At 33.5% G+C, this 72,089-nt stretch overlaps 2 protein-coding genes and 1 long non-coding RNA gene across 4 annotated transcripts; 2 read left to right on the forward strand and 1 right to left on the reverse strand.

The window, feature by feature from the left end:
* Positions 1–26,742: 26,742 nt before the first annotated feature.
* LOC140177472 (uncharacterized) lies at positions 26,743–27,765 on the forward strand. Its single transcript, XM_072210584.1, has 2 exons — positions 26,743–27,094; positions 27,410–27,765. Exons 1-2 carry the CDS (start codon positions 26,743–26,745, stop codon positions 27,763–27,765), a joined length of 708 nt encoding a protein of 235 aa, XP_072066685.1.
* A 2,809-nt stretch (positions 27,766–30,574) lies between these two features.
* Positions 30,575–33,468, forward strand: LOC140177878 (uncharacterized). Of its 2 annotated transcripts, none has more exons than XR_011869427.1 (3): positions 30,575–30,923; positions 31,229–31,329; positions 31,425–33,468. It is a non-coding gene; the product is annotated as an uncharacterized lncRNA (long non-coding RNA). The 2 variants fall into 2 exon arrangements; XR_011869426.1 differs by having other exon boundaries at positions 30,575–30,919; positions 31,425–31,557.
* A 17,201-nt stretch (positions 33,469–50,669) lies between these two features.
* LOC112737585 (G-type lectin S-receptor-like serine/threonine-protein kinase At4g03230) lies at positions 50,670–55,575 on the reverse strand. The gene is made up of 8 exons (XM_025787548.3): positions 54,009–55,575; positions 52,967–53,479; positions 52,589–52,732; positions 52,287–52,492; positions 51,972–52,182; positions 51,523–51,760; positions 51,233–51,383; positions 50,670–51,130 (listed from the first exon to the last, which is right to left on the reverse strand). Exons 1-8 carry the CDS (start codon positions 55,372–55,374, stop codon positions 50,822–50,824), a joined length of 3,138 nt encoding a protein of 1,045 aa, XP_025643333.1. The 5' UTR covers positions 55,375–55,575; the 3' UTR covers positions 50,670–50,821.
* Between the last annotated feature and the right edge of the window lie 16,514 nt (positions 55,576–72,089).

The raw sequence follows: 72,089 nt of genomic DNA on the forward strand, positions 1-72,089 counted from the left end.
AGAGGCACAGTGGGTGTAGGCCGTTGTTTTTATTTCATTTTAGGTTTTGTATTTTTAATTTTAAATTAATTTTTTAATCTGTTGTTCGCATTGCTTAACATATGCATTATTCTCCTATACTTTCTCAATAGATAATTATCGATAATACTAGTCAATGTAAATCTCTCTCAGTTTGTCAAAACTTAGAATCAATGATTAATGAGATAATATTTAATTTGGTCCTTGAACTTTCATGCGAGCCTCAATTTAGTCTCTAAAATTTTATTTGCCTCTATTTAGTCCCCCTGTTTACAAGGGTTACTCATGTTAGTCCTTTGGGTGGTTTCTATCACAGAAACATTACCGGAAAGATCACGTGTACAATGAATGCCATGTTGTATTCTACTAAAACGTCATCGTTTTGGTTTGATGCTCAAATAGCCCAAAATGACGTCATATCACATTCTGATAGCAAATGCTTCAATTAAACAAGCACTACACCATCTTCTCCCCATAATAAGAATGTTCTTCTTTCTCTTCTCTACAATATAATGGTGCTGTTGCGAGTTTAACTCAACAACTTCGTTGAAGACAATTCTCTTCTCTTTAACCACTTCGCATCGCACTGGCCGTCTTCTCTTTACCTACATTGACTGAGTACTAAGTTAGAAGTAAAGAAAAATAGTGAAAAAAATCTATACTCATGATGATGCTCTGTTTTTTTTTCTTCACTTTTGGTTCCTCTTCTTCTTTTTTTTTAAAGCATTCTTGCTAAATGCATTTTGCTTTGCATGTTAGGATAATGTGGTTTTTTTTTTTTTTTGCTAATTCTCTATTAGGGTTTATGTATTAAGTCAGTTTGGTTTAATTTTTTGGATTATTAGTTAGTTGTTGATCATTCTCTGTTTCTATACCATTAATTTGGTTTTGAGTATTTTAGGGGGGTGTTTTTGGGTTAGGATTTCGGCATTGTGATGCATGTGCATCATGATGTATTTTTCTATGCTTTTTCATAAAAGAAATCAATTTATAATGCTTAATTATAGAGTGTTTTGGTGCTTAAGTCATATATTGCTTTGATATCTTTGAATTGATTAATTTTGTAGAAAATGGTGGAAAAAGAAGCAAAAAGCACAAAACAAGCTCAAAAGAAGAAAAGAGAAAGTTTTGAGAACGCTTTGGAACCTTAGGCCACGTTTTTGAAAGCGTGGTTCTTAAAGAAAGTGTGGCCCATGAAGCCTTCTCCAGAGGTGTTGGTGACATGAACTAATTATGCATGCATGGGCGTGCCAGTGGGCATGACACGCCAGGCTAAGATTCCAAAATCTCTCCCAGAACCCTCTAACAAAGGCGTGCCACTCAGCGTGTTATATGGCGTGGCACGCCCAGCTTACAAGTCCAAGCGTGTCAAGGGCGTGCTCAAAGGCGTGGCACGCCAACCTATTACAAAGGGCGTGCCAAAGGGCATCCCAAGGAAGTGGCACGGCAACTCTTCAATATGGGCATGTGGAGGGCGTGCCTGGGAAGTGGCACACTGAGCCAACTTCCGAGAGAGCAAAACTTCATCCTGGAATGCACTCTGGGCGTGTATGAATATGTGGCACGCTGGGTCACATGCCAGCCTGACCTCTTCACCTTCAAAGGAACATAACTTGAGCTACAAAACTTCAAATGAGATGATTCTAGTGCCATTAGAAAGTAGACTTCCAAATCGTTCCAACCATATATAACACTTTATAACAGACACTGGATTTGAAGATGAAATTCACCTTGAAAACACAAGAAGCATAACATGTCCCTGCAGAGACGCCAACCTGACCTCTTCATCTTTAATGTAACATAACTTGAGACATAGAGGTCCAAATAGTGCGCTTCCAGCGGAGTTAGAAAGCTGACATCTAGGAATTTCCAATGATATATAACAGTTCATAGTGGACATTAAATCTGGAGGTGAAATTGACTATTCTTTCAGCATCACAAAATCGGCGTGGGCTATGGCGTGTGGAGTGGTGTGGCACGCTGAGTCTTGCAAGCTGGGCATGTGATATGGCGTGCTCGAAGGCATGGCACGCCAACCTTGCAAGCTGGGCGTGTGGAGGGTGTGCCAGTGGGCGTGGCACGCCGGGGAATTTTGACAGACTGACCTCTTCACCTTTGAAATAGCATAACTTGAGTTACAGAGGTCCAAATGATACTCTTCTAACGATGTTAGAAAGATGACATCTAGGGCTTTCCAACGATATATAATAATCTATAGTGCATATTTAGTTTTAGGCCTAAAAGACTCCATTCTTTTAGAGCTGCAAAATGAGTCACACTCCAGGGAGCAATTTCTATTGGGTGTGCCAATCAAAGTGGCACTTGAACCACACGCCAACTTCTCCCTGCAGCCTCCAACCTTCAACCAAGCCCACTCCAACCCTCATTCAAGCCACAATTGCCAACCAATCAAGGCCTCAAGAATTATCTAGAAGTAGTTAGTTAATTTACATTTAATTGTAATTTGAATTTCATTTTGCAATTGTAATAGTCTACAAATAGGACTCTCTCACACACACATAGAGGAACAATCCGCAAGGGGGTCTTCGGACTCCTCTCTTCTCATCAACACACTCTTCCTCTCTTTCATCTTCTTTCATACCCACTCTCGTAAAAATTATGAGTCTCTATTTCTCATTGGGGAAAGGAGCTTTGTTGCAATTTCAATTGAATTGATGTTTATTTTCTTCTCTTCTTAATTTTATCTTCATACACAGGAGAGAGTTCTATTCTTCAAAGATCCAATTGGATCTATTAGAATTCTATGTAAACCTTGGAAAAGGAATCATAGCAATTCAGTTTGAACTCCCTTCTCATAATGAATTTGATCTTGATTTAGAGTTGATATTGTGACATGTAATCTCTCTAACATTGGGTCTTAGGAGTTATATGGTGTGAGATTAGAAATTATGTTTTGTTTATCTAAGAGAGAGTTTCCATTCTTCAAAGGTTCAATTCCATCAGAAGAGGAATTGGATCTATTAGAATTCTATGTGAACCTTGGAAAATGAATCATAATAATTCAGTTTGAAACTCTTCTCACAATGAATTTGATTTTGATTCAAACTTGATACGTGACATATAATCACTTTGAAATTGGGGTCTTATGAGTTGTGTGGCTTTGGATTAGAGATTAAGCTTCACCTCTTTTCATGAGCATTGGATCAAGGAATTGACATTTGATCATAAATTGAGAAATTGAGTGACCAAGGAATTGGAGCTCAATTACTTATGATCCACCATAGATCCGCCATCAGAAGAGGAAGAAGTTGGGTATCATTGATTTATGAGAAATCAACATCTCCAATCCCTAATGTTTTCTATCTTTAATTTTTAGTACTTTACAATTCCCGTGCTTTACATTTTCTGCACTTTTCATTTCCAACACTTTACTTTCTTGTACTTTATATTCTTGTCATTTACTTTCTAGCCATTTATTGCTTTCTTTTAATTTCATGTCATTTACATTTTCTATTTACTTATCATCCAACTATGATTGTCTAACTAGAATAATCAATTAACTATTTATTGCTTAATTCTTTAATCATCGTGGGATCGATCTCACTCTTGTGAGTTGTATTACTTGATACGACCTGGTGCACTTGCCGGTAGTTATGCAGATTAATTTTTCTGTATCACATTGGCGTGTTTTTCTTATAATTAATGGATTAAGAAATAAAAGGGTAGAATCAGATTGTCATATGTAATATGTTGCATTTAATTCTTCCTCAATTTTAATTAGATGAGAGGTGTGGCTTCATCAAAGCCTCTATTTGGAAAATCCAACTCTTCCTCTCTATATCTCGATTTCTATATAAAGTTAGGTCAATCAAGTTAATTGCTTCTTGCAACTTGCAACATGGAGTAATTGATTCACAAGATTTAATTATTGATCATACATGAAGACTGATTTAATTTTCTTAATGAATTTCTTTGGTCTCTATATATAATTCTCAACTACACTAACATAACAACTTATTAATTAGTTGATATATTTATGTTTACATCGTTGTTAAATGAATTCCAGCACTATATATAAATGGTTATCAAGCACACTAAGTTGTAGTTGTTGATTATTATTTAAATCTTGTGTGTAGATGGGAGATCATTTCATTAAAATCATATATCACCATAAAGGATTACTTGTCAAAAATGAAGTTGGAAGCTTGACATACTACAGGGAGCATATTTCAAAGTTACTTGGATTATAAATAGACATATTAAATATTTTTTCATCAGGGACTACCACAAACACCTTGGCTATGATAAGGTCAAACAGTGTTGGTGGCTGGTTTCCAACAAACCTTTGACAATGTAAACCTCGGGTAATTTGTAAATAATTAACCAATAAATTTATTATTATGTAAAGAAATTAGAAAATTAAAATTTGATAAGTTTGAAGAGTATAAATATCAAAAATATGAATTTTGACACTAATTTTAAAGTTTTTGGCCTAAAAATGGGCCAACAGACCAAATCGGTTAGACCGGACCCAAAATAGACCCAAGGCCTATTATATAAAACCAAACTCAGCCTTTTTCCTCCCATTTAACACACACACATGCACTATAGGGGAAGGGAGAAAACGTGGAACCCTAAACCCTTTTCACCCTCAACCTTCAATCTCTCGTAACTTTCAATCCGGAGCTCTGATTGATGAGCCGTTAGTGGCCACGCGTTCGTCTTGGAATTCTCTACAAAATCCACTAAAAAATTTGGTAAGAAATTTGATATTTTGTGTCCAGTTGTCTCTTTCTCCCTTTTCCACGAATTTGGATTTTGGTTTTGAGAGATTTTGTGACTTTGATGGTTTATGGGTACTCTAGTGGTGGATAATTGTGGGGTTTTGCCCAAATCATCCATATGTAAGGTGAGGAACTCATATACCTAGTGAATACTTTGATTTTGTGAAGTTTAGGTATTGAATTGTGGCTATGTATGGAATTGTATGTATTAGATTGAATTTATATTAAATTGGAGATTTAATTGGTGAATTGGAGTTCTTAAAATCAAGCTTTGGTGGATGAAGCTTTTTGAAATTGATTTGGAGTCTTGGAAGCTTGGAATTTGTGGCGTTTGTGGCTTAGGAAGGAATCGGCTAAGGTATGATTTTGGTTTCTCATAGTTAATGTTTAATGTCACATGAAAACTTAGGCTAATTAACCATAGGATAAGCTTGCGGATTGAATTTGGTTGTTGATGTGATTAGTGACTAAATGTGTATATGTGTGGAATTGACTTGAGATTTGATATGTGAGTTGTGGATGTATTATGATTAGTGGTGATATAGATTGAGTTGTTGGAAAAACATGTACGGAGTTGTTGGATAATTAAATTGTTTGGATGTTGATGGTGAATGGTTGGATGTGGAATGAATGTATATGTATGTATCTAATGAATATGATTTGGATGTTGATTTATACATATATGAGTTATGTTGTTTGAAATGTGGAATGTTGGAATGAAATTGATACAAGGGAGTATTGGTATGTTGTGGAAGACATGGAATGGATATGGGGCTGTCTTGGTCATAATTGATGTTGTTTTGAAATGGAAAACTTTGGGTTGGGTTGAGGTTTCTGGTAAAAATAGAGGTTTGGTACTTTTGATAAAAACTGATTTTTAACCAAATTTTGGCGGGCCATAACTCGGGTTCCGGACCCTCAATTTTTGTAAAACTTATTTTAAATAAAAATTAGGTTTGTGAAGTTTATGCTATTCAAAAAACGGACCAAAAATAATTTTTAACGAAAAAGTTATGCGCGTCAAAAGTTTGATATGCAAAAGTAATTTCTGTAGAACTTAACAGCTTTTTATCATTTTGAAGGGTATGCGTATGTGAACACGCACACAGCGCAGATCCTGGGCTCTGCCCAGATGTCCCACGTACACGGGAGTGTGCATGTGTACACGGAAATGGGAAAATTACAGTCTCACGTACGTGGGTAGTACCACGCGACGCAGGACGGCTTCCCTGTCCGAGGGGCTCGCATACGCAAACATGAGTCGCGTACGCGAACATGAGTCGCATACGTGAGATGGGCAAAAGACACCCTCGCATATGCGAAACATGGAATCCGTATGCAGAACTCCTGTTTTTGAAAAAAAGTGTATTTTGTGATTTCAACCTATTTTCTAACCTCTAAACCTCTATAGTTACCTTCTAAGGTCCCAAATTTAGTTCCTAACCATAGGGAAAGGGGTAAACCTGAATAGGGGAGTAACTTGGTAGTAAAGTAAGATGATGAAGTGATGAATGAGATATGATGAATTTGATTGAGATATATGTGACCAGGTAAGAGGCAGTGGCGGTGTCCACTTACTTCGGGTAAGTGATGAGAATAATGATTATGATTAAAAAGTGTGATGGGCACTATATCTCAATAGTGTGACGAACACTATATCCCAAGAGTGCGGGAGCACTTTACCCAGAGAAGTGTATCGGGCACTATATCCCATGAGTGTGGCGGAAACTATATCCCAAGAGCGTGACGGGCGCTATATCCCAAGAGTGTGGGAACACTTTATCCTGGGAAATACGACGGGCACTATATCCCATGAGTGTGGCAAATACTATATCCCAAGAGTGTGACGAGCACTATATCCCAAGAGTGTGGAGGCATATCAGAGAGACAATATCCGGATTAGCTACTGGGTGTGTCGGGTCCTGGCAAAATAACCGACACGTGAGCTCATGGCCAGTAGGACAGGCATGCATCATGTGCATTTGTATGATTTGTTTGAGTGTGCATTGTTTCAGTTTGCCTAATTGTTTATTTGTGATTAACTGCTATCTGAGCTATCTGCTATAACCGCTACTTATACTTGTGCTTTCCTTGTCTGTTTTATATGTGTTTGCAACTGAGAGATCCCTCATGCTGGCGGAGGTGACGCTAAGAGTTGTTCCACCTGATGTTTTGGAGATTAGGAGAGGAGACTAGAATTGAAGAGTTAGAATAGAGTTAGGATCCCTGGATAGATTACCGAAAACTTATGGTTTAGTATAATCTTTAAGTTTGAATCTGAGTGTCGATGTCCTAGGATTGTCTCTGGCTTTTCCGGGGCCTTTTATATTAACTATGCGGGCACCATTACCATGTTGAGAACTCCTGGTTCTCATTCTATACATATTATGTTATTTTTAGATGTAGGTTGAGAAGCACCTCGTTGAGTGTCTGGAGATTTTCTGCGCAAGTGAATATCTACTTCTTGGGACTTTTTATATTATGTATTCAGTTTTATATGCATTCTTTCTTCCATTTTGTATAAAAACATGTTTTGTCCCTCTTAGAGGTTGACTATGGAGAACTAGGATTTGTACTTGTCTTTTGGGATGTATTCTGGGTTATATATATAAGTATACTCTGGCCGGCCTTAGCTTCGCAGGTCGAGTTCGGAGCTTGTTATTTGTATTTTGAAATTCTGATCCATATGTTTATGTTTTAAACCTTCCTTTCTATCTTACTTATCCATCTATGTATATCTATCGTGAGTGACGCGTTTCAGTTTCATTTTTTATTGACTTTTCTCTTCTCTTTCAAGACTCCTAGTTACAATTTTTTTCAATTATATTATATATGTATTTTCACTTTTAGAGGTTGTAGCGCTTCGCCACCGCTGATTTATGTCCTAGGCATAAAGTTCTATGTGATAGGGTGTTACAGACAACTTATTTGAGGATTCTGACTAATGATAGATGCTGGAAATGTGCTTCTTTGTGGAGAGAAACAACGTAGTTGCTCATGTGTATTATGAGCATAAAATCTCTGAAGTGGATTATGTTAAGGAACAACAACCATCCAAGTCAGATAAGGGAAAAGAGTTTATGTATTCAGATGAGCCACGTTATGTTGCTGCATTAGCAAGGGTCGGGAAATTTCCTAGTGAATTTTACCACAAGTGGTTGACAATAGAAGCATATAATGACATACACACACACATAATTTAAATCCTATTTCTGGCCAAGCAATGTGGGGAAAGTCTCCATATAATAAACCACAAGTCCCAAAATTCAAGAAGATGCCAGGAGCACCCAAGAAAACGAAAAAAGGACGTCAATAAAGCCCCAGATTAAGAAGCAAAAGACCAAGATAAAGAGGATTTATAAAGAAACTTCTTGTCGTTATTATGGCGAAAAATCTCACACCAAGAGAAACTGCCCAAAAAGAAAGGCTGAAGAAGTGGCAGCTACTATAGCAGTTGCAACCACTGCTACCAAAGATGGTAATTCCGACCTTGCTGTACCTACCATTGCTGTTCCAGTTGTGACCCCTACCCATGTTATTTCACCTGCTGATGTGCCACCTCAAGTTGGTGCACTTAATGACAATCCACTTACCTCTAATTCCAACTCACGAAGTTCAGGATGAAGTGCAGGCTAAGGTCGAGCTTGGTATGAGCCAACCAATTATGTCTCAGAATGAAGACTCTCCATAGGTAATAGTATATTTTATATTGTTTTTGAAATTTAACCATTTTGCCAATTCATTTTTTGCTCAAGTTCTACTAACTTTTTCACACTTTTTATAGATGGAGACCACTCCAGTACAACATAATGCAAGGCCTCCAAAGCTTGCAACCAAAAGAATGGTGTCCCAACCATCTAGTACCTCACCAGCAACCAATATACCAGTTGACCCGACGCAAGGTGCATCTTCAGGGACAGCCACACAACTAGCCAGTTTCATGAAATTTGTTCTTATTCCCGAATTCAAACCTCCAAGAAAAAAAAATTGAATTATTAGATGAATCTGTTTGTGATATGTAATAGGACATTATATTTTTATATTAGTTGTCTTTTGGGTTAGTTACGTTTTTTTCTAAGTTTTCATAACTATGCAATGATGGCTTTTGGTTAGTTACTCTTGGAATAGCTCCTTTAGAATAAGTTACTTTATTTTGTTTTAGTGTTGCATTACATTGACATTATAGATGTGTTTGAATTCACTATCAATATAAATGCATTATTAATGAATTATAAAGAATTTGAATGACATTCTTTGTCAGAAATTTTTATATTTTATTTTGTATTGTTGGATTCATAAATAACCAATATCTTAGCTCATAAATTATCATTTTCATTCAAATTAACACAGCTACAATTTTCATTTATTGAAACTTCAAATAAAAATAGGTGCAACAATATACATTAGTTTTTCTTCAAAATATTCCTACAATTTGAATCTCATAACTATCATATTTGTCTTTTTAGCAAAATACATCAGGCCTACCTTCACCATTTTCATACTAAAAAAGAAACTATAAACAAATTTGTTACAACCAACAAAGCCTCTCCCAATTTCAAAGTCCTAACTTCAGATCCTAAGCTTCCAATATTCCAAGCAAAGTTCATCCTCCATTCTTTATTTTCATTTATAGGTACCACTCTATCTCTTGTTTCTCCTTCTTTATGGAATTCATTAGCCCAAACAAATAACCCACACTATCTCTTGTCAGCACTCTGCAAACAGATTCAATGGAGATGGAGAAAGAATCAGATCCTGCAAGATTCAAGAAAAGTTAAGAATAATCTTGTACTTACATTGTAGTTTGGACACCCAAAAAAAAGTTTTCCTGGATTCGCATCTGTTTCTGGCCATCTTAGAATAGGTCGACACCCACACCCACACCACTCTGGAAATTGTTCTTCTTTGCTTCGAGCGGTTCTCTTTGGACAACATCCATTAGAGCGTTGGTTGCTGGAACTCCCTACGAATTTACTACCGCCACCCATCATGAACTTCATAAAAATGTTTTCCAACAGAGGAGTAAGAATTGAAGAAGAAGGAGCTTCAAATGAAATTAGGGATTAGGAATTTAAATAGTTGCTAAGGAATAAATTGATGGAAAAGAGTTTCAATTGCCACGTAATATATCCATTAGGCGTACAACATGGTATTCCGTTGTACATGTCATCTCTCCGGTAATGTCTTTGTGACGAAAATCACTCCAAAAACTAACGTGAGTAACGTTTGTTAAGTTGGAATTAAATGAAGTTAATTGAAATTTTCAGGGACTAAATTGAGGCTCGCATGCATATTTAAGAACCCAATTGAATATTAGCTCGTCATTAATTATGGTGGACAAATAAGTTAAACATCTATCACTTCTTACAAGGAATGAATCTTCCCAATTTTTTTTCAATTGAGGGCGTAAAGTGTGATATTTAATCTTTTAATATTTTTTCTCTCATATTTTTTTTCTATTTATAAATTATATAGTAAAAAATTATACTTTACCTCTTAAAGTGAGGGAAAAAAATTAAAAAGATCCAATTGCCTTGTTACATGTACACTAGCTAGCTAATTAATTTGAAAATGACCTCGTTATTAATTTACTAAAGCAGCTGAATATCACTTAGCAGTTAGCACACTAAGAAAGAAGATTTGGACTTTGCTCAATCCAATAAGAAGTGTTGCTTTTTTGAAAATAACACATTCCAACTAATTCACAATTTCTACATAAAAGAATTAAATTCTAATTGATGTGTTAGGGGTGAAGACACTGACAACAACCACAATCATAGTTTTAAAAACTGCATAGAATCATCGGTTCAACCGGTCGAACAAGATATCAAAGGTCAAGTTGGTTCAGTTTTTAAATAAAATCATCTTGTTCAAGTTCTACAAATCGGATTGGTCATTGAACTTACAAATTTAGACATTTAAAAATTTAGTCAAAATTCAACCAAAATTGAATTATATATATACACCTGGAGTTTTTTTTTTTTTTAATAAAGGAAGCTCAACACAATAAAGTGGAGCAGGTAAAAAAAACAAAACACAACAAAAAAGACAAGACAATGAACACAGTAAAAGAAGTATAATCCGTTATTATCTCCGGCATAGCCATCAACAACAAAACGGATCACCACCACACCATTCTCTGTAGCTCAAAAATGACCTATTTATTCCATCAACACCTGTCTCTGATTTCTGGAAAACTCTGCTATTCCGTTCTAACCAAATATTCTAAATAATCGCAAAAAAACCTATCAGCCATTTTTTATGCTCAGTGTTACGACCAGGCACTCCAGTCCAACTCTCAAAAAGCCCTTTGACAGTTCCCGGAATAATCCAAACTCTAGCAGCACATGTCAGCCAAGCGCACCACACCTGCCACGTAAACTCACATCCAAGAAATAAATGATGTACAAATTCTACATCCTTTTTGCGCAAAACACAAATGTTATCACTATGATGAATAATCCCTAGCCTAATCAACCTCTCTTTAGTGTTAACACTACCTACTAAGACAAACAATGCAAATAGTTCAACTCTTGGAGGAACTAATCCTCTTCATATGGTGCTAGTGAAGTTGTAGCTTGTGATGTCCTCCGAGATAGTCTCTTTCTCCAACACCTGCACAAATGAGTTAGTAGAAAAAATACCTGTTTTGTCAAATTTCTATATAACTGTATCCTCTCTATCAGACGAAAGTCTAACAAGTCTTAATCGGTCATGAAGTTGATTGAGAAGCTCTAACTCCCATTGGAATAAATCTCTCATCCATTGAAAGTTCCAAACCCACTCTAACCCATCCCAGAACCCACAATCTCCTATGACAGATCCTTTTTTATTTGAAACAGAGAAAAGTCTCGAAAAACTTACTTTCAGAGAGCCACTTTGTAACCAATCATCCTCCCAAAAATGAATATGTCTTCCATTTCCCACTTCCATAGACAGACCACTGATAATCTTATCTTTCACCTGTTGCTCCTGAATATTAAGCTGGCAGATATCTTTCCACGAGCCAACTCTTGTTGGTAATGGCTGTTTAGATAACATTATACTTGGGTCCAACTGGTTACAAGAACAAACAACCTTCTTCCACAGCGGGCAGTCCTCCTTCGAAAAGCGCCACCACCACTTGAACAGAAGCGATGTATTTCTTATCAATGCATCACCCACCCCTAAACCCCTAGTTTTTTCGGAGCTTGCACCACCTCCCATTTCACAAGTGGTATACCGCTGTTCCCATCTTCTTTACTCCACAAGAACCTCCTTTGTAACCCAATTAGTCTTTCTGCCACCGACTTTGGCATCTCATACAAGCTAGGGTAGTAAATCGGTAAGCTATTAAGAACAGATTTTATGAGAACTAGCTTGCCAGCTTTGTTGAGAGACTTCACTTTCCATAAGCTGAGCTTATCTTCCACCTTGTCTATGATCAGTTTTCAGGTCACCAACCGAGGGTTTGCGCCTAGAGGGATTCCTAAGTACCTAACAGGTAAAGCAACTTCTGCACATCCCAACAAGCTACACATATTCGTCACCCATTCCTGCTCACAGTTAATCGAAATCAAATTCGACTTATCAAAGTTAATACTCAGGCCATACATCAACTCAAAATAATGCAGAAGCCTCTTATAATTCATGACTATCTCCGTTTCTTGTGGATAGAATAAAATTGTATCATCTGCAAACTGGAGATGCGACAACTCTATGTTGTCCCTTCCAACCAGCAGTGGAGAGATACGTCCATTCCTGACTGCCTCACCCACCATCCTGTGTAAGACGTCAACAACCAGAACAAACAAAAAAGGTGAAAGAGGATCTCCTTGTCTAAGACCTCTCTCCATTCTGAAAGGCTTGGATGGTGACCCATTTATCAACACCGACATAGACGCTATAGTCACGCATTCCCTTATCCATGCCCTCCACCTAAGACCAAATCCCATCTTTTGTAGCACAATATCTACAAAACTCCATCTCACCCTGTCGTATGCTTTCTGAAGGTCTAACTTGATAAGTGCCGCCTTCTTCTTGCACAACTTCAGCCATTGGACCGTCTCACAAGCAATAAGAGCACCATCATATATTTTTCGACACTTTACAAATGCAGATTGAGTCTCTCCCACTAAACCTGTCATCACTAACCGCATTCTTCTCACCAACACTTTTGATATAACCTTATACATACAACCAACCATACTAATTGGCCGTAGATCTTTTACTTCCTTGGCTCCCACAAATTTTGGAGCTAGTGCGACCCATGTTATATTAGCATCTGTTAATAACCTCACACTTCGGAAGAACTCCAACACAGCTGAAGTAAACCCCTGACCAATCTCACCCTAACATTTCTTTATGAAATTCATATTATATCCATCACTACCTAGCGCTTTACTGGAGTTCAATAAAAAAAATCGAACCGATTCAATTGGATTACTAATTTTGGTTAGGTTTATTAATTTTTTAAAAAAATCATGGTTTTAAAACGGTAACAAACCAAAAAGCTAACTAAAAATCGATGGATCTCTCTCTTTCCCCCTTTCCCTCCCCCTCCCTCTCTCGTATAATTGATAGTTTGTTATTTCGTGTTACCTGCTGTTGGGTTTAGTTTGTTATTGTTGTAAATTAACTAAATTGTAATGGTTGGTGTTGTAACAAATTAAATTAATCGTTAGTTGAATTGTTAATTTATTTAATTTTTCTATTGTGCTATCTGTTTCTGTTTGTATACTAATAAAATTACGAGACTTTAGTTAGTATAGTATTTTAAATTTGTATATTTTAAGATTTACGTTAGAATATATTTATATTTTTATATGTTTTTATTTATTTTTATATATATTATTTTATTATAATTCAATTATTTTTTATCAGTTGAACCATAATTGGATTTATTAAACCTCTAAACTAGTAACTTGTAGTTAGATGGTTCAAATTTACTTTTCAGAGCCTTGGTCATTACCAACCAACATTTGCGGCACTACTTGATGATATTTTTCTTTTTCAATATAGAAGAATATTTTATGCATTATTTTTGTGTATATCTTTTATTTTTGATATTTAAAGTGATTAAAAAGAAGCGTGAAACTATAAAAATTATCTTTTATGCCTTAAAAAAATACAAAAAAAGTATACATAAAAAGTGATACAAATCTTATTTTTCAAATGAAAATAACCACTTTTAAAGTTCTTCTCAAATTTTTAATAATTATTCGATTAATTCAAATTGAATTTTTTTTTTTTTACTTTTAATCGTTAATAATTTTTAAAACGACCCCAATTAATTTGTTAGGGCCAATTTGTTTGCCCATTGCGACAAAAAGGCTTGTAGTCAACGGAAACTCTCTTTTTTGTTGTGGACCGAAAGCTTCATAACACATATTTCTTCTATATAATGGAAGATTATGAAACACAGCCCAGGTGAGTTTTCAGGCTATCGTGATTTACTGTGATTATTTTCTTTAAAAGTAATGCATTTGGGTTACTAAAATGTTGGACTCCTTCGAAAGTTGAGAGTTTAGACTTTGAGAGTGAAGTGTGGTTGAGAGTCTTTAAAAATTGAAGCAACATCAAGACCGAAAACAAAGTTTGAAATATCATGAGAGAAAAAACTGTTGAAGCGTTTTTAAACAAAATAATTATCCATGACCACCAAAAAAAAAAAAACGAAAACCAAAGTAATCACAGCGGCTTGAGGCTTAATTCACATGGTACATTAGATTGTCTCTTAAGAACTTCATAATATGTACGTGAGTAGTAAGTTGGGCTGATAATGAATAGGGTAAGTTACAGTTTAAACTCTATTTTAATTTTATCTATGAGTTGAGAATCTTTTAATTTTAACCTTACCCGTACTTTAATATTTTACATCTCGGTCCTATTTGATTCGGCACACACCAAATTAATTTTTTCAATCAAACATAATATTTAATTATTACATAGTTCATAAACATACTAATAAAATAGAAAATACAAAATTTAGCCCATATTAAAATTAAAAACAAAAAAATTACAATAAAATCTTTGTTAAAACTACAAAAGTGAGAGAATGTAGATTTGATCTCTATCAACTTCATTATATATGTATAATAATTTTTAATTATATACTATAATATATCAAGGGTGCGAGTTGGTCGAGTTGGATTAGACTTAAACCCGTACCCGACTTTATCCATAACTCAACTCGTTCCGCTCTCAATCCGACTCGTTATGAATTAGATTGCTAATTCTACCTAAACAGATTCGATCGGATTTAATACCTACAGATAGAATTAGTATTGCTAGTCCTAATAGCAAGCAATCTTTTATGATAGAATATTAAGCACAAAGCTGGAGCAAGGTTTGAATTAGAGGTAGAAACACAAGCATAAAGCAGAAGCAGGGGTTAGAAATTAAAAATTTGAATCGAAGACAAAACTCAGAAGTTGTTGAGTTTACAATGGAATTTTGACTTCTAATAGATAGAAAGTAATATGAAATTGAACATTACTCACAATAATATACTCGCTATATAATTATTAAAGAAAAAAAAAAGAAAGAAAATGAATAATTCCTATGGATGTGAATTCCTTTGATTTTAATTGAATTGAATACATTTTGATTTCACTCATTTATATAGTTTCCTAACTTCTATAAATAACAAGAGAGCATACTATAAAATAGTTTCCTATAAAAGCTCTTTAACTATCCACCATTTTCTCTCTTCCATCCTTTGTCTGCCTCCATTTGTTTTCTCTCTGCCTTTCTTTTATTCTCATAATTCTTCACCTCGTTCACAATTTGAAATCTACTCAAATTTTGGATGATCAAAGTGTGGTATTTATATCGGGTTGCATCATTTTTACAATGACTGTCTTCGTACCCTTGTTCATGATCAAACCAATCGTAGTTCCTCTATTTCTCCATGTAATGCCTAACATGAAGCAATATTGAGCAATTCCAAACAGTGTTGGAACTTGTTTCCTGATACTACTTTAGTCAACATATCAGTAGGGTTTTCATTTGTGTGTACTTTTATAAGAGAAATGTTACCTTTCTCTATAACATCGCGCACGAAGTGATATCTTACATCAATATGCTTGGTACAAGCATGATGAACCTGATTTTTAGCCAAATAAATTGCACTTTGACTATCACAACTCAGATTCACGCAATCTTGCTTCAACCCCAAATCATCTAGAAGATCCCTTAACCACAATGCTTCTTTCACCCCTTCTGTTACTGCCATGTACTCAGCCTCTGTAGTAGATAGTGCCACTGTAGCTTGTAACATCGATCGCCAACTAACTGGAGCACCTTGTATTTTATATACATAACCAGTCGTAGAACGTCTTCTATCTAGATCACCAGCATAATCAGAATCAACAAAGCCACTGATTTGACATGATTTTCCACTAAAGCATAAACCTGTGTCAATGGTACCCTTCAAGTATCTTAATATCCACTTGACTGCTTCCCAGTGTGCCTTACCCGAGTTTGCCATGAACCTGCTAACAACACTGACTGCATGTGAAATATCTGGGCGTGTGCACACCATAGCATACATTAGGCTACCTACTGCACTAGCATAAGGTACATTTTCCATGTAAGCCTTATCCTCTGCTGTTGTGGAGATTGTTTACCAGAGAGCCTAAAATGTGGAGCCAACGGCGTTACTACCGATTTAGCATTTTTCATTTCAAACCTTTCAATAACGCGCTCAATGTATCCTCTTTGGCTCAAGAACAATTTTTGGCTTGATCTCTCTCTTTTAATTTCCATACCTAATATTTTTCGTGCAGCACCCAAGTCTTTTGTTTCAAATTCTTTACCAAGTTGAACATTTAACATATCTATCTCTACCTTGCTCTTAGAGGCAATAAGCATGCCATCCACATACAATAGAAGATAGATATAATCACCTCCAGGAAGCTTACGAATGTATATACAACAATCATAATTACTTCTGGAAAAACCTTGTTTTAACATAAAGGAGTCAAATCGCTTATACCATTGCTGAGGAGATTGTTTCAATCCATATAGCGATTTTCTCAAGCGACATACCTGACTTTCTTTACCCTCAACCTTGAAACCCTCAGGTTGATACATGTAGATTTCTTCCTCTAAGTCACCATGCAAGAATGCAGTCTTCACGTCTAGTTGTTCCAACTCAAGATCACCATGAGCGACAAGACTTAAAAGCACCCGTATGGAAGTGTGTTTCACCACAGGAGAAAATATCTCATTGTAATCAACACCTTCTTTCTATGCAAATCCCTTTGCTATTGACCTAGTTTTGAATCTTGTACCATCTGATTTAGTAGGATCTTCTTTTCTTTTATACACCCACTTACAACCAATTGCAGTCTTTTCCACGGGCAATGGGACCACATCCCATGTCTTGTTCTTATGAAGAGATTGCATCTCTTCCTCCATAGCGACCAACCAACGCTCTCTATCTTTGTCTTTGATAGCATGTTTGAAGGTGACCGGCTCATCATCCTCTGCTGAGAGTGCATAATCTACCAAGTTTACCTGCCCATAATGTCTCAAAGGCTTGTCTGACCCGAACTTCTAAACAAATTTATAATTTCTCTTTGGCCTAGTAGATGCCAAAGAATCCTACTGCTGCTGTTGTAATGCATGTGCATTTTCTCGCTGAATTTTCTCATGATCAAGTTCATCCTCTGCGTCATCTCGAGTAGCATTAGGATGCTCCACCTGAACATTACTAGAGTCTATTTATTGGTATTTAGACTTTATCTCCACCACTTGAGTATTTGAAGTTTTTCCAACATCACCATCATCTGGCACCGTATCTTTAGACAAAGCTACCATAGATCGTTCATCAAAGGTAACATCCCTGCTAATTACAAACTTAGAATCATTTACACTCCAAAGGCGATAGCCTTGAACCCCTCTTGGATACCCTAAAAAGATTGCCTTCTTAGCTCTATCATCAAGCTTATTATCTTTGACATGATAATAGGTTGTGCATCCAAAGACTCTGAATTTCTCGTAATCTGCATGTTCTCCTGACCACACCTTATAAGGTGTGTCTCCATCTAAAGAAGAATGTGGGGATCGATTCACTATGTAGCAAGCTGTAGCAACCGATTCTGTCCACCATTCTCTGCCTAACCCGGAATTAGAGCGCATACACCTTGCCTTCTCAAGTAGCGTACGATTCAGTCGTTTGGCGACTCCATTCTGTTGTGGTGTTTCTCTAACTATCCAGTGTCTTGCAATGCCTTCTCGGTCACAGAACTCCTTGAAAGCCCCATTCGTGTACTCTGTACCATTATCAGATCGTAGAGTTCTTCCTACCTGTTCGATTTTCAACCATTGCTCTCCACCGCTTAAAAGTATCGAATACCTCATTCTTATATTTGAGGAAGTAAATCGAAATATACCTGGAATAATCATCAATAAAAGTAACAAAATACCTGGAACCACCCTTGGAAGTAACTTTAGCCGGGCCCCAAACATTAGTATGCATGTAGTCTAACAACCCTCTGCTTTTATGCTTGCTTGTAGAAAACTTCACCCTATGTGCCTTTCCATACACACAATGCTCACAAAATTCCATTTGTGGTTTCTTCATATTCTTCAGCAAACCTTGTCCACAAAGCAATGATAAACCTTTCTCTGACATATGTCCAAGCCGCATGTGCCATATTCTTGTGCAATTTGTTTGATCTCTACTTACACCGATTCCAATTACTAACTCACCTGTGACTGTTGTCCCCAAAAGAGAATAAAGATTACCGTAATGAACTCCCTTCATCACTACCAAAGAACCATGAACAACTTTTAGTACCCCATTTTTCGCAACTATTTTGCAGCCATTTTTCTCCAACAAATCTATGGAGATAAGATTTTTCCGCAAGTCTGGAATATGCCTCACATCCTTTAAGGTTTTTACTCCTCCATCATGCATCTTGATTCTTATAGTACCCAACCCCACAGTTTTACAAGCATGATCATTGCCCATTAAAACTGTGCCACCATTTATGCTTTCATAGGTAGTAAACCACTTCCTATTTGGACACATATGGTGAGAGGCTCCTGAATCAAGAATCCACTTACCGGAGATTTCATAAGATTGTTCTGTTATAGAGTAACAATCCTCCTCATCATTTGAGATGTAGCTTGCTTCTTGCTTTTCATTTGGGTTGTCGTTGTTCTGTTTCTTGAAAGTTATCTTCTTATTTGGACAATTTACTTTGAAATGTCCAGCCTCACCACATTTAAAGCATGTTCTCTCCGCGTGAGGTCTAGATTTTGGACTAGACTTTCCACGTTTATTACCTTTTCCTCTTTCATTAGTCCTTCCTCTAGCCGCGAACAATCCTTATGCTTGATCATTATACTCTCTTCCATTTGAAGATGACATTACACTTGTAGCAACCTTACGTATATCATCCGCTAAAAATGATGCCCTCGTCTCATCCATGGTCAGAGTGTCACCCACCAGCATCAATGTCTGCACTAGATTTTCATAGGACTTCGGTAATGAAAGTAACAATATGAGTGTATGGTCTTCATCATCAACATTCACATATATATCCTTTAAGTTTGATATGATCCCATCAAATTTATTGATATATTCTTAGATTGAGGTGCCTTCCTCTATCTTGCATGTATACAATTTGGATTTTAAGTAGATCCTGTTAGTTAGAGTCTTCGTCATGAAGTTACTCTCTAACTTTGTCCAGATGCCTGCTGCAGTTGTTTCTTTGTTCACCAAGAAAGTAACATCCCTCTCAAGGCATAAGATTATTGCAGCCCGTACCTCAAGATCTAATTCTTCCCAATCCTCATCTTTCATTCCTTCCGGCTTTTTCTCTTTTCCCGCTAGTGCCTTGTGTAACTTTTGTGATATAAGTAAATTTTTCATCTGCATCCTCCAATAGGAAAAATTATTTTTTCCATTGAACTTCTCGATTTTATATTTGCCTACTTTGACATTACTACTTGTAGAAGCCATTATATTCAAAATTGAATTTTACCACTCAAATAATGAATAATATAACGTTGGCTCTTGATACCAATTGTTGAGTCTGCAGTGAAATGTTGATTTCTAATAGATAGAAAGTAATATGAAATTGAACATTACTCACAATAATACACTCGCTATATAATTATTAAAGAGAAAAAAAAGAAAGAAAATGAATAATTGCTATGGATGTGAATTCCTTTGATTTTAATTGAATTGAATACATTTTGATTTCACTCTTTTATATAGTTTTCTAACTTCTATAAATAACAAGAGAGCCTACTATAAAATAGTTTCCTATAAAAACTCTTTAACTATCCACCATTTTCTCTCTTCCATCTTTTGTCTGCCTTCCTTTGTTTTCTGTCTGCCTTTCTTTTATCTCACAGAAGTAAATGCAGCAACGGCCAAAACTACAAAGTAGAACCAAAATGAATGAAAGATGAAGCAAAGAAGAGGTAAGAAGGACTAAAGGAAAAGGTTGAAAAGCACAAAAGAGAAAAAGTCTACGAGTAATAGAGCTAGACAAGAAACAAGTATTTTTTTAAAGCCCAAGCGACGTTGTTTTAGCTCAAAATGGGATAAAAATCAAACGTGCAAACTGAAACTTAGGAGTAAATTCACAAGTTGAAACAAGTTTGTTTGAATTTATCTGAGTTCAACAAATTGTAGTAAAAATAAGTTTGAAATTGAATCAACTCGATATTACTATTTAGAAACGTAAAATCAGAAGATTCAACAAGAGTTAACTCGAGAGTTTGACCATCTATATATTTATTTAGATTACACTAATAGACATATAGACAGTTTTACTCTCAAAAAAATATATTGTTAAAAAATACAAAGAAAAATGTAAAATTTTTACACCTAACACTTGACACAAAAATAATATCAAATATTTTACTAAAAAGCATAATATAACAGTTATAAAATTGGATAATTAACTACTCTACCCTTGCACATATGCACACAACAAATAACAATTAATGTTAATAATTGAAAATGCACCTAATGTAACACCCTAACTACCAAAGCTCACACTTCCGGCTGCGCGACTCTGATAGTTCGGACATTACGACGACACTTATACTATTTAATACTAAAATATGAGCCTGTTTAAAACTTTAAACCGCAAAACCGCTCCCAAAAATACCTTTGCTATATAGCGTACATCCATACATACCATACAACTTACAGAAACTCATAGAGAGTACATCCATATATATATATATATATACATACATATATATAAATATTATTACAAACATTAACCAATACAATTCCTATCCCTCTTACAGAATATATCAAGATAAAGGCGAGGGTACAATAAACCATAACTAAAACAATACAGAGCATCTCAACAACAATAAAATAAACTCTTCGTAACTTCTGCGCCCATATCCTGAAAGGGGAAAAATGTAGGGGGTGAGAACATCATCCTCGAAAGGGTTCTCAGTAGAGGGTTTTTGGGAATTACTGTAATAGGATACGTGAAGATAAACCGTACCAGTGATTAATAACCGTCTTATACCTCTTTTCAAAAACAACGGTTTACAATAAAAGAGAAATCTGAAATCCTTTTTCTGAAAGAAGAAACTGTTCATTTAAAACAATATTCAAAAGCATTTCAAAAGGTTTATCTATGCCGAACCAAATTAGCCTTTCACATATTTCCAAACCATAACCACAATACTGAAACCAACCATCGGTCCATCTCAATTCAACCACGGCCCTAGGCCCAAACAATCCAACCAACAACCAATCACCACAATCCAACAGAGTCCCAGATGCAAACACAAATAGGAAGTTCAAGCACAAACAAACAGTTATTACAAGTAGAACAGTTAGCAATTAATTACATAGGCAAACCAAGTATAATATGCACACCCAACCAATGCCACACAAATGCATATGATGCATGCCTGTCTCTAGTGGCTGATGATATCATCTGTCGGTTACGAAGCCAACCCGACGTGTCCGGTAGCTAACCCGGACACAGTCTCTCTGTTGCGTATTATTATCATTAGAGGGTATCTGCGCCCTGTCGCCATTAGAGGGTATCTACGCCCTGTCGCCATTAGAGGGTATCTGCGCCCTGTCGCCATTAGAGGGTATCGGTGCCCTGTCACCCTTACAACCAGAGAGAAAACACAAGCATACTCGCATACAATATTCATTTCAGCCATCCAGCTTAAATTCACAATTCATTCAATTGCATACATGCATTTGTACTCAACCATGGATCACCATCCATCTCAGCCATCCGGCTCACGGTTCAATTCAGAACCAGCCAAATTATCAATAAATACAGCCCTTCGGCTTAAATTCATGCTTCATAATCAGCCATACAGCTCACCACTCATTCGGCAATCAGCCATAGTTCAATAGCATACACAGCCATTCCGGCTCATAACAAAATAGCATTTCTACCATCCAACATCATCAATTTCATCAAACCGGCCTTCAAGCCATAAATCACTTTTTTTTCTCAAATCGTTTCACTTTGAAATCAAGTTTCAACTCTTTTCAGCCTTGGCTTTAGAAATCTCGTTTCTCAAATCATCTCAGGCTCATAAGCCAAACTTACTCAAAGTGAGTTCCCTTTTTAAAACAAAGCCACTCTCGGCATTCTCTTTCCAAAACTTCCAAAACCATGGCAAGTTAAGGATTTATTTCAAAGTATTCAAAATCACCCATACAACAATGGGATTTCATAACAAAAGTTTCTCGGCAGAGTCCCAAGTCTTTAGGGGAGAATAACATAACTCATTTCGCCAAATTCATTTAAAATCATTAAAACATTGGCTTTCTGATTTGAGTAAGCAAATAGGATCTAAGCCAAACTGAGTCATGTAATCATTTACTCCTTTCAAAGCCATTTCCTTTACTTAGACAAAACCAACTTCAACCCCCATGATAAATTCTAGAACGTTTCAACTGTTCAAAATTGTTTTAGTCTTGCAAGAATTCAGAATTCAAAGAGTACTTAAAACCTTTCTCAAAACATTTCAAAATGAAACTTGTCAATTGACATTCAGGTTCTTTCAAAGTCATTGAAACTTCTTTAATTGAAACCCCCAAGTCAAATTCAAAGGCATAAACCCTTTTCACATCCAAACAGCTTTAAAACACAAGTTTCATCTAAATAACCTTCTCCTGAAAGAGATACAATGCCTTTCTTAAGAAGCAAGACTAAATCACAATTTCCTCTTTATTAATTCATTTCGAAAGCATGAATCATCCTTTTCTCGATAATTCAAATAAAATAGTAGAAGTCTTTAACTCATCATTTCCCAGACAACATTTTAATAAAGACTCGGATTTTATAGAAATTTCGGCAGCACCTCCCCTAAAACTTGGACTTTTGCCACCCGGTTCGGGTCCCAACTAAACCGTTTCTCATTCCTTTTCAACAGCTCAAAACCAGAAATCAATTCAAGAGCAAGCTAAATCCAACAGTCGCCTCAATGGCATACCTCAAGGAAACCATTTCAAAAATCAACTCAATATCAACTGATTTAACTCATTTATAAAGCTTTAAAGAATCGGTTCAGCAATAAATCATTTATCAAAACCAGAGCAATTAAAGCAACCCAGGCTGAATTTCAAAAGCATTCTATCTTTCACATCATCAAAATAATTGACTCAATTCAAACTAATCCTCAACGGATTAAACTCATTTCAAATATTTAAAGAATCAACTTCAAACATTACATTTCACAAGCCACACAACAATTCAGCCAAGCCAACATCCATAATCATTCGAGTCAATCAAATAATACATAAGGCAGATACAATCACTAATTACACCATATCTCACATCAGTATCCATATGTAATAATTCCAATAATAAACTGTAGTTTTCGGAAAGCGCCCCTACCTCAAAACGCAAATTCCATAACCCAAACGTCTCACAGAGTCCTTTACGCCTCAACCCGAACTGACGGCAACCGAGACCTCAGCTCCCAGCCACTTTCGCAATAACCATAGTAACACTAATCGCAATATACAATAATCAGGACTCGACCCCACGTTATCAAAACTCATATTCATTAACCAAGCACAACAAGGTACTAACGCGAGGCTTTCAAAATAGAGATACTCACTAGATTAACGAAACGAAATAGCCGCAACTCCAAATCGACTCGGCAACGGCCCGAATTTCTGATAATAGCAGCTGTACAACCACGCAGTGTCAACACTCTTTCCGAAATCCAAAAAGGACAGAAACCGCAAATTAAAACCCTTACCCGCATACTTTTCCGGCGACGGCAGGAGTAGCCAGCAGCTCCGGCAGTGGTCCCTAACGTCACAGAACCACTCCTGGCGGTCGGAATCACAGAGATGCAGCTCCCTTCTCCGGCAGCGACACCTGCGGCGGCCACAACCCCTTTTGCCGGCGGTAGTTTGGGCTTACCATCATCAGCAGTAGCGAGCTCGAATGGTGGCAATGGCGTCCGGGTCAGATTCCAGAACCCAGAAGTGGGAGCAGATTTGGCGGCGGGAGGAGGCACGAGCGACGGCGGCGCTCAAGAACTCCGGCGAGGACGCGTTCTGCCTCATCGCTCCTCTTCCTCTCGCGTGCAGCGGAAGAATCTTCGGCCAGGGTTTGGTGGTGGCGACACCCTCAGCCGCGGTGACACGTGTCGACAATGGCAGCTCGGCGGCGGTGGGAAGGAGCGGCGAGTCCCTCTCCGCAAGATGCCAACTCCACGCTTTCTCTCTCTCCCTCGGTCTCGCGCTCCCCTTTGGTCGCGATGAGGATGATCAGCAACTGACGGCGAGGCACGGCGGTTGGACAGCGGCGCGAAGCTTCAGCAACAGCGACGCGGATGGCATCCCGCAGTGCTGACGGCGACGACGCGACGGCGGCGGTGGAGCCCAGCACGCCGGCGCGAATCTCCTTCCTCTCCTCCTCTCTTCATCCGCAACTCATCCTCTCTCTCTGGTCCGTTTTCTGCTTTTGTTTCCTTTTCTCTTAGGAAATTGTTGGGTTGCAGGTTTGCTGAAGGGAAGAAGAAAAGGGGTGGCGGCTGCTATGCTTAGGAATTAGGGTTTTATTTTCAAAAGCTAGGGTTAGGGGCATTTTGGTAATTTCAAATAAAGTTGAGAATAATATGGTAATTGAAACCCAAATTAAATCCAACACTAGAGGTATATAGAAAATACTACTTGTTCATCAATTTCACAAATTATTTTCAATAAAATGCCCAAATCTAAAAATTAGAAATAATATACTTAATTTCTTCATTTTCCAAAATAGCAGTAATAATATTTAAAATATTACTTATCTAATCCAAATCATATAAAATCCTTATTGTTTCATAACTATCAACCTTATACTTTAAATATAGAAAATAATCCAATAATTATAAAATTGGATAATAATCATAACTTATCTCAAATCCAATAAATCAAAGCTTGCCTTAATTATCTTTAATAAAATAATCTCTGAAATTAAGGCTATAAATAACTGTAGGATTTGAGACTTGATCATAATAAGACTTTTCAAAAGTTCTGGGTCTTACACCTAAAGTACATACACCACTAAAGATCTAAACATCCATTTTGGCACGTAATTGACAACTTATACATAAACTCATTTTATTGTTGCTTGATGAATTTTACTAACAAATAAAATAACTTATAAAAAATGTTAAAATGTCATTAAAATTTATTATTTTTGTCAGTAGTTAGTTATCAAAATTTAAAATGAACTAAAATATGTTATTAAATTATTAAACTAAAAAAATTCAGTTAATAGCTAAAAGTGATGACAAAAAATAATAAATTCTGATGGTCCTTTAATATTTTTCATAACTTATTTCACAATGATAAAAATAATAAGTGTGGCAAATATAAGAAATTAGTCCTATATCATGAAAAGAAAACAAAGTAAAGAGTTTATAAGATGAGAGTTTCGTTAATGTAATATCTTAAGGTTTCTTAATAAACAACGTCATTCTTTGTTTTTAAGAATCACAGTCTTTAAATAAATAGAAATCAAATTAGATATTTACTCGGGTAAAAAAAATGTTGATTAAAAATTTTAAATCAACTTGCATGGACTAGAATCTTTATGAAACATGGTTAAAAAAAAATTGAAGAAACAAAGTTTGAGTTGAAAATAATAATCATCTATTTACTAGAAGATGTTAGAAGCTTGAAGATTTTTAAAGAACATTCAAGAGAGTAGTACAACTACAACATTCTACAACATTGAAGAGATTCAAAATCAAATTGAATTGAAATTGGAAGTCATGCAACCTAAATTAGAAGATTATAGAAACTACATGAATACAAGTTGAAAGAAGATTCATGAAGCCAACTCATGAAATAGTGGTCATTACAAAATTGAGTTGTGATTCATAAATTATTATTTTAGTAGAAAGCATTGCCTATATAAAGGTACATATGCCTTGTGTATTGTGTGTTCCTTGAAATGAGAAAATATGATTATGAGAAGTGTTCTTTTGTTCCATGAGTGTTGGTGAGTTTGAGAGATTGAAAATATGATAGTATTATTTATGAAAGTGAGTGATTTTGGGGCCAATTAAGTTGTGGGTATTATACTTACAATTGGTATCAGAGCTGGTTAATCCAACGTCTGGTGTTTGAGAGTTTGTGAAGTGTGAGAGAGTTCTCGCATAGCTGTTCATTCGTAGAGTCAGTATGACAAACACTTTTAATATTGTGTGGTTCGGTCCCAAGTTAGATGGGAAACTTGATTATAGTTATTGTGAGACTTTGATGTCTACCCATTTGAAGGCCTAGAACCTGTGAAATTTCATTGAACCGGGTTTGCAAGAAGGAGTAGATGCTGCCCAACAAAGGAGAGATCAATAGGCGCTATCTCAAATTCACCAAGGTGTAGATTATACGGTATTTGGTAAAATAGCAAATGCCAAAAGTGCAAAAGAAGCATGGAACACGTTGAAGCTGTCATATAAAGGCGTAGATAAAGCTCAGAAAGCAAAGCTACAGTTTTTCAGAAGAGAATATGAAAGGTATGAGATGTCTAGCTCAGAAACTGTTGAGCAATATTTTACTCGTGTTATAGACCTTCTCAATAAGATGAGAGTCTATAGAGAAGATATGCCCGATAGTAAAGTAGTAGAGAAAATTCTTCGCATCATGCCGATGAAGTATGACCATGTAGTGACTACGATACTAGAGTTCCACAATATGGACACCATGACGATTGCAGAGTTGCAAGGAACCATGGAAAGTCACATCAGTAGAATACTAGAGAAGTCAGAAAAATCAACCGAGGAAGCCCTAAAAAGCCGAGCGAATTTAAGCAATGTTGCAGAACCAAGCCGTACACAAGAAGGACGAGGACGTGGTTTCAATCTTCAAAATAAAGGTAGAGGAAGTTTCAGAGGTAGAGGTCGTGGCAATTACAACCAAGGAAATTATAATAATTTTACACCACCTAATCAAGGAAGAGGTGGAACAAATTTCAGGCCTGTCAACCGAGGAAGAGGTCGAGGTAATTTTTATCAAGAAAGAACTAATTTCAGCTACTTTCATTGTGGAAAGTATGGACATAAAGCAGCAGATTGCAGATTCAAAATGATGAATAACAATAAAGCACACATTGTAGAAAAACAGCATCAAAATACTAATGATAATCCGAGTACTCAGACTTTATTTTTTACAACTAATTCATGTGTTGAAGATGAAAATATATGGTACTTGGATTATGCTTGTAGTAATCATATGTCTGGTAGAAAGGAGTTCTTTTCTTCATTAGATGATTCTGTTAAATTATTATTGAAGTTTGGTAATAGTACAAAGATCCCTATTGAAGGAAAAGGACACAATCCAATTAGATTGAAGAATGGTTCTCTAAGTTATATTTCTGATGTTTACTATGCTCCTGAACTTGATTACAATTTATTGAGTATGGAAAAATTATCTGAGAAGGGATATAAGATGACTTATCATGGATATTGCACTGTGTTTGACAACAATGGAAAGTTCATAGATAAAGCAAAGATGACTTCAAACAGAATATTTCCATTAAAAATTTAACATGTTAATCCCTCTTGCATGAGCTCTGTGATACTTGATGATAACTGGCTGTGGCACATACGGTTTGGACATTTTTATTTTTCTGGCCTAAACTACCTGTCAAGGAAAGGACTTGTTTATGGCCTACCACGGATTCATATTCCCAATTGTATTTGTGAGATTTTTCAACTGGGAAAAAAGCACAGAGATCCATTCCCTACAGGAAAGTCATGGAGAGCTAGAAGATTACTTGAAATTATGCATTCAGATCTCTGTTCTGTAGAAGTTCCAAGTAATGGTGGTAGCAGGTACTTTATCACTTTTATTGATGATTTTAGTAGATATACATGGGTATACTTTCTGAAGCAGAAATCAGAAGCATGTGATGTCTTTAAGACATTCAAGGCATTTGTTGAAAAACAAAGTGGCTATAAAATCAAAATACTCATAACAGACAGAGGAACAGAATATCTTGTGTGTTCAGAATACCTTAAGCAACACGAAATTCAACACCAACTAACAACTATATACACTCCTCAAGAAAATAGAGTTGCTGAAAGAAAGAACAGAACCATCATGGATATGGTCAGATGCATGCTCAAGTAAAAACAAATGCCTAAAGAGTTTTGGGCAGAAGCAGTCGCAATAACAGTTCATATTTTAAACAGAAGTCCAACAAAAAGTGTTCGTGATAAAACTCCAGAAGAAGCTTGGAGTGGAAAGCGGCCTTCCATTCATTATTTCAGAGTCTTTGGGTGTATTGCTTATGCCCACGTACCAGATCAATTAAGGAAGAAGTTAGATGACAAAGGCGAGAAGTGTATCTTTATTGGCTATAGCATAGACTCGAAAGCATACAAGTTGTACAATCCAGAAACAAAGAAAGTAATCATCAGTAGAGACGTGACGTTTGACGAAAAAGCCATGTGGGACTGGGACACAAAGACAGAAAAGCAGCCGATTGTAATTTCAAATACATGTGATGATGAAGAAGAAAGACAACGGGACGCAACCGAACAACCAGAATCATCTAGAGGACCTCAAAGAGAGCGGAGACTACCTGCTAGATTAGCAGATTATGAAGTTGGCAATGACAACAATCCATCCGATGAAGAAATCATAAATTTTGCTCTATTTTCAGATTGTGAGCTGTTGAACTTTGAAGATGCCTCTAAAGACAACAATTGGAAGAAAGCAATGGATGAGGAGATTCATGCCATTGAGAAGAATGACACATGGGAGCTGACAGATTTACCAGCAGATAAGAAGCCGATTGGAGTAAAGTGGGTTTACAAAACTAAGTACAAACCCAACGGTGAAGTTGATCGTTTCAAAGCAAGATTAGTTGCAAAAGGATACAACCAAAAACCAGGTATCAACTACTTTGAAGTATTTGCTCCTGTTGCTAGATTAGACATTATTCGTATGATTATTTCACTCTTGGCCCAAAATAAGTGGAAAATACATCAAATGGATGTTAAGTCAGCATTTTTAAATGGCACTTTAGAAGAAGAAGTGTACGTTGAACAACCTGCAGGATATGAAGTTCTTGGAAAAGAAGATAAAGTTTACAAGTTGAAGAAAGCCTTGTACAGGTTAAAGAAAGCACCAAGAGTGTGGTATAAGAAGATTGATTCTTATTTTACTCAGACTGGTTTCAAAAGATGTCCATTTGAACATATGCTTTATATCAAGTTCGTTGAACCTGGAGATATCTTGATCGTTTGTCTTTATGTTGATACTTTAATTTTTACTAGCAACAATTTGAAAATAATTGCAGAATTCAGGGAGACTATGATAAAGCACTTTGAAATGACAGATATGGGCTTGATGTCTTACTTTCTTGGCATTGAAGTGGTTCAAAGAGATGATGGAATTTTCATTTATCAGAAGAAATATGCAAATGATATTTTAAAGAAATTTTAAATGGAGCACTCAAAACCAGTTTCTACTCCAGTCAAAGAGAAGTTCAAATTGCTGAGAGAAGATAAAGGAAGAGCAGCAAATCCCACATACTACAAAAGTTTGATTGGAAGTCTAAGGTACTTGACTGCGACTAGACCAGATATTGTGTTTGGAGTTGGTTTGCTTAGCAGATTTATGGAGGAGCCTTATACCAACCATTTACAAGCAGCAGAAAGAATTCTTGAGGAATTGAACGAGAAACAAAGTACTCCAACGACGATATTTTGCGATAATAAGTCAGCTATTGCACTTTGCAAAAATTCAGTATTTCATGGAAGATCGAAGCATATTGATATTCGGGTTCATAAAATTAGAGAGTTGGTAAATGAGAAAGAAGTTGTGATCGAGTATTGTCCAACTGAAGAACAGGTTGCTGATATATTTATAAAGCCATTGAAGACTGAGTTATTTTACAAATTGAAGAAAATGTTTGGAATGATTAATTCTACAAGTTTGATTTAAGGGAGGCAATGTTGATTAAAAATTTTAAATCAACTTGCATGGACTAGAATCTTCATGAAACATGGTTAAAAAATTTGAAAAAGCAAAGTTTGAGTTGAAAACAATAATCATCTATTTACTAGAAGATGTTGAAAGCTTGAAGATTTTTAAAAAACATTCAAGAGAGTAGTACAACTACAACATTCTACAACAATGAAGAAATTCAAAATCAAATTGAATTGAAATTGGAAGTCAAGCAACCTAAATTAGAAGATTATGAAAACTACGTTAATACAAGTTGAAAGAAGATTCATGAAGCCAACTCATGAAATAGTGGTCATTATAAAATTGAGTTGTGATTCATAAATTATTATTTTAGTAGAAAGCATTGCCTATATAAAGGCACATATACCTTGTGTATTGTGTGTTTCTTGAAATGAAAAAATATGATTATGAGAAGTGTTCTTTTGTTCCATGGGTGTTGGTGAGTTTGAGAAATTGAAAATATGATAGTGTTACTTATAAGAGTGAGTGATTTTGGGACTAATTAAGTTGTGGGTATTATACTTAAAAAAAAAAAAAGGAGAAGAACCACCAAGCATAGCAGTGTGATTTGTTCGATCTCCAATAATTAACTAATGCGATTTTGGTAATAGGATTATTGATCGTGAACAAGAAGACAAGAAATAAGCAAGCATCGTTCTTGTTTGGAACTGTTTCAATATTAGCCGACCGCTTTGGGATTAAAATATTTTTAGCAGCAGATCTGGTTTGTACGTCCTTTAATATTTTCGATACAATCATTTTTATAAAGAACTTAACAGATTATGGAAGAAATTAATATTATATTCTAAGCAAATTGGCATGTTCCAACGGCTAGTTGCTAGTATTGAATAATTTGAAAGGAAGTTCCAGGCACGATGCATCAGACTTAAGGGAAAGATTTAGTACCAAATAATACTCATGTGTTTACTTCCCTGTTTGATTTTTATTAATGGAATATTTCACATAATTAACAAAGATAAATACAAAAAGAAAGGACCTTTCAACATTTGATTTTGGACACATTCTACCACAGGAAGGATTTAAGAGAGGAGGCCAATGCAAGGATCAAAAACAGAACTCCAGACTCTAGTTATTGGAACTTTGGAAGTGTAGAAGACTAATCACTACAGCAAGGTAAAAGTAATTATAAAAACTAGGCAAATTCACAAGAAATTTCCTATTCACAACTCACAAGTTTCTGATCTTATGTTTCCTATTGCGACGTGCAGATGATGCTGTTAGACTGGAGACTACAGGGGTAACAAGTTGTGGTAAGCTATATATTATTGGTTTAGCAAATGTGTTCGGAACTTCGGATGTCACATGTTAAAATTACTTATTAAGAATGTTTTTATGAAAAAAATATATAAATTTTAGTTTTTCATTTATTTATTATGTATTTATTAAAATAAAATGTTTAAAAACTTCTATTAGTAACAACATTAGCATATGTTTTTAGAAATATATTAGTTAAATTCATATATTATAAAATAATCTAATAATATAAGAATTTAATTTTGATACGTCGTCAATATAAAATAATTTTACATGTGTGTTCAATTATATAAGTGAATTAAAATAAGTATTTTTTATATTAGTTGCGTAAATGATCATACAAACGAACAAATGTAATTAGATACTTATGTAAAATATTTTTTCATCTAAAACTTATGCTAATATTTATACTATTAAAATATCTTGATACATAATATATAAAATTTACATAAAAAGATAAAAGTAATTTTTTTAAAAAATATCTCTCTTTTCTATTATTTAGAGTAAAGTACTATTTTGATCATCAACGTTTAGGTCAAATTTTAATTTGGTCTCTAACGTTTTAAATGTTCTATTCTATTTCTATATCAAAAGTTTAATGTGGTCTTACCGTTAACAAATGAGTGACGTGGATGTTAATAACCGTTATTAGTTAAGTCATATCTTTTTCTATGTATTAAAAAAATATAACCAAAATCTTTTTGTATCACTTCTTTTTTGCAAATTTTTTTTTTGTATAAAACTCAAAATCCTAACAATCAATCATCAATGCTTAAAAATCAAAGAAAAAACTTATTGATGGATCGATTTTACTTACATACTGAAATTGAATGCTATTGACTCTTAATATACGAATTATTTGTGTCAAATTTAATAGTGAAACAACATTGAACCCGCTTAAATTTTTTTTTGAATTGAAGTAAGACGTTTGAAAGTTTTTGAGATTGAAATAAAACATTTGAAACGTTATGGACTAAATTAAAATTCGGTACAAACGTTAAAAACCAAAATAACACTTTATCCTATTATTTATTAAAGAACGAGTTAAAAAATATATATATATATCCACCTTAACTAAGAAGAATGCCACCTAATTCCAGCTTATAAGATTCGGTCAATTTCTTAATCCACTCAGAATAACTCAACTCCAGAAACAATTCTTTCCATCGATTGTTTAGTCAATTTGCCGATTCATTAAGAGTTGCAGTTGAATCCTCATCCGACGGCAGGCAATGAATGCTTTGCGTTTGGGACTTTTCTCTTCAAAGAACTGTTTTGCTATATAGGTTCACCGTTCATGTTATGCCACATCAGTGAATCCGGTAAAACGTGATTTTAAGGAAAGAAAAAGAAGTTCTAATCCAATTAAGTCTGTATGGTAGAAGTATAAGTATCCCAAAAAAGTGTCCACTCTTCTCAATTTCAACTGTGATACAAATTACAAATAATTAATACCATAAACTCCGAAATCAAATAAAGGGTGGGCGTGTGAAAAATAAAGCACTATGTCTGCCCTATAGTATTAATTAATAAAAATAATCATGAAATAGAAGAATTGCTATTGTTCTTGTTCTTGTTCTTGTTATTGTTGCTAACTAGTTCATCATCATGATTTTGCAATGCCTGTTCAATCAAAAACCAAGACTCTTCCATCAACTCAGGGCTCAACCTGAACATCAAGACACAGAACTCCATCTGCGAAAGGTAGCCGTCGCCGTCGATGTCACCTTCCCTCATCATGCTCACAAGCTCGTCCTCCTTCATGTCCTCAATCCCAAGAACCGCCGCAGCATTACTCCTTAAGCTCTCCAACGTGATCACACCTTTCTCTTTGTCCATCAGCAACTCAAAACCGTTGCATAGTTCTTTTACGAGTCCCTCGCCTCCTAGCTTGGTCGCCATCATCGGAAGCAAGTCCTCAAAGTCAACTCCACCACCACTAGCCATGTATAGTGTTATTGAATGTGAATATTTAGAACAATATGATGAGTTTGTTGTAGTGATGAATTAATGTTGTGCCCTGTTTATATAGATAGATAGATGATAATGTGAATGTGTAAGAAGGAGGATTTAATAAGGAAATTGAGAAAAGGGGGTTTTCAAGGAAAGTGAGGAGAAGAATTAACTGAACCCTGATGGGATGACAGATAAGGAACAGTGAATTATTTTGATGATCGGCATTGATTCTGCTTAAGGAACAGCAATTGCCTCCTTGTTTCCTAGAGGGACAGTGTTTTGTTTTCCAGGGGCATATTCGTCATTTTCATTGCCTTATCTAATAAGTAATTTCGGGTGGGCGGAGGATTTGGAATTTTCTTTTTCTTTCCAAAGTTACTTAATGCTTTTGCATGCTTCCTACTTACACAATTTTTAATTCACATTGGGGGAAAAAGATAAAATTGAAATTACTTAAAAGTTAAAATTGTTAAGTCACTTTTAAGTCATTGTAAGGAAATTACAAGTTTCGGTTTATTTCTTATTTGGTAAGGTTAAATGTCATATTTCACTGCATATTTTTTAATGGGAACAAAATAAAATATATGTTAAAAGATACTCAATAACTGAGAAAATAATTTTTATTTTTTCTTTTATTTTATTGAAGAGATGGCATGCATGATGAGAAGTTAGACTTAATTTTTATTTAGTTGATTAGAATACATCATATTTGTTTTTTTTATTTAAGTACATGTCACATTGAGCTAAATTTGTTATTTTTTTTAAAAGCAATGGAAATTTTTAATGAATTTTGTATACGATTCCTCCAAAAAAAAAGTAGACATATACATTTTTTAATTTTGTACCCATAATACATGAATTCCTGAACTCAGCAAATATGAAACAGCAAAGACACTAAAAAAACATGAAGCAGCAAATTCATACACTTTTTAATTTAAATATGGAAGCAAAAGTGGTGTTGGATTCGGATATGGGGAATACAGGTATTTCACAGCCATGTGGTGTCAGTGGAACAGAACTCAGACCATACGAATTTTCCATCAGTAAACGGACGGTCCGAATTGCGTTTGATATTCCATTTCATAAAAAAATTGACAACAACAAACAACTCGGAGGATCTATTTTCTAGCTTCCAAAATTCATATTTGCCCAACCACAAGTCGGACCATGCGATTTCTTAAACAAAATTTTAAAATCAAACAACTCGTATGGTCCGATTTGTGTACTCTGAGTTTTTTCAATTTTTTAACACAAATCGGAGGTGTGTATTCTGAATTTTTCTCAACTTTTTAAACACAACGGAGGGTCCGATTTGTGTACTCTCACAATTTTAAAAAACACCAAAAATTACCATGTTAAAGTATATCACTCATTTTACTTCCATATCAAAATTTTTTAGCCTTATAGCCCAAATTCATATTGATATTGAAATAGCATTCACCTTAAATTATTGTATATATATATTTAGTGGTAAATACTAATTTGGTACATAAAAAATTCAAGTACTAATAAAATAGTATCTAAAAGATATTATCAACAAAATAATTTTTGAATAATTTTAAAATTTAATAAAAGTGACCATCCATCATTTGACTATATTTTCATTGATGGAAAAGGTTGAGTTGGCAAAAAAAGATTTGATGACTTTAATAGCTAAATAGTGTATTTTTTGTGTTTATAAAAAATTTAATGATAAATTTTACCTAACTCTCTCAAATAAAGGGTAATTACCCCCTATGACATATCTAATAACTATTAGATGAAATGAACTATGTCATCATCCTTCCCTCACTTTAATTCTTAATTTAACTTGAATTTTGATAATTAATTAAACTAATTAAACTAATTAAATATAGTAATTTTTTCTAAACTATAAGAGTTAAAAAAAAGATCTTATTTTATAATTTTTTTTAAAACTACACATATATTAATTAGATCTAACAATATCAAAAAGAATTAAAAAACTAAAAGAACAAATAAAAAAAAAAAAGTCAAATAAAAAATTAAAAAAAAAAGATAACGTGTTAATTGAGTAAGAATAGTAAATTCTATAGTTGTTAATGGGGTTGATATAAGAATGGTGTAATTTTATAGGTATGAAGTTTAAGTGGTTTTATTATAATTAATTAGTTTAGTTATCAAAATTGAAGTTAATTAAGAATTAATATCAATTATTTTGATGGCATAATTAATTTTATTCAATAATTATTAAATTTATTATAGAGGATAACTTATCTTTTATTTGAGAGAAAATTGGGTAAATTTACTAAATTTAATTAGTTTAATTTTATTTCCGATTTTACTGAAAATATGTGAAATGCATATAAAATATATATAAACAAAAATACATAACGAATAGTTTTTTATTGTCATATAAATTTTTTCCCGAGGCTCTTTTACCGTTTTACCAATGTTGACGATAAAAGTAGAGTGTAAGGGTAAGCTAACAAAATATTGGGTCAAAATGCAGAGGCTATATTATTAATTCATCATGGATCACAATTTTGTTTAGTTAATAATATAGAAAGAATCCAAGGGCCACCCATACAAGATGAAATACGGAATAAGAAATTGTGATGCTAACGCTATTACATGGTTGGTTCTAAGTCGGTTGATTGATTCTTTAAACAAACACTATTGGAAACCACCCAGTAAGTTACAGTCCTTTTTCTTTTTGTATTATTACGCACTTTATTCTCTAGTTCTATTTCAATTGGAAAATGATTTATGGCAACGTGAGGCAATCAAGCAATGAATGTGATCACATTGGACTACTATTTATCGTATAATGAGTATTTAAATTTACTACTATTTTTTCAATGGGATGCGCAAATTGCAACGCATGTAGCACCAGCTAGTACAAGGTTAGCAACGCGCAACAGCTATTAAAAGACTAGTATGTATTTATGTATGTGTGTTAGTTAGATTTGATTAATATATTACTGGTCTGCGATGAACTGGATTAGATTGTTTTGACCAATATAATTTATAATTACGGCATTATCCAATACATGTTCTGTAAACCTTTTTCATTTCTTTAACATGTAAACAATCAACATGAGACCTCCATATCAAAACATTTTTCTTTTCCATCGCAGCATGTGTGTCATTTAATTTTTTATCCCCCTTTTAATATATATATATATATATATATATATATATATATATTAGGAAGGAAACATCCATCAGTCACATTTCATGTTAATTTCAAAAACAACTATTTCAATTTTTTTAATATAGCTTTTATATGTAATAAAATTTTGACTAAATTTAAATGTTTATAGAAACACATTATTATAGATAATGATCCCAACATTCCTATTTTTTATAAACCATTTCACATAAGATTTTTTGTATTGCATATTTAGATAAATTTGTAAAAATTAGAATAATATTGTCAAAATAAGAATGACGATATCTAATTATCTATAAAAAAAAAAAATTCCTAATACAATGTTCAAAACTTCACAAAATAAATGACTAAAAATTTGGCTAATACATAATTATTTTTGGATGGAAAAATATTATTTGTCCTTTAAAATTCCGTTTTTAGTCAACTTTTTAATTTAAATAATATTATTTAATTATTTTTAAATTAAAATACATTCTTATTTTTTAAATAAACACATTATTAATTAAATTTAATTTAAATTTTATCAACTAAAATTTTTTTAACTTTCTCTCAATAAAATAAAAATTACTTTTTACTTTATCTTTTATTTTTTCTCTCTCCTACAGCAACGCATCATTAGGATTTTTTTAAATAAATAATTTAATTATTTTAATTATCAAAATAAATAATTTATAGCATACTTACTAATTTATACCACGTTTATTTATCTCGTTTACAGTAATTTTGCATCTATAATCTCGTTTACAATATAAACAAGATACATGTTAACGTGCAAAATTATTTATAAGAATTGAAAAAATACACATATTTCATTTACAGTATAAACAAAATAAATAAACATGGTATAAATTAATAAATACGTTATAAATGATTTATTTTAATAATTAAAATAATTAAATTATTTATTTTAAAAAAAATCTCGCATCATCACCGTTGGGCATTTAAGGTTCTTTTTTTCCTCAAGTCTCAAATATTATTTCACGTACATTCATTCACTTTGAATTTTTTTTCTTTTTTATTATTATTGTTATTATTATTATTATTTTTATTTTCATTTATTAATTTATATTAATAGATTAAATTCAATGCATCCATAGCAACCTGATTTTATGCACACGTTAAAGTGAAGGAAAATATAACACATCTAAAATTATTTAAATATACACAAAAATACTTTTTTTTATACATCTAAAATCATATAAATAAAATTTAAAAATAAATTTAAATTTTTTTCATATCTTACTGAATAAAAATATGTCTTAACATATCTTATTTTATTATTATTCGAATTTTTTTTATTACTTATTAGAACACCAACATTTATTCATTATAATTTTTTTTATTTTTTGATTATTTGGTATTTTAACTAATTTTACAAACTAATTAATTGTATAAAAATATAACACATCTAAAATAATACAGCTGTAAATTCTGTTAAATTAGTATAAAATTAGTTAATAAATTAGTTTTTAATAAAGAAGATTAGAATGTGAATATTATATCAAATTAGGATAGAGCTAATTGAAACGAGAATTTTGACACTAATTCGAAGAAACCGGTCTAAGATTGGACCAAACAAGCTGAACCGGTTGAATCGAGTCCAAATCGGACCCGTGGGCTCAACTGGGCCAGCCTTTAAATGAACCCACGTACCTTCTCTTCCCCATTTTAGCAGTGTTGAAGCACACAGGGGAAAGGAAAGAAGGAATCCCGTAACTCCTCTGTCCGAGCTCTGATCCGCACCGTTTGCGGTCACGCGACCACCGCGTCAAGCTCTACCGGAACAATTTCATAGGTAACTCATTTTTTTGTTCTCAGCCACTTCTTCCCCCAATTTTCGAAAATTGAGTGGAGGTATTGAATTCCTTTGTTCTTTGATGTTTTAGGATCCAATTAGCTTGAGGAGAACGTTCACTCTTGCTTATGAGAAGCTTGGATAAGGTGAGGATACCATAATTCCATTTTAATTTTGCTGAATTTATGTTTCGGGTATTAAATTGGGTATATATGTGTTCTGAATGTGTATTAGGTTGTGAATAAATAATTGGAGCTTGAAATTGTGAATACCAGAACTTGGAGGAAGCTGTTTAGTTGAGATTTTGGGGTTGTGTTGGTTTTAGTTAAATTGTCTTGATCATTACGTGGGAATCGGCCAAGGTATGGTTTAAGTTTCTTGCATTTAATATATAATGTTCTGTAAAAATTTAGGTTAGATGACCATAGGATAGGTTGGAATGTATGTGCATGTATTTTGTTTAGTAGGTGGCTAATGAATATGTTTGATTCGAAGTGCTGGTTGGTTGATGGCTTAATGGATTATTGACTAGTCATTTGAGGTTATAAGCATATAAGCTTAGGAATGGTAAATTATGGTTTTGGTGGTTGAATTTTAGAAGAGTTTATGTAATTGTGGTTGGTATGAGACATAATTTATTATGATGGTTGAAGTAGGACATATTGTGTTGGAAAGTGGATGTTTGATGATTAATGGCCTAGGAATTGTTTGGATTGAAAGTAAGGTTTTTAAGGTTGGCAAAAGTTAGTTTTTGGGCCGAACTTCGGCGGACTATAACTTGGCTTCTGGACCCTCAATTTGTTTCTAACTTGTTTTAAAGTGAAAATTGGGTTCGCGAGATTTATGTCGTTCGAAGAACGGAAGAAAAACGATTTAAAATGATTGAGTTATGCCCGTCAAAAATTTCGGTGAAGAATATGTAATTATGCAGGTTTCATTCCCTGATTGTGCAGCTCTCTGGTTGATCATTTTTTTTTAAGAACGTATGTCCACGCGTACGCGTGGCATGGAATTTTGACGATGCGTACGCGACTGATGCACACGCGTGACATGAAGTTTTCACTCACGTGTACGCATGACCAAGGGACACGCGCGCGAGCTACAGTTTCACACTTCCACGCGCACGCGTGAGCCACGCGTACACGTGGCCCCCATTTCAGCAAACATGGTTTTTAGCATTTTAAACTGTATTTCAAACTTCTAAATCTCCATTTTCATTCCTTTAGTCATAAATAGTAGTGTTAAACCTGATAATCAGATGAAGCTAGGAAATGGGGATAACTTGGAGGTGAAGTAAAGTTAAAAAGAAAATGATGAATTGATTATGAAATGTTACGGATGATCATGTATGATACTTGGCTTGATAATCAAATGAATGATCATGTATGATACTTTGCTTGATTGATTAAATGATCGGAGATATGAAATTCCCTGGATAAAGAACAATGGCTTGCCACCACGTGTACCAGGTTGAAAACTCGATACTCTGTTGACCCTATGACGTAAGGGTGACCGGGCACTTATAAATTCTCGAGAATGTTGACCCTCATTGAGCAATATTGATTATTTGAGAAAAAGCTATGCATAGACTCTTGGGGATGCACGTCGGGGGACAGTCCAATGGTTTAGCAAACCGAACTTGTCGGGCTAGCTGTATAACCAACAGATGAGCTCATTAGCCATAGGACAGACATGCATCATGTGCATATTACTTGAATTACTTGTTTGTGCTCTAATTGGGTTTGCCTAAGTGCATTTACTATGTTAAGTGTATACCTGCTACCTGCAGTACTTGTAACCTTCTTGTGCTTGCCTTTATCTGTTTATTTGTCTGTGAAATGCTGATGGAGATGGAGGTATGGAGGAATGACAGTACGGGACTTAGATTTAGGATTAAGTTAAGTTAGATTTAGATACTCTTAGTAAACCACCTTTTATGGCTACTGTTTACTACTTTAAGCTCTATAATCTGAGTGTTGGCGTTATAGGATTGCCTCTGGCATTCCCAGAACCTTATATATTATGTGTGTGGCACCTTTACCATACTGAGAACCTCTGGTTCTCACCCCCATACTATGTTGTTATTTTTCAGATGCAGGTCGAGAGGCATCTCATTAGGCGTCTGGACTCCTGAAACGAAGTGGTTACTGGGTTATTTTGTTGTACAGTGATGTATATATATGTACTTAGCTTTCTCTCTACATAACTTGTTCTTTTGATCCTCTTAGAGGTTTATGGAGAGACATGATTTTGTTTATGTACATTTGGGTTTTGGATATGTATATATATATATATGCGTAAATATTTTCCGGCCAGCCTTGACTTCGTGGACTGAGTTAGGAGCTTGCTATTTTGTATCTTTGGCTCTCTATTCCTACTTTTATTATCTTATGTTTGATAGTTATAGTTTTCTTCACACGCAAGTTATTCCGTTTCTGAAACGTTGCGCTTTTCGTTTCGCGATTTTGTTTTACCCATTTTTCAAGGCTCCTAGTTTATTATATTCTTTCTGCTATTATATGTATGTATTTTAATTTTAGAAGTCGTAGCACCTCGCCACCTCTATTTTACATCCTAGATGTAAAGTTATGTGTGGTAGGGTGTTACAACAGTCGCACACAAAATATTTTTTTTAATACATCCAAAAATCAACCAAATAAAATTTATAATTGAAGAATGAAATATCATATCTCATTTTATTATTAGTTGACATTTTTCATTATTTAGTTGAACATGAACATTTATTCATTCCAATTTATTTAATTTTTTGATTGTTTGGTATTTTGATATCTTATTTATTAACACATCTAAAATTAAATGAATAACTTAAACACATTTAAAATTAGATATTTGTACATCCAACTTACATTAACATTACATACTCCAAATCAAATAGAAGCGTGAAAAAAATAATTAGCATAAACACATCCATAAACTTAAAGAAAGAAAACCATAAATACATCTAAAATTAAATAAACAACATAAATACGTCTAAAATTAAATAAACAATAAAATTATAAACACATCTAAAATTAAATAAATAACATAAACATATTTAAAATTAAGTATTTACACATCAAAAATACATTTACATTATAAACTAATTTTCCTTTGTTACTTACACCAACCTTCGTCAAAGTTTCAATCTTTATGCCCTCAGATTGTTCAAGTTCATGGCTTTGATTCCTATTCATAATCCTCCCAAAGGAAAAAAAGAGAGATCTCCAAACATTTTAAAAATACTCGCATTCCCATTTAAATTCACATTTGGACTTAAAAAAGGTGAGTGAGATTAAGATATTCTTCATCTTTGGTATATATATATAAAAAAGAGTGAACCTTTTAATATAGAACAAGAAGGGTATCTGGGGATCTCTTCAAGCCATTGAACTTCATTAGTTTTCACAAAAAAAAAAAATCTTGTATAAAATAATAAGAGAAGAAAGGCAGTGCGAATGACGAAATGGTAACAAGGAGGAAGGCGGCGCGGATAACGAAGTGGTAACGAAAAGGAAGGCGGCACAGAGGATAAAACGGCAACAAGGAAAAGTGCAGTGACGATGGTGGGAGCAGCGCGGAAGAGAAAATGCGTCACAGATGAAGGCGGCTTAAATGGCGAAGCGGCGACGAGGAGGGAGGTCGCGCGGAGGAGGATGCGGTGATGAGGAGGAAGGCAGTGCGGAAGAGGAAGCAGCGACAGAAAGGAGCAGCTCTGATTTTACGATTTAGCTCGTTGAAATTTGATTTTTTTTTTTTTTAGATTTTATTTGAGATGTGTTAATAATTAAAAGATTTAGAATTGAGTTGAAAATTTTAAAATTAAAATTTTGAATTTGCGTTTTACTTAAATTATTTTTTGGATGTTTGAAAATTATTCAAAATTTTATTACCAAAACTTTACTAATTTAACTTAAAGAACTATAATTAATTATTCTAATGTAAATTTTGTTCTTTCACGTTATTTAAATTTGGGATATTAAAGAGAATGAATTTGTCTATTATCTTAAGAGTCTATATTTAAACGGTTTTGTAAGAGAACTAACTAGAAGCGTAGCTAACTAGGATTGATGTCCCGAAAAAAATCATTATGCATGATGAAGATGTCAGGGAGTCTCCTGGTGGAAAACAAGAAAGAATTAAAGAAAAGAATATTGAGGTGAACGAGAAAGAAAAAGTTGTTTTAAAACACTATAGAAGTGAAGAACTAGAAGTTTAGAGAGAACTGTTGGAGTTGAAATGGGATGCGGCAGTAATGATGTCACAGGGGCTACGAAAAGCAGAACATGATAATGATAGAAAGGTAATTGCCGTTGTGGATTTGAATGAGTGGCATGAAGGTTTTTTGAAAACGCGAACGGATAATTCTTTAGTGTATCCGACTGTTATGGTGAGTGCGGAATCTATGAGATCTCAAACAATCAGTAACGAAGCAATATTTGAAAGAATGAAGACTTGGGAATATAGGGATAAACGGAAAGAAGGGGTTGATTTGGTGTTGAATGAAAGTTCAGTTGGGGCTGGGTTGAAGCATATAAGGCCGAATATGTTAGTGGGGTGTGGCGGCAAAGTAGTTGTGTGGTACGACGGAGAGTACATCGTTGTGCGTTTTAAAAGGGCCTCCGGTGAAGAGAGGGGCGTGGCTGGTCATGGAGTTCGCGAAGAGGTTGATGCCACGATAAACAGCGCTGATGAGGCAGATCTGGGAGCAGGGCGGAAGTCAGCTGTTGGTGGAGGAGGTGATAATGTTCGCGTTGAGTTTGATGGCGTGGAGGGCAGGGAGGAGCGTGAAGCTCCTGATGCACCCGATGAGCAGAATCAAGCCGGGAAGGAGATTGGTGAAGGTGCGAAAATTTGTCCGAACAGCACAGTGGAGAAAAATATTCCACCAAGTACAGTTAATGAGATCCACGCTAGTTTGGATAGGAGTGGTAAGCAGCATGTTGGCATATGTCTGATGAGGAGTGATGCAGTGCATGATTCAGATTTAGAGGATGAGAATACAGTGGTGGAGGAAACCGGGTTGGAGGATGAAGGGACTAGAAACTTGGAAGATTCGGGGGACTCAGAGCAAGATGCAGACGATGAAACTAATCAAGATGAGCACGGAAGAAGTTGGGATAAAGATATGGCTGAAAATAGGGCTGCTTAGGATCTGGCGGTCGAATCAGGAGCTGTTTTATATGACGAAGATGAGGACATTATGGCTATTCTCCAAACTCAGAATGAAGTATTAGCACAAAAAAGAAGGCAAGCAAAACAGAAAGAGAAAGCAAGAAGGAGCTGCCCCAAAAATCGGAATAAGGTGCGTAATAAAGTTTTTAAATAATTTTAGTTCGTAGAATGTGAGGGGTTTAAGGGGCGTTGAAAAGTGAGAAATGGTAAAAATTTAAGTGTAAAAATAATGTGAATATATTAGGATTGATAGAGACAAAGAAGGAGGTGATTACTATGTTTGATGTAGTGCAATTTTGGGGTAATGATGCGGTGGGTTGGGAATTTGTGGGATCGGAAGGTGCTTCTGGTGGTTTATTAATAATGTGGGATGATATGATATTTAGGTTGAGTAATTGTTATAAATGGGAGAGATGGTTGTATATAGAAGGGGAATTGACAAACAATAATTTTCATTGTGCGGTTTGATTGGTGTATGGTGCACATACAAAGGAGGAGAAGCTTGCTATGTGGGAATAGTTGAGTTTTTTATCGGGAATATATCAAATTCCTCTTTGTTACATGGGTGACTTCAATAAGGTTGTGTAGTTTGAAGAAAGGAAAGTCATTAGTATGTTAATAGCAACAGCGGTAGACTTTAAAACATGGATACATGATATGGAACTGGTGGATATAGAACTGAATGACTGTAAGTTTACGTGGTTCAAGGGTCAATCGTGCAGATGAATTAATAGAATGTTAGTGAGTTTGGTTTTATTGTTATCATTTAGAGCACTTAGTTGAAAAGGAATGACAGAATCTTCAGGAATCAAGAAATAGGTGTTGCGGAAGTAGTCAACATGTCGATTAGGAGTTACAAAGAGTGGAGTGATATTTGATCTTTTGGATTGTTGATGGCATTGTCGAAGATGATTAGGAATTAATTTATTTTATCTGTCTAGTACTTTTTCATTGATGCTCCACCTTGTTGTGTTGAATTTTTTGTTTAAGAAAAAAAAACAATCTCCCACTACTCTAATTTTTCAATTTTAAAATTAAAAATACAAAATATTAATTTGAGTTGGCTTATGTTATAATTGACTGCCTAAACTTTTTCATATTTAAATATGTTGGTAGGTTAATTACCAGAGAATTTTTTATTGTAAAATAAAAAAATTATTTTTCAAAAATAATTATTCACACTTTAATTCTCCAAATCCAACTTTTTTTTTTGTGGGATAAATTTGTTGTACCCCAATGAACTTTAAATTTCTATACACTTCAATCGTTTCTGTACTTCTAATTTAGAATATATATATATATAATATAATCAAAATTCTTAATTTTTAAAAAAATCTAATTTAGTTTAATTTGGATGAGAAAAAAAGTTGAGAAGTTGAATACAGACAATAAGCATGACCCTTTTAACATTGTCGTCGGCAATGTTGAAGAGGCCATGTTTATTATCTACGTAACTCTCCAATTTTTTTTTAACTAAATTAAATTAAATTAATTTTTTTTTTTAAATTAAGGTATTGGGGAGTACTATTCTTACTACATTATTGTTAAATACGACTTATCTCTGTGTACTTTTGTTTACTCTTATATATTCTTGAAAACGATGATAATAGTTGTCATTACCACCGGTAATGTTATCCAATATTTAACTTTTTAACTTTTTTTTCTCATCAGTCTGTCATTTATAGAGGAAAATGAAGTTCATTGAGAAATACAGCAAATTCTGTACAATAAATCTTATAAAATTAGTGAGATTGATCGAAGATGCTACAAACTCAACCTAAATGTAAAAAAAAAATGTATTTCAAAATTAAAATCGGATTAATTTTTGAGTTATTCTTCACATACAAGCGTTTTCCCATACAAGTCATACAAGTCATTTATATTCACGCATTTTCAGGTTTTTTTTCTGTGTCTCTTCTTTTTCTTTTTTCTCCGTGCCTCTTCTTCTTCTTCTTTCTTCGTGCTTCTTCTTCTTTTTCGTAATTTTTCTCTCTCGTTATCGCCGTCATCAACACTACATCTTCCTCCTGCTCCTCGTTGTTGAAGATAACAAATAATTCAGATTCAGATTGTCAACTGAACCAAAACAAAATTTATTATTGTTTTTAATCCAATCAAATGGCTAAGGTGTAGTTCAATTCAGAAGAAAAAATATAGCATTAGAGAAACATTTTTCTGCAGCAAATTTGGGTGTAGCACGAAGATATTTGGGTGTAACACGAAGATATTTGGGTGTATTTTAAGAATTTTTGGGCGTATCTGATAAGTTATGCATAATTCAAAACTCTTCCTCTTCCTCCTCATCATCTTCTACTCTTTTTTTTATCATCATCACCATCTTCTTTTTTTTCATATTCTTTTTTTTTATTTTACTTTTTCAATTTTCTTCTTGTTTTACTCTCTTAACAAGAATAAAAATAAAAAAAATTAAATAAAAAAGAAGAAAAAACACATAATACTGCAAAATTACTTAGAATAGGATGGACTTACATTCATTTAACTAAAAGAAAGAAAGAAATAAGGAAAAGAAGAAGAAGAAAAAAAATACAGCATTAGAGAAAATATTTTTCTGTATTTGCAGCAAATTTAGGTGTAATACGAAGATATTTGGGTGTAACACGAAGATATTTGGGTGTATTTTAAGAAATTTTGGGTGTATTTTTATTCTGATAAGTTCTGCATAATTCAAAACTCTTCCTCTTCCTCATCTTCATCTTCTTCTGCTTCTTCTTCCTCATCTTCTTATTTCGTTTTTTTATAATTTTTCTTAGGAGAAAAAATCAAACAAAGAAGAAAAAAATACATAATGTTGCAAAATCAATAGAAAGAGGAGGAGGAAAAAAATGCAGCAACAAAAACAGTAATAAAAAAAACAACGATGAAGATGAAACACACGAAGAAAAAGAAGGAAAACCGCAAAGAAGAAAGAGAAGAAGAAGGAAGAGGAGGAGGAGAAGGAGGAACGTGAAGAAGAAGAAGAAGCGTCTTCCATAATAGTGAGTGAGAGCGCGCTTTGAAAATAATTGAGTGATGCGCGTGTTATTACGCTCCAATAGGTGAATGTAATTTTTGTTAAACTTGACCCAACTTGTAAGACTTGTAAACTAAAAAGACTTGTATGTGTAGCATAACTTTTAATTTTTTTTTTTAAGAAAATAATAATGCTTTTTAATTTAGAATAGAAAAAAATCCCTGGGTCCACTCCCCGGCCCCTATGGCCGTCCAATCTCAAAGAGGATTGGGGAAAGAAATTAAACAAGCAATAGCCTAGTCTCAGTCTTCTTATCTGGTCAAAACGTTGACCACCATTCGCGCCTATTGCAGTTGCAGCTTGCAGGCCAGGGCGAGTTTATTTTTTTGGGTAAAGTACTAAATTGGTCCACTAGGTTTAGACATAATTCTGTTTTGGTCCTTAAGGATTAAAGTGTTCTTTTTCAATCCAAAAAAGTTTCATTTAGCATCAATTTAGTCCCACAGTGAGGTCAAAATTAAATAATTAACAAAATGTCCTACATAATAACAGTACAAGAACAAAATCGATAATCTGGAGAACAAGTACAAGCTCCAGAGGCATAAAATCAACCATTGATATATCAATACATTTATTTATTATTTTTTTATAATATAAATAAAATATTTTCTATAAAACTAAAGAAAATGATAAATAAATGTATTGATGCATCAATGGTTGATTTTGTGCCTCTGGAGCTTGTACTTGTTCTCCAGATTATCGATTTTGTTCTTGAACTGTTGTTATGTAGGACATTTTGTTAATTATTTAATTTTGATCTCACTGTGGGACTAAATTGATGCTAAATGAAATTTTTTTGAATTCAAATAGAACACTTTAAACCATAAAGACCAAAACAGAATTATGCCCAAACTTAGGGGACCAATTTAGTACTTTACCCTATTTTTTTCTTATGCTATCATTAACGTGTTTTTTCCCCTTTTGGGCATGATACATCTACAATTTAAAATTAGAACATATTGTATAAAAAAAGAAACGTTACAAAATATTGGGAAAAAGAAAAAATTAGAAGTCTATATAAATTAAATCTCTAGTGAAAAATTTAATTAAATTTATTATTAGTTTTTTAATAGCATTAAATATCGTTTTTTTCTTTACATATACTCTTAAACAATTAATTCACTATTTATTATTTGTAACTCAGTTGCAAAATTTATTTTTTGGACATTTTTGACATTTAAAAACTATTTTACAAAAATTGTTGCTATAAGTAATACCATTTAAGCATTAAAATAAAGAAATAACATATAACTTTAAAATAAAAAATGAGTAAATAATAAAATATTTTCTTATCTCAACTAATTTTTAAAAATAAGTTGCCAACAGTTTATTTATATTTCTGAAACGATATTTCATTTTTTTTTTAAATTTTGGTGACTAACTATATTTCAGTTTAGTAATTTTTTTTTTTGGTGACTTTTCAGTTTAGTAATTAATCAATTGGCTAGTATAACAAAGTTCATTATCATTATTTATTGATTTTTTATTGAGTTAATTTATTTTATTATTGTTAATTTCAATACAAGACCAAATTTATCAAAATAATTAATATTAAATGTTAATTTTAATAAATAAATAAATTTTTTAATATAAAACTGAAAAAATAACAATAATATTTTATTACGTGTGTATATAACTATATATATTATTTTTTCAAAATGATAGTGGGGCTAGTGCTCCTATATCTTAAGCGTTCCGCCGTCCCTGACAAAGGGTCAAACTGTCAAAGAGACTTTGGTTACTTTCATCAAATGCAAATGCGAGCGTGGGATCTGCCATTATCCAAGTGAGACAGAATTCGATGGAGCCTATCCATATGTGAAATTAACAAGAAGTTGCTATTTCGCCATGTCAAGCCACTTAGAGGCATATACAATGCAAGTAAAAAGATAAGTCTATAAGGGTGTGTGGTTCAAGTATTACTTTATTATAAAGATTCTATTTTTATGAGAATTAAAGATATTCAAAAAAAATATGAAAACTGAAATGATAGTATTTTGATTTCTTAAAATTAAACTTATTTAAAAATAATTTTTCAAACTTTGAACCAAATATAAAAATATAATATTTTTATCTTAAAATTTCTAAAAATTATTTATAATTCCTCCGATCAATCATAGACACCCTAAGAGTAATTCACAGGTAAACAAGTACATAAATAATTAAGATGGATAATGGAACAGCTGCATGTCCCACATATTTTGACCAAGGACAAAATTTGGGTGGCAATTTAAAGGGCGTAACTCGTTCCAATAATTTGTAATTTTAATTTAGTTTAGGTTAACAAATGTCTAAAGAAGTAATAAAAAAATATTTTCACTAAAAATACAAAATTTTAATATTTTCAACACAGTTTTGACATATTGAATCTATTAAAAAATTTAAAAGTCATTTTTTTTTTCTACAAATAGACACTAAAATTGGTCCCTACAAAAGATTTTAAAAAAAAAATTTAAAAATTAAAGTATTCAATCTAAAATTTTTTAAAAGTCAATTTGAATATTTCTTCTTTTATTACAAATGTATGTGGTTATAGAATATAAGGAGGAGTCGAAAAAGTATAATACATTAAAATAAAAATAGATTTTTTTAATTTTTTTTGTTAATTAGTATTTGTTCATATCTTGACCCAACACCAAGTTTCAGGTCTAAATAAAAGGCCCAATCTAAAGATTGGTCCTTACTCAACACCGACCTTCTCTTAAAAAGTCGGACGACCTGCTCTAAAGAAGTCGGAGCGAAGATTAGCTGACAGATAATCCTTATTCAAATAAATAACTGCTCCTAAAATCTCTCAACCTACTTCCACGAGCTATATCTCAACTTCCCTAAGACAAAGGGACGGTTGTCCTCCTCAAAAGGTGGAATTAATCCAACAGTGATTATTGGTTCACCACTATAAATACACTGACACCCCTCAGGTATCTCTAAGTTTCAATACTCTCAAAATTTGTTTAGACCCTTGCTGACTTAGACATCGAAGTGTCTTTGAAAGTATCAAACTCCATTCTTTCATACACCCAAGTCAGACGGAGGCTCCCAAACGCGAACTGAGTAAGATGCTTCCTCCATTAGACAATTGGACCAATCCAACAAGTCCAGTCCATTAATATCCAGTTACCCATGTAACAGTATTGTAAAAGGTAACTTTTTACTATATATCATTTAAATAGAAAAAAATATAAGAAACAATATTGTATGATAAAAAATCACGCTTATCAATATCACTTGAGAAAATAATTAAGAGAAGTCTTTGCGGTAGTGAAATAGCTTTGCAATTCATAAGACAGGGAGACAGGGTGTGTGTTGGATAAAGTGAATACTTAGAGCCTTTTGGAAAGCTTTAAAATTTATTTTTTTGAGTTTTTATTTATAAAAATAGTAATATTAATGTTTAGTATTATTTTTAAAATTAAATTATAATTTTTTAAAAAATTATCTAAATATTTATATAGAAGTTAAAAAAATAATTTTTTTTATGATAAAATTTTTTTATTATATTTTTTTAAAATAAATACTTTTAAAACTAAAAAATAAAATATAAAATAACTTATTTATAAATTACTTTTAATATAAATATTTATTATTTAAATTATTTTTTAAAAAAAACTTAATTAAATTATTTACTCAAACTGGACCTTAATTTATTTTCGTACTTTGCTTAGTAAAATAATAAAGTAAAGAGGTTAATTACTCTTAAACTAAAATAACGAGCTCAAATATATAATAAAAATTATAAATTTAATGATGATTAACCTCTTACTTTACTAATTTCATTACTTTCATTTGAATTTTAAAAGTTGTCAAAAAAAAAATCTCTAAATTCATCTAAAAAAACATAGATGAAATTTGAAACCACAAAAAAATGTACTCTATTTTAAATGAATTCCGTCCATGTACTTATAACGTAGAATTTAGATTCTCTAAAATTTGAATTTTACTTTAGAGAGTAAAGTGTGAACTCTCACCATTTATTTTATAGGTGGGATTAAGAATACATATGAGAGAGAAACCATTTAAGAGTAGAAGATCACACTTTACTCTTTAAAGTACAAATTTAAAATTTAGAGGATCCAAATTCTATAATGTAAGACACCTAACTCGTACTTCCATTGGATAAAAATGGAGTTTACATTCCAATCATGGTAGATACAGTGTAAGCTGACTTGGTGTCCCACCAAAATTATGTACTCAACATTTTTCTCTTCTTAAATTGAAACACACTTGAATAATAATCTTGCAGTAATTAACATGACAGAATTATCTACCTTCCATTTTCTAAGGTAACAGTCAAATCATTCCTTGAGAAAGTTTCCAATTTACTAGAAGTAGAGGCTCTGCTAGAAGGGCATCTCCTCATTACAAATGCTGGTTCCTTAGGACTTGGAAGAGTGTTGGATTCACTGCCAAGCATGAAGACCACATTTGACATGTTTGGTCTTTCATTTGGATCTTCTTGTAGGCATAGCAGCCCAACATTCACACACTTCAAGCACTCATCAGCATTGCATGTTTCACATAGTGTCTGGTCCATGAAGTCCAATGCCCTTCCCACTTTCCATAAATGCCATGCCTGGAATTTTGGAATTGAATCAAAGCATAGAAATGTGCCAAGAAACTATGTTTTATACTCTATCTGTTACATGTTATAATTAAGATATTGGCGTGTGCTTACAAATCCTAGAAGACTCAATTCTTGTTCTGCTTGATAAAATCCAGTGTTTCTTTTCCCACTGATGATCTCAAGAACTACCACCCCGAAGCTAAAGACATCGGACTTGACGGAAAAATGTCCGTCAAGTGCATATTCTGGTGACATATATCCACTGCATTATAAAATCATGAAATATGGAGCAAATAAGACATATGGCTTGATAACATGCTGTATAGTTCTGAAATGACAATAATATTGAATCATTGGTAGATCTTAAATGGCATTGAATTATGAATTGTTACAAGACTTACTAAGTTCCAACTACTCTGTCTGTGTTTGCTACTGTGTCTTTCCCTCCAAATATTCTAGCCAAGCCGAAATCTGAAATTTTCGGATTCTTCTCTTCATCCAATAGAATATTGCTTGTTTTCAAGTCTCTGTGAATGATCCGTAATCTTGAATCTTCGTGAAGATAAAGGAGTCCTCGGGCAATCCCCAAAATAATCTTGAAGCGCACATCCCAGTCTAATAGAACACATAGCTTCCGGTCTTGTATATTGTTCATTAAGAGCATGCTTTTATGTTAGTCTCTTGTTCAAACAGAATAGTTTGAAATATAGATGCAATTTCTTCATACTAATCTATAATTGAGTCCTCTCTTACAGAGTTTAAAATACACATGAAATAATCTAGCAGCATATCATATTCAATAGATGCATGGAGAAATGTTTAACAAAATTGAATTCTATCAGTTTCTTACCAAATATGAAACCATCTAAGCTTCTATTAGGCATGTATTCATATATTAACATCTTTTCATCTCCCTCAAGACAATAACCAAGTAGCCTAACAAGGTTCCGATGTTGAAGTTTGGCAATCAACACAACTTCATTTTTGAACTCTTCTAAGCCTTGTCCGGAACAACTCGAAAGTCTCTTTACGGCTATTTCTTGTCCACCAGGAAACTTTCCCTAACAGTAGATCAATTAAAACACAGAATAAGATGATATTGTAAATTTGGGATAGTTACCACATATATTAAGATATTAGCAACTATCAAGGAACTCTTAGTTACCTTATAAACAGGACCAAACCCCCCTTGTCCAAGCTTGTTTGCAATTGCAAAGTTATTAGTAGCATCAAGAACACTTTCTAGATGAAAATGTGGAATATCTATGGCCTGTGAATTCTCTTCTTTGAACCTACCAGATTCAATCAAGTCTCTTACATATTTCTCACTGCTAAGGCCTGCTGGATTCTTCTTTGTATATCCCCTGATTTCTGAAGTAAAAAAGATATTAACTTTTTCATAGGGTATTGATGATGAAGCATCCATCCATTTGAAAAACAATTAGTTTGGCATAAAACTGGAGTTACCTTGTGAATTAGCATGTCTCCTTTTCTTCAAGTAGATGTATATAACAGTACTTGAGAGAAGAATGATGGCAATCACAATTGTAAAAGTGATTTCCATGATCTGAGTTAAGGATAGATTCCTGTCTGCTTGGTAGCTTTGATTGCCTTAAACAAGAATAAAATAAGTATCATATATGCATACAAACTAGAAACACCATCAATATTTTGAGTCGTGTTATTTGTACTTATAATCTGTGACATATTGTGTCGACTCATTCATCATTTACTATTGGATAAGGTGTAGTCCCATTCCAAATGAAATTCTTCTATATCTCATTTAATAATAAATAATATGTGGATTGACATTATAACATTTTTTATAAACTATCATGCCCTTACCATTAGTACAGTTCAATTTCATGCCATCCCAAAAATAGTTAGTGTTGCAAAGGCACCTCTTGTTGCCATCACTTGTGGTATTGCAACTTGAATTTGGCCAATCCATGCAATCCAGCAAGGTGGAGCAAAGTGGCTCGGACGGCGGATCCCAACTCAGTTCCAACTCTACTCCATGTTTCATTGGAGCAGCAGAAGTAAAGGTTCTTGGATCAGCATAGCAAGTGCCAGTAAGATGAAATGGAGATGAATCATTGAGAAGCAGAAGCTTCTTGTTGTCCCTTGATGTTTGACCTTCACAATTTTCTACATCTTCAATGTGAATAACAAATTTTCGCTTGTCCTGATCTATGCTTATCACGCGAAAAGCACCCCCTGGCGTCTCGAAATCAAGCTGGCCTGTGGAGTCATTGCAATGGAAACTCAAGTACATTGGGTCACCACAATTTGCTCCTCTGCTCAGGGGATATGCAATCAAGTTTGTGCCACAAGTTCCACAACTCTTCCCTGTGGATTCTGCTACAAAGAATCTCAGGATCAGAATAAAATTAATTGGTACATTACCCTGCATGTTCCTAATGAAGTTCTTTATTTTTCAACCAATGCTCAAGTTCTTTTGGTTCATAAACATATCTAATATTTTCCGAATCGAGCACCAAAATCAACAACCAATCAGCTATATGTACGAAATATGCATATGATTATATGAACACATAATGATCACATATTCAGTTTATAATCAAACTAAATTTACATTTATTCATCAAAATGCAAATCAAAGTTTGAAAATACAATGCTGACTAATTTGGTTACTGAAATCTAGAATTAGCATGTTTGAAATTGGAAACAATCATGCTATGAATGCATAAAAAATCAGCCACCAAATCAGTCATTTATATAAAATACATGTTAAAATACAAAAAATATTAAAAATTACCTAGACAGTACAAGTAAAAAGTCATGCACAAGTACATAGTTAGTAACTGATTTTTTGTATGCAGGTAGCATTTTTTAATTACAAGCATTAGGAATTAAGAAGTGTTACCTATATCAGAAAGCGCAACACGGACATTGAGGTCGCAGCCATTCTCATAATCTTCTTCAAGATTGTTAAGGTCCTCAGACCAAATCCAGCAAACCGCATCACTACTGCTGCGGCCGCTACCGCCCTCGCTGCCTCTGGTCTGATCGTCTTCATACGAATACGCATAGCATTGGCAGTTGTTGAGGCACTCTGCCTTGCATTCCTCTTCACTCTTGGCCTTAAACTGAGCATCTGGATTCCCAACTTTCATCATTTTCAGCCTCAAGAAAGTGTCACTCTTGGCATCCTCGCTGCACACGTTAGTTTTCCGGCTGCATCCACGGGAAAAATCACCGGCATCCCAAGTCTCAAGAGAGTTAGGCCTGAACCCTGGCAAGCACTTACACATAGCATGATACTTGCTATTACAGCTTCCAAAATTTCCGCAGGCATTGAACACACTGCATCTATCTCTAGGCTCAACCCAAACATTAGACCAAGTTTTCTCTGAATCCATCTTTAGATACAGAAGCTGACCCCAGTAAGTGATAACCAACCTTGTGTTGCTATAAAGTGAAGAAGTGAGAAAAGGGACAGTGTTGTTGTAGTTTTGGGAAATCTTCTCAGTGAAATTTGAAAGAAAATATGATATTGCTAAAGACATTTCACCTGTTCCCACTACCTTACCTGTCACACTGCTTTTCCAATACCTTACGGATCTCTTCCATATCATGTATTGGTCGTTGTTGTTGTTGCTATCTTCTTGATCTCGCTGGAAAGAGTAGTTCCCCGGCGAAGGGTCGACGTTGCTTCGCCAAGAAGTTAATGATAAACCCTGATACATTTTCATCCCTGGAAGGAATGTATCTGTTGGATTAGCAAAACTCTCCCAAAGGATCTTTGTTTTCTTGGTTTCTTCTTCGTCTTGTTCATCAATTACAATGAGGTTACCATTGTCCATTAGCTTCAGTGTTCTGTGAAGTGATGAATTTGATGATGTTTCAAGACTTGTCCCCCAAAAGGGTCTCCCATTTCTGTCCAGAACCCTCAGATTACCGTCTTCTGAAATGCCGAAAGCGCCCCCGAAATCTTCAAGAGGGGTGTCCCTATTAGCCACCCACACAACTGTTCTTGGACTCAAATTGTAGTACCACATTCCAATATATCTTCTTCTTCCGCTAGAGCTTCCATTAGGGGTGAAAAATCCCAGCTCAAAGTTTTCTCCATCAGAAATTAGAGCATCTCCTCTTCCTCCTCCTCCATCTAGTAAGAAATTGTTAATGGTTATGGTATCTCTACCATAACAATGCATGCAAGTGCAAAAGAATGAACACAAAAGGAAGAAAAACAGCATGCGGTTAGAACAGAATCTCTTGGTGTCTACCATTTGAAAGAATGCAAACAGTTTTTGAGGTTTTGTTAAGTATAGTGCTTAAGGTTATGCCAATCACTAGTTGAATTCAGTGTGTGCCATGGGAAAGTTCTTAAGCACTTTCTATATTAATCACAAATAATTTTTTACCCGAAATAATTCTGTTTGTGTATTGAAAATCATTTAAGTGGAATAGTTCTTTTTATACTGATTTTTGAAACTTGAATTTGAGATTACTGGTTAAGTATCTGGCTATCTTCCACTCTAACTAATCATATATTATTATTTTTTTGAGAAATTCTTATATGCTAGAGTAAAATAGTGCTCTTGTTCTAGTCAATTAATTGTCTTTCACATTAGTATTATAAATTTATTATTATTTTAATTTAAATTATAAAAGTTGTCCCTTCTAAATTTCAGAATTTTAAGATAAAATAATTAAAATAAGCACTGATATAATTATCAGGTTAGACTATGTATATTATATTTTTTAAGTGCGATTCATTTCCAAATTTTATGTTAATACAAGATGTCTGTTTATTAGTCTGCCCTTTAAATTTTAAAAGTATTAATAAAATAAAATTTTAAATTATAAATTCTAACCATTAAATTATAAACTTTAAAATCTTAAAATATAACCCTAAAATAAGATTCAAGCCATACAATAAATAACACAGAATACAAATATTCATTTGTCTCAGCCCACACAATAAATTTTCTAATTATTAACTGTTTTACTAGACAATAGTATGCTTTTGGAATTTATTAGTGGAGTAATTGACGCACATTTCTCTTTAGGTAGACTTTTGTTATAACTCAATCATGATGACCCTAAAACCTTAACAGAATGTCATACCCTGCATTATATTATCTCAAACATATATACAGAATAATTATTTAAAGGTAGTTCAACAAACTGTCCTGGTAAGGGCCATATTTTTTGTATCAAAGTTCAAAAATCAAACGCATTCAATTGCTTTTGAACAAATATATGAATCATCAAATTTAGGCCAAAAATTATTTGGAAATATGGGAAGCAAGTGCCAGTGCTATACAACAACAATAATGATTTGCAATATGATTGGTACATAATTGCCAAATATGAATAATTGATTGAAGAAAAACCAGAAGGGACAATGGGGTCAAATTCATTGGATTTTGTCAATTTTATCTTTTTTTCATCTGGGACCCCCTTCGCTTCCTGTTTTTCTACATCCACTTACGAGTGACATTTAATTTAAAAAATGTTGTAAAGGGTATCCTTTCCATCATGGATCAACATGTCTTAGCTTGTGTAGTGTTTCTATGGATCTAAAAGGTGGATTTTTTTAAATAAATAAAATAAATATTTTATTTATGGATATAAGTAATTTGTAGCATTTTTATTGATTTATGTTGCATTACTTATCTCGTTTACAGTGTAAATAAAATAAGTGTGTATATCTCATTTACAGTGTAAACAAGATAAATGAAATGTTATGACGTTTTTTCTATAAACGAGATAAAGTACGACAAATTTCGATCAGCTATAAAAAAATTTGCAATCATTTGTATTCTCCACAAACATTTCACTTCTTTTTCTTTTTCGTTTTTCTTCCAAAAGTTAAGAAAATGTCTAGTGGTAGTGACTACGTGGTTTTAAGTGTATATATCAATTGTCATATGAGAAGTAATGACATTGGAGTGATATTTGAGTTTGATAATCCTATGTTATTGCGCACTCAAAGAGTAATTTCTTTATTTGAGCTAAAGAGTATAATATTGAGGAACATAGGTGCTAGCGGGGCAAAAGAGGTTAGAAGAGTTGGGTATAAGTTGCTAGCACCGATGGAAAATGGAGTTTTTCAGTCTCATCTGTTTTGCCTCCTCCTTAAACTCCACATCCAATCGCTCCCTGCGAGACCTGACATTCTCCCTCCAGGGCCCCACAGCTCCTTCGCGGTCCTTGGCAACCCTCTCTCTCCGAGTCGGCCTCCGGGTGTTTGCTCGAATCTCTTTGGCACACCTACGATGATCAGGGACATCCTGGAGAAGGTCAAGCACGTCTCTAGGCAGTAGGCTGCACGTCATTTGAAAAAGTATAAAGCATGGGGTCATCAAACAAGTCTTGGCCGGACAAATGTCTAGCGCGGCAAGCATGCTGGAACTAGTCACAGTACTCCTGCGTAGGCCAATAGTCACCGAATGGCTAAATAGAGATCTTGTGGCCTTCCTCAAATCGAGCCTTATATCTATCATACCACTGCTGATGTCGACTGGGCCACTAGACGTCCTCGTCGCGTCCTGTGGTGGTCAGAAACCGGTTGACATTGATCGAGTCTCCAGGCATTAGTTGCTCGCCGCCAAACTGACGTTTCACCCGGTCAACATGGTGAAACTCAACAATGTTGAAGCAGACAAGGGGAACAACACTCGTCTATGTCCCCACTCTGCCTCCTCTATCAACCAGTCCTGACTTATGGCCTACAGGACTGAGTCGTCGTACGACGTCTATAGGAACTGCTACAAAATACAGTGTAACATAATCATCAGGTTCAGTTCATTACATACAAGAACTACTCAATTAGACACAACTAATTAAAACACTTTGACATACCTCATCCAATTATAACCGGTCCAATAAAAGGTGATATCGGAGGACTCGCTGGTCAAACTGATCCCTACTCTGCTGGGCCGTACCTACCAACCAGTAGACATATGCAACAACAACATCTCAAATTATGCAACAAATTTTTGAATTACAACAGAAACTACAATAATTGTATACAAAAATTATTACCTTACGGCCAGCGAAAACGCTAGAGTCTGTCTCTCGGATGGACACCACTAAGAAAATCTATAGTAGATCCATAAGACCAGTAGAAAAGTGCATCCAGCAATGTCTGTGGTAGATCGATGTGCTATAGAGCATAAGGAGTGGTACGTCCAGACAAGCACAGCAGATCCTCAAGACAAATTGCGGCACCTTGTGAAGTCCGCTAATAAGGGCAGCCACCAAATATGGACCTGATTGTTTGATTTGTCTGTTATCATGTAACCCCCTATCAATAACAGGATGTAACATCTAGTGTACTGTTGGAGGATGGCTGCATCTGTGGTAACTAGCATATGCTGTACTCGGTCCCTCATCCACGTCAGCTTGATCGAGAATGACTCCTTCCTCTACGCTCCCTGCTATTGAGCATGAGGAGGCCTAGCACCAAGGAGCTCCTCTACCCACTCCCAGGTCTGGTGCTGGTACCATGTGTGAAAATCACGCAATTACCCACCCATTGGCTCTCTGTTAGTGCGTAACCCAAGGTGGTACGTAACGTCCTACAAGGTGATGGAGCACTCACTCCAAGGTAGGTGGAAAATGTGGGTCTCTAGATACCAATGCTCTACAAATGTAGTAATCAAGGAGTTGTCAAAGACAAAGTCTCTGAGCTGCATCGTGTCGCCAAAGCCAACCTCCCTCAAGTAAGGGAGAATAGCATCCGATGGTGCAAGGGTGTGGCTCACTCGCTTGGGGAGTAGTAGGCGTGCCTCTGTTAAAAAATAAAATCATTTCAGTAACAAATTTATTTCAAATGTAAATAATTTTATTTCGAAATAATAATAATAATAATAATAATAATAATAATAATAATAATAATAATAATAATAATAATAATAATAATAATAAATAATTATTTTATATTTCAGAATAATTAACTTTAAAAATCAAATCTTTAAAAAATTTATCCAACATCATTGCAATAAATATTCAATAAAACAAGTTCTCTAGCATATTCAAAATTAAAATTAAAAATATAAAATTCAATTTAAAAAATAAAAAATATAATAAATATTTAATAAATTAATTAATTAATATTTAATAAGAATACATTTTATACCTAACAAATGTTAATAACATGTCAACTAACCTATTTTACGTTATCAAAATATAATCTATTCTACTCATGTATAACAACATTAAATCTATAAAAGTAACTAACTATAATTATATACTTATTTATTTAAAAGAGAAAAACAACGACGCTAACCTCGAAATTGTTTGCTCTTGCGATGTGCCGAGTCGCATTCAAGCAGTTGATGTCATTGTCCCGTGCATCTACGCACGCCACAACATCCGAGGGTCTAAAAAATATCAAGAAAATGTCCGACAAAGGGAGACATGAAGGTTAAGAGGGAAGAAAAGTAACACTTGAGGCGCTGCGAACGAGTTCCTTATATAGGTGCGTCTAAGTCTTATCTCCTTTACAGTGTAAACGAGATAAGCTACGTGTTATAACACGTGTGAAAATGTGATACGCATGATTATAAATGAGAAAAAAAAACATAACAAGGAAATATAGACAGTCATGAATTACAAGAGGCTTCTGTGTTCCTTTGATCTGATGTCTGACTTGAGCATTAACTTTGATAAGTCAAACTTGATTTCGATCAACTGTGAGCAGGAATGGGTGATGAATATGTGTGGTTTGTTGGGATGTGCAGAAGCTACTTTACCTGTCAAGTACTTAAGAAATTCTCTAGGTGCAAATCCTCGGTTGGTGAAGACCTGAAAACCAATCATAGACAATGTGGAAGGTAAGCTCATCTTATGGAAAGCGAAGTCTCTCAACAAAGCTAGTAAGCTGGTTCTCATAAGATCTGTCCTTAATAGCTTGTCGGTTTACTACTTTAGCTTGTACAAGATGCCTAAGTCAGTTTCAGAAAAGCTAATTAGATTACAGAAAAGGTTTTTGTGGAGTAAAGAAGATAGGAACAACAGTATACTACTTGTGAAATGGGAGGTGGTGCAAGCACCGAAAAAACTAGGTGGATTGGGGGTGGGGGATGCAGTAATCAGAAATACGTCGCTTCTGTTTAAGTGGTGGTGGAGCTTTTCGAAGGAGGACTGTCCGCTGTTGAAGAAGGTTGTATGTTCTTGTAATAAGTTGAATCCAAATGTTATGTTGTCAAAACAACCATTACCAACAAGAGGTGGCCCTAGAAATATATCTGTCAGCTTAATATTAAGGAGCAACGAGTGAGAGATAAAATGATCAATAGTCTATCTGTGGAGGTGGAAAATAGAAGACATACTCGCTTTTGGGAGGATGATTGCTTACAAAGTGGCTCTTTAAAAGAGAGTTTTTTGATGCTCTTTTCTATTTCAAATCAACAAGGATCTGTTATAGGTGACTGTGGGTTTTGGGATGGGTTAGAGTGGGTTTGGAACTTTCAGTGGAGGAGAGATTTATTCCAATAAGAGTTAGAGCTTCTCAATTAACTACATGATCAGTTACGACTCGTGAGATTATCGTCTAGTATAGAGGATACAGTTATATGAAAATTTGACAGGACATGTATTTTTTCTACTAATTCATTTGTGCATGTGTTGCAGAAGGAGACTCTCTCGGAGGATTGCACTAGCTACAGCTTCATGAGTACCATTTGGAGAGGATTGGTTCCTCCAAGAGTTAAACTATTTTCATGGTTTGTCTTAGTAGGCAGAGTTAATACTAAAGAGAGATTGAGTAGGCTAGGAATTATTCATCATAGTGATAATATTTGTGTTTTGTGTAAAAAAGATGTAGAATTTGTGCATCATTTGTTTCTTGGTTGTGAGTTTACGTGGCAGATGTGGTGTGCTTGGTTGACGTTTGCAGGTAGAGCTTGGGTTATTCCGGGGACTGTTAAAGAGCTTTTTGAGAATTTGATTGGAGTGCCTAGTCGTAACTCGGAGCAAAAGAAGAGGATGATAGGTTTCTTTGTGATTATTTGGAACATTTGGTTGGAACAGAATAGCAGAGTGTTCCAGAACTCAGAGACATGTGTTGATGAAATTATATATAGGTCGTTTTCGAGCTACAGGGAATGGCTTGGTGTTGATCCGCTTGGTTGTTGATGGCAATGCTGGAGATGACAACGGATTATTTCCTATTCACTGTGTTCACTGTCTTGTGTTTTCGCTGTGTTTTGTCATTTTTATCCACTATATTGTGTTGAGCTTCCTTTGTTAAAAAAATGAAATATACAAATATTTATTTTGTCTATATTATAAACGAGATAAGTAATACAATGCAAATCGATAAAAATACTCCAAATTATTTACTTAAAAAAAATCCTCTAAAAGGTTCAGTTCTCTAGAATTAATTTTGAATAAAATTACTGTAGCATAGTGTGAACTTGGCTAAGTTTTATAGGGTAGGATAATTATATTTTAGTATCAGTTTCAGGTATTCAAGTTGATGACAGTATGTAGAAACCTATAGAGAGTGAGAGAGCCAGTCCAAAACTCTAGGCATTGCAAGATCTACATTAAATTAAACTATTAATTATTTGTGGAGACACTGGGATGAAAATTCCAGCTACTATCATTGTCAATTATGAAAATATTCACTTTAATTTCTCCTATTTACTTCATATATTGAATTTTTTGTTTTCTTATTGAGTATCACATATAAAATGTTCTAACAAAATTACACAAAAAGAGAGTTGATATTAAAATAATTATGTCTTTAAATAAAGTTTTAGAGACATTGAAAGCTAAGATGCAAATCTATTTAAAAAAGGAGATACATAAGTGCATAAATACATACTTTTTTTTTCAAATAAAAAAATGAAAAAATATAAGTAGAATTATTTTTATTTCGAAATAAAATTTCTCTGATTTTTTGCCCGTTTAGAAGACTAACTATGAACAGATAACTCATTCCAAATTCGGTGACGTCAAAGTTAAGTTATGATGACGAAATTATATCCAGCCATACAACAATAGTTTCCTAGTTTGCTATATCCCCTATTATTCCTCATATAGCTTCCTTTCCAACATTTTTAATTTTGTATTCATAGTTGTAGGGTAGCATGGAATTATGAAACTATATTTAGCTTGTTAAGTGTATTGACTATTGAGTCTCTTCTCTAAAATCCAAGCTAATAATGTGTGTAAAAGTTCTTTGTCCAAAGTATATATCATACACTTTTATTTTTCTTTGAAAGGTTTTCACACCAAGACAAAGGTAATTAAGGTCTCATATTGTCTTCGTTGACCCACACAAGTTGACTTGCATTCTTGATTATTGGCTCCCTTTTAGCACCGAAATCGCCACAATGCAATGGCATAATATGTTAAGACATTGTCAATTGTAGCACAAACTTGGGTTATTGGTTGCTAAAAGGTTAGATCTTCCTTATGCTCTAATAACCAACATTTATGTTGGTGGTGAAGTTTCACATTAATAAAAACATTTATTTATACTAAAATGTATTAAAACAATCAAGGATTAAATAATGGAGGTCTTTAAAAGGTGATTTGATAGGCTTTTATGTATTTATCTCAAAAAAGTACTTTACTCAAATAGTCAAATCTACCAAGAAAAGATTATGATAATATGTTGGATTTGGATTGCATGAACGTGTGGTCTTTTTTATCCAAGACAAGAAGCAGTGAGGTAGGTTCTAAATCGTGGCCACCATATGCTTAGGATTTTAATTAAGTTTTAATGTTTTATAGTGCAATTTTCACGAGGTGAACAGTGTGATACTCAGCCAACTAGACTGCTCATGTCTCGAGCAAAGACTCTATAGTCTATACTCTATAGTGCGTTACTTTTGACAAATGAGGCATGACGTACTGTTTTCATTTTTCATTTTTCATTTTTCAGAAGAAAAAAAGAAAGCAAATTTGATTTGTGATATATGAACCCCCAAAGTTCTGTTTGCCTCGCTTCACATTATTTGACCAAAGAAATCAAATAATCAAGATTTAATTAATCTGTCACAGATCTTATAGTTTTACAAAATTTTTAATTAGATTTTTATATTTTTTTTAATTAAGTCTTTGCATTAATTTTTTTTAATTGAATTTCTATACTTTTTTTACTTTTATTTGAGTTTCTGCACCAATTTTTTTTTAGTTGAATCTCTATACAATTAAACTAATTACTATTAAGATGGACCTAATTAAAAAAAAGTTAATACGAAAATCCAATTAAAAAAAGAGGAATGCTAGGGACCAGCAATTTTGGTGTTTTGTAACCATCAATTGGCCATCAATAGTGTTTTTAATGGTGTGAGATTACATTTAATGGTAGAAAATCACTCACTTTTATTTTGATGGTTAAGTGCTGGCCAGAAAACACAAAAGTTGCTGGTCTCCTAGACTTTTTCTTAAAAAAAAATATAAGAATCTAATTAAAAATTTCGCAAAACTATAGAAATAGAATAATTAAACCAACAATTAAGTACGGTGTAGAGGTGACTTTAATCCTTAAAATTGACACGTGCGAGTAACTTCGGCTCCTAAAATTTGGAGCTGTGATATTTGGACAACTTGAACAATTTAAAAGAATGTGTTAAGTTTGCAAGATCTACATTAAATTAAACAATTAGAATGTGTTTTTGGAGAACAATGAAACTAAAATTAATTTGATTTTAAAATTAATTTTTTTGTTTGAAATGAATAAAAAAAATTAAAATGAATTTATTTGTAAACTTCGTAGATTTACATTATAATTAAACTATTTTTTTATATAAAATTGATTAGAATTTAAATGATTTAATGTGTTAAAACTTTAAAAAGTTATTTTACCATTTAAATATTAATATAAAGAGTAAAGTGACAGATAAATTCATAATAATTTATATTTCAGACAGATTAATCCGTAAAAAAATACCAATAAAATTCTTTAAGATAGTAGATGTAGATACACTACATATCTTTAAATTAGTCTCTATAATTAGAGTAAAAAGTCTTAATTTGAACTAACTTAGCTTGTCTACGTTTATTATTTTAGAGAATTTTATTGGTACTTTTTTTTTTAGAGACTAATATATTTAAAATGTAAATATTTAGAGATTTATTTATCACTTTATTCTAATATAAAAGAAAAGGATTTTGAGAAAGAAAGAGATGGTAGAGATTTGGTGGTAGTTAGGGTGGCGATTATTTGTGGTTCAATGGAAGTCTAGTGGCAATCTAATGATGAGTATTGGTGGTGATAAAAAATTATATGATAACTAAAAGATAAAAATATAAAACTAAATAATTACATTTGATTCATTAGTTATAGTCTAGCCTAATTATATCCATAAATCAGAATCCAAGTGAAGGAATAAACATGACTTATCTTTAGTTAGAGAGAATCTTGATCTCAACCACCTACTCATAAATATACTCATGTTGGTTATCGAAAGATCAAAAAAATATCTCAACTACTCTAAAGAGTAACACTCTATAAATACAAAATCTTAACCATGTAAAAGGTACACTATTCAGCTTGAATAACATTATATTTATTTTCTACTCTTCCTAACTTGAGCGTCAAAGTGTCTTTGCAGATGTCTGCTACCGCCGTTTCTCTTGAAGCCAGTGTATACCTCATCCACTTCAAACGAATGAGAGCTCAATCCCAGAATATGATGAGCTATACCTCCACAAGACTTACCACGCAGGAACATTTAGCACACACCGTGGGCCAAGTTTACTTAAACCCACTATCATTTTTTCTATCTGATTATTTACACTATTTTGCAGGTTATAATCAATACCTTCTCCTCCTCCCACTACAGCCAAACTATTGGCTATCAAGGAATCGCTAAAAGCAGAAATTTAGAGGATAACCGAACTTTTGAACCAAAACGAATGAGGTGATAAGGAGAACCAGAAGAATCCTGGTAATGGTGACAGCGGTGACGACTACATTTCGGAAATAACGATCGCAGTAGTAGTCACTCTAAGATCATCAACAAAGAGAACAAGTTCTTTCAAATTCTCTGGTAACATCATCTAATGATACACAATTTTAGTTACATATAATGCATTCTCGCTTTCACATTTTCATTAGGAATTCTAGATTAACATAATTATACAAGCATTTGATCAAATAACAAAATTGATTTTATTATTTTTGATATATAATCAAGAATCAAATGACATACGATCCAAACAATTTAAGCCTACTTGCAATAAATTTCTCTTGTTATTTACGTTGTTATTACTAATAGTTACTATTTTATTCTTCAACTGCGTTTTGATTTTTCAATGTTAGTTTATGCCATCTTATTTGTGCTTTTTCATCATTTTCTCTTGGAATAAGAGGATTTAGCTTTCAATCTAACCGACAAATTCAGTATACGTGTTTGCAATACTCGGTAAAAAAAAAACTTTAAATTAATTTAGAAGAAAAAATAGAGGCAAATAATCTCAATATATCACATTAATAAATCATTTTTACCATAGTAAAACAATGTGTACACATTAATCTAGCTTATTCATGTCAATTTTTTATTTCAAATTTCAATATATCATAATAACTTTTTATAAGGTAGACCTTCTTTAAATAAGTCTAGTGTATTGCTTCTACTATATACTTTTGCATAATTTTTTGTGCAAGATAACATAGTTATAACAATATATGCCGACCAGAGAGAACCCAGACAATGCTATAACATGTGTCTTAAGACAAACTCACCCCAATAACAGTAATATCATGCGGACTATAACTCAAAATTTGAACATCCAAGCAAAGCTCAACTCCAAATCAAATATATAAGACTAACATATACAGCGGACGGGAACATACGAGATACATCACACAAACTAAAACAATAGTTATAGCATGGAACTACAACACAACTTTCAAAGCTCATCAGATGAGAGATATACTTTTCGTGATAGTACCCTAACAGAGTACGAAAATTTCTCTTCTTTAAAGATGTATTACAACTAACTTCATAAGTCGAAACACGATGATGTGCTCTTTTCTATTAATAAAATATCTTTATTCATTTACTTTTAGTTTTTTTTATTACTCTCATTCATCACCATCTCCAATTGATTTATAAATCACCCAACACACGGTCAAATCAGATAAGTCATTTTGTAATATCTATTTAAGCTGCACACGTGACTCAATTCATCAAAAAATCAAACTATACTTCAGTTTTCAAACACATAAGATGCTAAGCTATTTATCATGTTCCATTATCCATAATAGCCGACACCTATAAGTCAAAATTATTTCAAACAAATTGACAATTTTAAATTAGAATCACTCCAAACAAATTAGCATTTATAAGTCTTTTGATGAAATCATTCCAAAAACATTAACTGACATATAAAATGGTTATTATACAAATCACAAATAGCACAAATTATGCTATTTTTATTCATTAACTCTACTGTCACACAAGACATAACTCTTGGTTCCATAAACAAAACACATCCTCAATTCACATATGACAATTCAGAGACATTTACTCAATTATCCATTTCAGAATGTTCAATCATCATCTCTAACCGACCCTACCATGATCACACAAACATATGCATATCAAATCAACACAAAAGCACAATATATTGGTAAAACAAGTCCACCCCATAAAGTTGGGTAGTCAACTCATCATCAGCAAAACATAAACATACCACATTGTTCAAACAAAAAACAATTCTTAAAAATAAACTACTATGGGTAGCCATATTCTCATCGCCAACTTCTTGTTCTATATCATCATCCACAAGTCCTCCATTCAAAACAATTTTGCATGGTCTATAGCGACAAAATTCATAGTAGAATCAATAAAGTTAGCCTGCTCTGCAGCTCTATCAAATCCAACCGAGAACATTTTCAACCCATAGTTCACCTTGTTATCCTCAGCAATTTTTTTCTCGAGAGTCAACTCCACAATACTTGCCTAAATTTCAACATTCTCTTTCACCGATCTTTTTTCTTTTGAGAATCGATCTCTCTTTAATTCCTTTCAATTCTCCCTCTATCACAATCAGCTTTGCCATAGCAGCATGCAGATCTTTCTCTCTCTCTCACACTTTTCTTTCTTTAACATTTTCATATCTTTCTTTCCTGCTTCAGCCATCTTATGACTCAGCTCTTGGGTCTTCCTGATACACATTAATCTAGCCCCGATCACCTACATACATACAATACACACAGCTCGGTATCAACAAACACAAAATATACATTTTGCACAAAATTATAATCAATAATATCTGCAAATACTGATCCACAACCACATCGTCCGCACTATTAACAAGATTAACATCTGCGGGTGACTAAACATGCTCATCAGAAAGCAATGCAAAGGGGTAATGTTCACTCCATAACGAGGTCATATCCTTGGTCCTTTTGAACTTATGCAACTCCATTTGATTATTAGTAAACTCTTCCACCGCTGCCAAATCCAACTCTTTCGCAGCTTGTTTGCTACCAGTCAAGTCTATAACTTTTGCAGCTTCTACCTCAGTCTTTCTTCTCTTAATACTTACAATCCTCTTCTAAGGTATAAGTTGATTCACCTCAGCCCCTCTCTTTACCTTTACATTGCTGGTAGATCATTCTCTCTCCACATTCTTTGCCCTAAAGAATGCCCGAAGATTACTAGCAGTGACCTTTGGAGCTTTCTCTCCTACAAAATACAGCATCATTTGTTACCAATCTCAAATAATTGAACCACATCCAAGAAAAATTATTTTCTATACTAATTACCTATATAGTCTACTACAACGTTTCTATCTGTATCCTACTCAGGCAACTCAGCAACAGAGAATAATCTAGGGGATGACACATTACTCATCAAAAACTCTACCATCATTTCATCCTTATACTCCATCTTTTTCATACCCAATATTTTCTGAGGTATAGGACACTAGTACAACGGAAACCTCTCTAGCAAATACTTATATATGGAAAAACGAAAATTCTTCTTTCGGAGACCCCACCTTCACATATATACTCTTAAACCCCTTGAACGATGACTTATACAAACTAAAAATAGTCCTATTCAAAACACCCGCAAAGTTCAACCATATTCCTCTCCTCATGCCCTTCACCTGAAACAACGCGAAAAATAATTCCAAAGAAGGCTCCTCTTCCAAATACTCCATTAAAATTTCAAACCCTCTTATGAATACCCGTGCATTCCGGTGTAACTCAGTTGAATCAACACACCACACTCAAATGCCGTAAATGGAAATCTCACTTTCAATTCAAGAAAAACACAGGTATACATATAAAAAAAATTCAAACCCTTTCCCACTATGAAAATCCTATTTGATGAACTACACAGATCAAACTCCACCCTTATATTTTTCCCACTTCTAACCCAACCAGACTCCCCCAACTGAACAATACTCTCTTCATCACAAAACATTGACGCATGCTTTTTTATCGAACCAGCCACTTAAGAATATGGGTCTTCTCTATCTGGAATATACTTCTCATCCACAATCACTTCTTCATCACTATTTTCCTTTCTCTTCTTTTTTTCATTCCTATTTCCCACAAATCCAAACTCAACAAGAGCTACAAATGCGAAGAAAATGAAGAAGACTAAGTAATGAAAGCAGAAAGCGACACTACTGACCTTTCCTATTCATCTTCTAGATATTTTCAAAAAACTTCAAAAATTTATTTTAAAAGCCTCCAATGTGTAAACTCTCCAACAATAGCACCAAACAAGTATATCACCAACAATTAAGTGAGGGACTAGAATGAGCAACCGTTCCACTTTCTAATATTATTCGTTTATTTTATTGAAGACACTTCACATTCTTTTTATTATTATTTCCTGTCTTTTACACAGCCTAATTATTCTTTCCATTACTTTAACAAATCTTACATATACTTCAAATCACACGAGAACATGGGGCTACTCCTCATATCATTATTCCTAATCACTCTCAAATTTTTTTAATATATTATTTACTCAAACTATTCCCAAACATAACTATCATTTTTCAATTACAACAAGTTGAGTTTGGAGGCTACTACTATTACCACGATTCCGATTTATAACTCGAAAGCTCAACCTGTCCTATTGAAAAATACCACAGATTAAGTTTGGGAGCTGTGATCCGTTAGTTATAGTCCGACCCAATTATATCCACAAATCGAAATCCAAGTGAAATAATAAATGTGACTTATCTTCAGTTAGAGAGAATCTCTGTCACAACAATCCACTCACAAACAGACTAAAGTTGGTCACCAAAAGTCAAAAAAAGATCTCAACTACTCTGAAGAGTAACACTATAAATAATTAAATGCAAAACTCTAACCATATAAAAAGTACGCTATTCACATTGAATAATATTATACTCATTTTGTACTCTTACTAACTTAACGTCGGAGTGCCTTCAGATGTCCGCCATCGCTGTATCTCTTGAAGCCAACGTATACCTCCTCCACTTCAAGTGAAGGAGAGCTTAATCCGTGAACAGGACAAACTATACCTCCACAAGACTTATTACGCAGGAATAATATTAATTTTAAAATTAAAGGAATTTTTATTTTATATAAAAAATTCAATAATTTATTTTTTATTATTTTAAATTAAATTAAATCAAATTAATTCATTTCATTTTAGATTGTATTTCTTTTTTTTTTTTGGTATAGACAGGATTTAAACTTGAGATCTTTGAAGTAGAGAAGGAGAGATATGCCATGTGAGTTAAGGTTCATTGGCAGTGTGGCACTATTCAAATGAGAGAAATTATTAGTGAATTTTATGATTTTTTGGGACATGCTTCGTCCATCTTTTTATGAGCAATAAAAATAACCTGTAGTTCATTCTTCCATTTTGGGCTTAGACCCAGTTTACTTGTCAAACAAAACTCCACCAAAATGAAATAACAGAAGAGTATTGGAATATGGAACTGCTTTTCTTCGCGTGGCTCACTCGTAGGCCAAATGTAGAAAGCAAAAATGAAATATGGCGACACACACGTGGCACTATGGATTCGTCCGCGTAAGCAAATCGAAATTTCAACGGTTCATCCTCCCAATGCGAAATGACAAATTATTTTTTATATTGGAGTGGAAACAGTATTTTTTTTATGATAATAAATTATAAAGTGTTAATTTTAAATGTAGTATTATTTAATTTAAAATATAAAAATTAAATTTTTTTATTTTTTAATAGCAAAAATAAAATTTTTTATTTATAAATTTAAAAAAAAAGTTTTAAATATTAAAAAATAGATTAAATTAAATTAAATATTTATTTAAATAAAAATTCAATCATGCATCCGAAATAAAGAAATTTAAAAAGAATATAAAAAACTTAAAAGTAATGCAAGTTACTCACAAATTCATTAATTATTATTCTCTTCAATCAATAATATAATTTATTTTGTTTAATACGCTTCAAACGTAACATGTTTATTGATGAACAAAAAGAATAATAAATATCTAAAAAGAAAAGGTATTGAACAATACTCATACTCGTTACTATATATATGTCATCAACTAACAACGTTATTGTTGGATCAGTGTGGTTATAATTTGAAGTGCAACAACTCAAACTAATGATAACAAGAATGTTAATTAAATCGAAATAAATACATAAAAAGATGGGGGAAATGGCTTTTATAAGTGAAGTACTATTTAGGGATGATAATAGCACTAATTTTTTTTTTTACACAGATCAAACATGTGTGTAGTATGTTATTATTAGAAATTTGAGCATTTTTTATTGGGAAATATTAGGAGACCAGTAATTTTGGTGTTTTGTAATCATTAATTGGCCATCAATAGTGTTTTTAATGGTGTGAGATTATATCTAATGGTGGAAAATTACTCACTTTTATTTTGATGGTTAAGTGTCGGCCAAAAAACATAAAAATTACTAACCAAAAAACACAAAAATAGGAAATAAATTTTTTAAATTAATATTAAATAAATCAAACTATTTGATTTATTATTAGAGAGAATCAGAGAAACAAATCTAAAATCAAACAGTCTCATTTAATATTATAAACTTTTAATTTTTTTATTTTGTCATTTTAAAAACATAAATCGGAGAGTCTGATTTTTTTTTTTTTTAAATTAAATAACATAAATTGATGTCGCTAAGGACTATTTAGCCACTGAAAAATCAATGCCTCTGATAGTCCAATTTCAGAATTTCATAATAGGATAAAGCATCTGTAATCACCATTTTAAAGTGATATATCCAGGCAACACCATCTTAAATCTTAAATAAAATTTGCGTTGATAACAGGACATATAGGAACATGTTTTTGCACTATTCAATTTCACTTTGTCCTATTTTATTTTATTCAAAATTTGTACTACTTCTGTTCATGAATATTGAAACTTTGTGTTGTGAAATAAGAGATATATATAAGATAAAAATGTATAAATAGAAGATTCTAGTATTAAAATAATTAGCTCAATGATAATTTATAGATATATAATAGGTTTAATTATTCTGTTGGTCCCTATAGTTTCACCAAATTTTTAATTAGGTCCCTATATTTTTTTTCCATTCAATTGGGTCCCTACACTGCTTTTAATTTTATAATTACGTCCTTTTCATGTTAAAAATGTTAAAATTTACATAATATTTTTACCAGAATGCATGCGGTCAAAGATTTAATTAAGTTTTTAATTATAAATACCTTCAATTTGCGAATAAATATTCAGTTAACTCTAATATTTTTTACACTAGGAAGGACTTAATTACAAAATTATAGTAGTGTAGGGATCCAATTGAAAGGAAAAAAAAGTATAGGGACCTAATTAGAAATTTGGTGAAACTATAGGGACCAACAGAGTAATTAAACCTATATAATAATATTATATGTTGTAATGTATATATATATACAAAGATAGAAAGAAGTATAAAAAGTAAAGAGAGAGAGAATTGCATAAATATATATAGAGAAAAACCCAAATTAGCCCCTGACAATTACCTCGAAAGACAACGAGGCCCCTGACAAAAAAAAAACCTCAACCCGGCCCCTG

This window comes from Arachis hypogaea, chromosome 13, assembly GCF_003086295.3.
Source record: "Arachis hypogaea cultivar Tifrunner chromosome 13, arahy.Tifrunner.gnm2.J5K5, whole genome shotgun sequence".
NCBI classification, from domain to species: Eukaryota; Viridiplantae; Streptophyta; class Magnoliopsida; order Fabales; family Fabaceae; genus Arachis; species Arachis hypogaea.

Excerpts from the sequence above, each read along its gene's own strand:
- LOC140177472 (XM_072210584.1), top strand. The coding sequence starts at position 26,743 with ATGTCTAGCTCAGAAACTGTTGAGCAATATTTTACTCGTGTTATAGAC. Across the intron at positions 27,095-27,409 it reads TTTCAATCTTCAAAATAAAG|ATGAAAATATATGGTACTTG; the intron begins GTAGAGGAAGTT and ends CATGTGTTGAAG.
- LOC112737585 (XM_025787548.3), bottom strand. The coding sequence starts at position 55,374 with ATGGTAGACACCAAGAGATTCTGTTCTAACCGCATGCTGTTTTTCTTC. Across the intron at positions 52,493-52,588 it reads GAGACATGCTAATTCACAAG|AAATCAGGGGATATACAAAG; the intron begins GTAACTCCAGTT and ends TTTTTACTTCAG. Across the intron at positions 51,761-51,971 it reads CTTAGATGGTTTCATATTTG|ACCGGAAGCTATGTGTTCTA; the intron begins GTAAGAAACTGA and ends ACAATATACAAG.